General features: G+C 40.9%; 1 protein-coding gene across 1 annotated transcript; it reads left to right on the forward strand.

The window, feature by feature from the left end:
- Positions 1–24,997: 24,997 nt before the first annotated feature.
- Lratd1 (LRAT domain containing 1) lies at positions 24,998–29,465 on the forward strand. Its single transcript, XM_048439732.3, has 2 exons — positions 24,998–25,254; positions 26,299–29,465. Exon 2 carries the CDS (start codon positions 26,335–26,337, stop codon positions 27,211–27,213), a length of 879 nt encoding a protein of 292 aa, XP_048295689.1. The 5' UTR covers positions 24,998–25,254; positions 26,299–26,334; the 3' UTR covers positions 27,214–29,465.
- Positions 29,466–72,089: the final 42,624 nt, after the last annotated feature.

A 72,089-nucleotide genomic window follows, 5' to 3' on the forward strand; every position in this document is an offset into this window, starting at 1 on the left:
TCATAGCAACTTGATTCACTGGTTCAACAAATTTCATGTACTTTGTTCCACGCTTTACTTTTTCTTAAAAAAAAAAAAAAACTATTTTCATTTTATGTGTGTGGGTATTTTGTTTGCATGTCTCTCTGTGTGTCACATGTACACATCCCCCCTCTCCACCACAGAGACCCGAAAGGGGCATCATATCCTCTGGAACTGGAGTTACAGACAGTTGTGAGTCACTATGTGGGTTCTAGAAATAAAATCTGTATCCTCTGGAGGAGCAACCAGGATTCTTAACCGGTGATGCATCTTTCTAGAATCACCCCCGACACACACACTCATGCCCATTTTACTTTTGGAAATAGGTATTCTCTTTGGGAAGTTTCTGGGAAAGGTTTATCAACTTCAGCACAAGCAGGTAAGGTAAGTGGTTAAGATAAGGGAAAATAGACGTGTTTCTGATTGCTCGCTGGTGCCTGGGTCTCCCACCTGTTCCCTCAAGCCTCCTATGGGGCTCAGGTAGGAAGTCAAGGAAAGATTTCACTCATGGAGGAAAAGAATGTTGGCAGAATCACGAAAGGACCTTTTAGCTTGCTGAAACCAGTTCTGCTTCAGGAGACTCCTTCTCCTAACCTTCCCCCTTTGAAAAGAAGAAAGAAGGAAGCTAAACTCATTTCAGAGGAGTCCGGAAGAGAAAACCCCCAGACAAGGAAGTCTCATTACATATTTGGATACCACATAATCACAGGGCAAAAATACTTTAAATTCCTGACACAGTGTCAGTATTATCTGAAGAAGGAAAAGAGGAGAGAGTCATAGACGGCATCCTGAACCTGACTTTCTGCAGAGATCTGTTTAGAATATGAATGAGGAAAATCTTATGAACCTTTTGAAGAATACCAACAACAGGGAAACAACATTAGATGCCATTTGCTAATGTGGAAAGAATTTGTAGGCACATCAGTTAGTACAATCACTCAGCATGTGGAAGCATGTCTAGTCTTTCCTAGGCTTTCCAAATGCTTGTAATAACTGCTCCCAGTTAGGGTAGCAACTAAAAGCACCTTCATCGTTTTCCAAAGCTATCCTAGGAAAGCGGCCCTTCCTGTTCCCTCTTAAAAGTCACATAGACTATGAAACTCCCAGCAATATCCACCCGCCCCCCTTTTACAGAAAAGATGAAGGCAGACGGAGAGGAAAGGCTGATTCTCAACAGTCTTTAAACTGCTCCATGGGAGAGCTAGGCTAGCATCCTTCCCAGCCCTGCAACTCTTAATCCATTACACAGTACTGTGAGTTTGTTGAAAGAAGAACTGCAAAGGCTCATGATCCATCCTGGAGTCATCAGACTGATTATCTAGACTTCACTGCATCTGGTTCACTTCAAGGAAGGATCCCGCGGTGTCTAACAGAAGACTATCCATGGCTCTGAATTTTCGTGGTCACAAGTGATAGAGATCAAACGTTTTTGTCTGATATTCAAACCCATTTCAAATTTTAAAGAGAGAGAGAGAGAGAGAGAGAGAGAGACAGAATGCCAGATGAAGTTTCAAGTGAATTATAGTTTTTAACATAAAAAAATGTTCAATATCTGTTTCATCCAACTAATCACCACATGAGCTCAGCCTGGACATCTGAAGCAACTTAGGCTTTGCTTTGAATGGACAAAGCTCTGCTCAATTGTGACCATTAAGTATAATAGCCTCAGAAAGTTCCTGAACTGAATCCTGCCATTTCACAGTAAAGGGTAATGATTTTCTGCATTACAGTTTAACTCACTATAGTAAGATGTATTAAAGATAACGCATGGTTGAGGTGAGCATACCATTGAGTTTGTAGGGGAAATCCTCATGGTCACTAAATACCGAATTTTTAAAGGGTAACTCTGGTTATGTAAATTAATACATTCAGACATTCATGAAGAAAAAAAAATGCTTCTCCCTCATCTGATACAGGAATTAGAAAAAAAAGAGACAGTTTTGCTATCATTTCCTTCAACTCCTTCATTTTACACACTGGGATATTGAGATTCCACCTAGGAAAGAGGAAAGCCTCCTCCTTCAAAAAATAATGCTAGCCATTTATCACAGAGTGGTGCGGTATTGTAATTAGGGAACGAGTCTTAAGGGAATCAGAAAATAAGAATGGCTGTTTACCTCTGTGAAATGTTGTGTAGTTTAATCTGTTTTCTTTGTTTCTGTTGGGATGCTTTAAAGTCATGGGTGGAACAGGTGCTGTCTGTTGTTTGAGTTGTTCAGTCTTTTCCTCCTAAAAAAATGGAGTCAGAAAGAAAGCTCCATCTTTTCCAAATACATATTTTAATTAAAAGAAAACCACAGCTGTGCCTCTTGATCCAACAGAATGTCCTGTGCATTCCAAACAATATTGCATATCAATTTGTTTACCTTGGAAAGGTCAGTTTCAGAGCAACCTGTGGAATGTTGACTGACCACCCACCCACAGTTGTTTAAGGACTGGCTAGTTGCTTGGTTACAGGTTAATTGGTTGGTTGATTGACAGTTTGGTCAGTGCGTAAGTCTGGGCTTGCCAGAGGAACAGGGCTGATATATAGGAGTTCTTAGAGTGGCTTACAGGCGGTAGTCCCAGGAATCCAACAATTGATGCCTCCTTACAGGAAGAGCAAGGACTCAGTAGTTGTTGCATCCACTAGCCCAGATGTCTCAGCAGTCTCAATCTGGTTCTGGGTCGTAGAGAGCTTCTGTTCCTTCATCTACATTGGAATTCCACAGACAGAGGTTCTAATACCAGTAAAGGAATAGCCCAGCAACGAGGAGAGATGAGCCTGCCAGCATGAGTATGGCCAAGCAGGCAAAAAGCAAAAGCTTCCTTCTTCCATGTCTCTTCTACCAAGAGAAGGGATGGCTTGGATTGAGAGTGAGTCTTCAATCGCAAATTATCCACTCAACAAATGTTCTTCACAGGTGTGCCCAGTTGCTTGCGTCTCAGTTTATTCTAGATGTAGTCAAAATATCAATCAAAATGAACCATCACATTTGGTTCCTTGGTTCAGTTACTAGTTATTCTCTACTTGTCCTGCCTACTATTTTGAGGTAAGGACATCAACTCTCCAACTGCATTAAATTTGAAAATATCCTTTGAGTATCTCAGCTGTGAGGACATCTTCGAGGCATAGTAATTATTCCACATAAATAGTCAGAAATGACAAATTAAAATAAACAAGCAAGTAAGCACATCTCAAGGAATCAAAGAATTGATCAGAAAGAAAAAAAGATTGTAGAACTCCAGGGGAAGGAAGTCCTTGGCAGAAGTGCACAAAAGTCATTGAGTACTGATGGATTTACTGATCCTGGGTCTAAGTTGAAGGCTAGAAACATAGATAAGGTACTCAACTAAAATCAACAGGCATGAAGCCCCACAGGACTGTGTGACTGAAACCTAAAAGAAGAAAGACTGAATAAAACAGAGTTAAGAAGAATTAGAGAGAGCTCATACAGACTTTAAAGCAGCCACCGTGAATGTGCTGAAAAAATACGGGGAAATGTAGTCACACTAGACTAAGTTTTCATCACAGTTATAATTGGTTCACAAAAATATTCAAACATTTAGAGAGGAAATAATATTCAAATGAAATCTGATCAGAACAGTAAATAATAGACTCATGGGACAGTCTATTTGTTGATAGTGCTGGATGGTACTGTAGAAAATACAAAAGACAATATGCTCTATTAGAACTAATCAGTTTAGCAAGCTACTGGCGATGGCTTTCTCATAAAAGTCAATTGTATTTCTCTACATTGGAAACAAATGATAAAAACTTGCAATTCAAAACCTTTAAAAGATGTTCTTCATACTGTCTCGTGGAATTGCAGGTGCGCTCGAAGCAAAAGCTGTTAAGTCATTAAAGAAGAAGTTAAGACTGTGTCTCAGTGACATTAGGCTAAGGCTTGACTGGAAGTGACCGAGACAGAAAAGTCGAGAGCTCTGGACACAAACACCATTCTTATAAACTAGCATTAGGTTTCTTATCCTACCCCCCCTTCTATGCCTGCCTCCTTCCTGGTCCTCATTAAAACTTGTCTTTTTGGAGCCTCATTTTATATAGTTGCCCCCGTAAAACCAACCACAACATGGTCTTTCAAAGAAACCACGAGTCTTCCAAGTAACAATTTGTGAGCCTCCTGAAAGTCACCATCTTATATCCTCCACATCTTTGTCACCAAGGCTCAGTGTAGTGCTAACCAAGGCTTGTCGCCTGAGCACATGAGTGCAGAGAGGAGGAAAATAAAAATTTCCACTCAAAATAATATTACTAAGTGAGAACTATAGAAGTCGAACTGGTGAGAAGTAAAAACCAGATAGGGAAACAAAAGGCAAGCAACTAAATAATGAAATAATGGAGATTGATGTGGAGGAAAGGCAACAAGAACTCTTAGGTGAATGTGGCAGAGTGGAGCAGGTTGGCTTATGTGAAGGGCAAGGACACATAAAAAATGGGCATAAGGCCCTAAAGAGATGGTTCAGCTGTTAAGAGCACTGGCGCTCTTCAAGAGGACCTGGATTTAGTTCCAAGGACCAACATGGTAGCTTACAGCTATGTATAACGTTAGACTCAAGGGATCTGATGCACTCGTCTGGCCTGCTTGGGCACTGGGCATATATGTGGTACACAGACATACATGCAGACAAAATACCCATGCGTACACAATTTTGGAAAAAAGTGTGAGCCAACTTAATTATCAGAATCATTTTCGTTGGATCCCCTTTTACAAATCATACTTGTATCTTACAAAGTAGACCATAAACTCGTGGAACGTTGGCTCATTGTTAGTGTATAACAGTATCGATGCAGCTATAATGTCAGTTCTCTATAGCTCAGTGTTGCTGAGCCATATAAGGGGAAGAAGCCAGCATCCCAACCAACTGGCAGGGAACATCCTGGAGGTTTCTTTGAATCAGGAGGAGACATACTATAAAGTCTCTTCTGAGACACTTAATTCCAAATTGGTAAGAAATTGTGTTTACAGTTTGGATACAAATTGGATACATACACTAATTCTGTTCACTTTCTAAGCACCATGTGGCACATCCAAATCCACTCATAGGACTAATAAAGCGAGAATAAGAGTGATCTCCTGAGGATGGGGTTAGGTCAGTAGTTAATACAGAGCATCACATTAGGCAGTTTGCTTAAAATATGTGTTTTCTTTTGTTTTATAAAAAGTGATTGGATACAATGACATCAACAATTCAATGCAGGACTCAACGCTAACATTTGACTTAATGATGGACGGACTTATCATTTCTGGACTTTACAATGTTACAAGCACAGTACACATTCAATACCAACTATTCTTAAACTATGATATGTTCCAAGACCAGTGATATGTAGGATGAAACCCTCTTGATGGACATGGATTGATGACATGGATTGATGGACATCTTTTTGGCACTGGGTAGCAGTAATGAGTCAGTCCTATGATCACCGAGGGAACTACAGATTCCCTATACCACACTGTGTTGGTGAATGGTGGGAAGCTAGTGAGTGGGATAAAGGAATTTAATGCGGTTTGATATATTAAGGGTATATTGAGACAGAATCCCCTTGTATACTGAAGAGTGTCTGTTTTAAAATTATTGCACTTTCTTTAGAAATTCCCTCTAAGAGGCAAAATGGATATTTTACGCATGCCCTTTCATCATTAATGCGATCCATAACATCACTTTTTGAATCTTCTTTCTCATTTCACTAACTCTCACTGTCTATTAGTAAGCAAATAATTGAGCACCTCAGGCTAACTATCAGGTATAATTTCTTTGCTTTCCTAATTCTTCTAATTTCTTTATGTTATAAACTCTGCATTTCCTTTCCTTCTCCAAAATGAGATGTTCTTTCTCTTGAAACTCAAATAACAAAGAACAATCCACAGCTTTTCCCAGGCTATTGAACCTAATTGAAAATTGTCTTTCCCATAAAGACAAGTAGCACCTGCTTTTTTTGTGTGTGTGACATGTCACAATGACAATGTATTTAAAAAAACAACCTTCAGCTTCATTGTGCTGCCAACCCCAAGGTACAGTGTGGCAGACATAGGTCAGCTGCAGACCTGGAGAAGAAAAATGAAAATATCTTTTTGAGGAGGTTAGAAAAGCACAAAGGAGAAAGGACATTGAAGCCAGTGTCCCCAAGGCTGACAGAGATGTCCCTCATACATGGCCCGTTGATTTGGTGAAAATGTCCCCACTGCCTTATGATTCACTGATTCGCATGTCTTACTTATCAAACTAAGAACAAATTGCGAACTTCTCAAAGGCAAAATCTTCAACTTCCTCTTGCACCTAGCCTCTCTCTAAAACATAAAAAGGTCACAGCACTAGAATGTCATTGAGAGGGAAATAATTAAGGACTAAAGAGGGACTGGATGAGAACCAGACATCATGGAGTTTAAGGGTACACCGAGGCATTTTATATATACCAGACTAGGCTCATTTCAAACCGGGTGGCTCTCAGAAGTCCTTCAGAGCATAGCCTTATGTTCTCCTCTGATGCCTGCTTAGAAATTAATCACGGGCACCTACTGTTGGATCAAGAGGTCAAAGTTCTATAGTAACTGCCGTGGTCTGTGCAGAGAGCAATGCAGTCCTCCTTGATCTCTAGAAGGCCAGGGTCAATCCTGGGACTAGGACAACGCTGAGCCCGCCAAGAATGAAGTAGCCCCGCTTTGCTATGAAATAAACAGCTCGTATTTATTCATATGCAGTTGTTGTTTTCCTCTCTCCTTCTACATGTGCTACAATTCTCCCCAAACTAATTACCTAATTACAGATGGTGAAAGCATTTAAAGGATTAAGCTGAGATCCCTCGCATGTAATGTGGAGGTAGGGATGTCTATTAACTGCTCCACTGAAAAATAACCTACCCCCTTTCACTGCTGCTGACTCATTCATTAATCTACCCCTCCACCCATATGTTTAACCAGCTTTAATCCCTCTAAGGTACGACTAAATACTACCAGCCATTTATACTAAACACTTTAATTAATCACATTAGCGGCCATGTGTTGACCCTCTCCTCCTCTGCATGCCACTCACAGTTTCCTGGGGGAAAGAACCGGAACACATGTCTATCCAGGACCACAAGGCAGAGTCACCAATATTTCAGACAAGCGAAGTCAAAACACAGCCATGTTTTATTGTTTTTTTGTTTTTTTGACATGTGGATGTGCTGTTGTTTTTAATTCTGCTCCATGGTTTGCAAAGGAGAAGAGTAAAGGACGTGCATAAGGATGAACATCCTGCTTAGAAGAATGGATGCTCCCAATGAAAGCCCATGTACATTAGCCAGTACCCTGGGGGGAGTCATGGCTCAGAGAAAGCTAGGTAATACCATAGGAACAAACAACTTGGAACCTTTGGAGGTATGGCACTTATATCCAGATTTCACATGTGCAAATTACAATGTGGGGCAGAGTGACACTGATGTGGCTTCTCAACCACAAATTCCAGCTCATTCACGTGTCTGCATACCCTACCATGAAAGGGAAGAGAGTCAAAGGCTAGAGAAGTACAAGGTGGCTTTACAATGCTTCTGCTTGGGAGGCCTGTTGTCACTTTGAGACAAATCTTATAGTTCTGCTCAACGACAAAGAGACTGAGATGCACTTATGTGTGCAGAAGAGAAGGGAAAAGAGATGATATTAGCTAATACTAATGTTTATCTAAAGACATGGCGTCCATTTGTCTTTATCAACTATTCAGTGATTATTGAAATTAATAGCTTACTTTGTTGCAACACAAGCTACGTTATAAAGAATTCCGTGTGTGTGGGCATGCCTGCTCACATATGTTATATAAAAATGCTCATGTGGGTGCACATGCACATGTATGAACTCATACATGGATGCCAGAAGTCAAAGAGAAGTGTCTTCCTAAATCGCCCTCCACCTTCTTTTTCTCTCTGAATTTGGAGCTCATTACTTCAGCTAAGCCAACTGGCCAATGCGTTCCAGGAACCCACCAATGAAATTCAATTCTGCTGCCCAGTGCTGGGGTTCCAGGTGTCTGTCGTCATGCTCAGCCTTGGCCTGAGTGCTGGGGTTTCAGGTGTCTGTCGTCATGAGCAGCCTTGGCCTGAGGGCTGGGGTTCCTTTCCAGGTCCTCCTGCTCTCACAGCAGGCATTCTAACCACCATGTTATCTTCCCCAGCCCTGACAAAGACTTTTCTACTGACGAATGTTTCGTTTATCTTTATTTTGTTATATTTCTCAGAATAACCATGGGTAAATTTTGAGTGGAAGGGTAGGAATTTGGGGCGGAATGGCCCCTCTACCACAGTTATGTTTCCAGTGTACAGTTTCCTACCAACCTTCTCAGTTTGGGCGCAGTGTAGAAAACTACAGAAACATCCTGAAGTGTTCTCTGTGGCTTTCCATGGGGTGGGGCATTCTTTTCACTGAGTTTTCACTTTCCTGATCCATTGGTTTCTGAGATGCTAAGACTTCTCGGTAAGTCTGAGTTTCTGCTACATGCCTGGCATGGCAGGTGCACATGGGAGGCTGCTAAGGAAGGAATTTGCAAGAAGCAGGTATGAGTCAGAAGTTCGGCTACAGACCAGGTATACATGTTCAGCATTTGGAATGATAGGGGCTGAAGCAGTTCTTCCAGCAGCAGGGCTTGCATGATTTGAAGAGTCAGTAGAAAATCCAGGAAGCAGAATCTGGGTTTAAAGGAAAGGGTTTAAAGCCAAGACATAACCACTATCCATTTTACAAACTGCTGGAAAAATCCCTTCCTCTGCTCTAGAAAGAGAAAGAAGGGAGGGAGAGAGTAGGAGTGGAGAGATGGAGGGAGGAAGTGAAAGGGAAGGAGAGAGGGAGGGGAAAGGGAGTAGGGAATGAGGGAGGGAATGGGGATGGAGGAAGGAGAGGGGAGAAAGAGGAGGGAAGGTGAGAGGAAGGGGAGGAAGAAGGAGGAAGGGCTTTTTAAAGATAAAAAGATTGGGAGAAGAGAGGGAGGGAGGGGGAAGGCAGACTAGGAAGAAAAGAGGAAGCACAGGAGGGAAAGGCTGCCTCAAACACACTATTTGAAGACCACAAGGCTTGAGGGTGGGGCTAGAACGTACAAAACCGAGTTTCCTCTGATTGTGTCGTTTTCTGGCTTAGGACACTGTAGCACATGAGGTCTGGTGGAGAAAAGAGAACCATCACTCTGCACTCTGCCACTCAAGAGCACTTACAGAGCGGTTAGCTGTTCCCAGGCCTATCATAGGCTTCCTCAGAGTCATCAGACACTTTAACATTTGAAAAATCAATGTGACAGACATGGGAAGATATCCAAGACAGCAAATTATCATTAGATGGCTAATTATAAAGTAAGTAACCCCACCCCGCGTGCCATGAGAACCAGATTTTCATACGTGCCCTTCTGCAGTCCTAGCCACTGGACTCCGCTGTTCTGCCATCATGCGGATAATGTCCATGGCTCTCTTCGTTTTGCCTCCTACGAACACACATTGCCTTGCGTAATATTCAAGCTCCCTCAACTGTAATTCTTCAGTGACCACCCTGTCCTAGAAGTAACAAATCTAGAGCACAGAGTTCAAAATGCTGGCCCAGAATGTAGGGAAATGAGGAGTGCGGAAGGCAAGCAGGTTTTATTTTTAGCTTCTGTCTGTGTCCAGAGGCCTCAGACACAACTGCCAAGTAACATACACTGAAGGACTGATTTGGGGTCTCATCTATATATGAGAGACAGGGGAGAGGAGAGGAGAGGAGAGGAGAAGAGAAGAGAGGAGAGGAGGTGGGGAGAGGAGAGGAGAGAAGGGGGAAGGGAGAGAGAGAGAGAGAGAGAGAGAGAGAGAGAGAGAGAGAGAGAGAGTAAAATGTCCAGACAGCAGTTCTCCGGACAGAAGGAGACATTGACTTTGAGAACAGTCTATGACCCTGGTTTATGTCAAATCCTTCATTTGAAAATCTTATTATTTCAAGAGGTTGTAAACAGCTTCATCCTGTCAACACAACTAAGCTGAGCAGCTCAAGAAGCGCAGGCTTAGGAAGGAGAAGTGTGTGACTCTTTCAAGGTCAAACATGCAAGTTACCACTCAAGCAAAAAATGGACCAGGTATGTAAAACCCCTTGAACATGCCAAGCGCCCAGCAAAAGAGAAGCCATAATGGATTTTCTTCACATTTCGGGCCCGCCAGCCCCGTGGGTTTACTCTCTCCTTTGATGAAGTTCTGGGAAAGCAGCCAGGTCACTTCAGGGATTTAGATAAAGCTAACAGAAATAGATCTGCTCTTTTCCCTAAGCCCAACTTTGAGGCTGGAATTGAGTAAGCCAGCCAAGGATGACTTGCTGTCCCCCCACCAATGTACCAGAAGTCGCTGGGTAACCAATGATAAAAGTGCCTCACCTATACAGGGCACACACCACTCTATACCTCGCAAGGCTTTCTACAGTTTACAAGCTACTGGCGCATCCAGTATCACGCATGATCAACATGCCATTACTCTGGAAGAGGCCAGGCTAGTATTTCAGTCTTACTTGCAAAGGAAGTAACTGGACTGAAGCATGGCGATCCCCGTGCTCCATTGTCGTACTTTGCAACATATGATGGAGCTGGGGAGACAGTGCCTCATGCTTTATTCTTTACTTCATCATTAGTTGACATCGAAGAATGTTTTGAACAGCCACAATTGTTTATGCCTCCATCTTCGTTCCTTTCCATATCTGGAACATTGAATGTTTTTTTTTTTTGTTTTTTTTTTTTGTTTTTTTTTTTTAGAGAAAATTAGATTTAAACATGATTTTAGCTTAAAGCGTTTTTGGAATCATTGGTAAATAGGCTACTATTCTAAAATAATTTCTGTAATGTGATATGTCTGTATATCCTACTCAGCATGTTTCAGCTATGAGGGACCTTATAAATTACCTCGGCTCAACTCTCTTCCGTAGGGTGAGGGCTGAAAAAAATAAAATCAAGCAAAGGGAAGTAACTTTTCCTAGCTGCCAGAAATCCATGGGGGAGTCAGGATGAGGACGCATATGCAAGTATTGGAGAGTGATGTTTCCGGGTCTCTTCTGCCCCAGTGACCCAAGTCAATCACCTTGTCTTCCATTAGAGAGGCTCTCTGACCTGTGTATACTTAAGTAACTCCCACAGAGCAGGCTGCCAGGGGTCCATCAGCATCCCTGAAAGTATTCTATTTTTTGTAGTGTTATGCAAACAGAGCTCTCCATCTCCCTCAGTAACTCCCAGCTGAAATTTCCTCTCCTTGAGCCTTGTGTCCTCACCTGAAAAAAAAAAAAAATGCACCTGATCCCTGTGCCTCCCAGGCCATATGCAGATGGGAACAGGGAAAAGCCCTTCCCTGTGTGTATCACCAACTACACACTCTGTGTGATTTCATTTTGCCCCAGGGCCTCTATGGATCTCAGTTTCCCTGTCTGTAAAAGGAAATCTTGTGCCTTCGTAAAGAACTTGATGCTCCTATGGGATCTATAGATAGGAATACTGCCTGGTGTCTTCTAAATAAAGCACGTTCTGCTTACCAATACCCCCATCAGTTGGTTATTCATTTTTATCTTAGAGATCTACGTGAAATGGAGCTTTATTTGTTTAACTAGCATCGCCTTTGCCCTTCTTGTGTACACAGTACAATGGGAAGAGGAAACACACAGAAGGGGAAGACTGCTTCCCATCTTCAGAAAGCAGAAAATTGCAAGACAGAAGGTCATGAAACGGAGGAGGGACAGGAGAGTCCCTATAAAGCAGTTCAAGAATGACAAGCAATGTACCACGTTCATTACTCCTTTAACAGACCAGATTCTCCTGCTGTTGAGGAAAGAACAAATAAAAGCAATAATAATAACTAGACATCCCTTTATGTGCCTGCTGTAAATAAAAATTCCTAAAATGAAGCCATCTTCATTAGGCTTAGTGACTAATTAAAACTTCAAAGATGTGAGAGGTTGGGATTTTGCAAGTTCTATGCCCAGTTACTACTCAATAGGGACAATTTTTAGTGCTATCTATCTATCTGTCTGTCTGTCTATCTATCTATCTATCTATCTATCTATCTATCTATCTATCTATCTATCTATCTATCTATTCATCCCTTGCCTCCTTCACTCCCATATCTAAAGTTCTGTTATAAGTCAAACCTAAAATCCTGACAGCAAATTTTAAAAAGAAGAAGAAGAAGAAAACCTTGTAATATATGTATTAACTGTACAGAAGTCTATCCACCCCCACTGCAAGAATGCAGAATTATTTCAGTTTACATCTATGGCCATGGCTAAGATATTCTCCACTGTGCTGTGCACTTAATATTTCCACCAGTGTATTTTTAAATGGCTTTATTTATAACTTTCTATGTTCTGTTACCATAAAAGTTCCATGTTCTTGCTTCCACATTGGAACACAGAATCTGAGGTTACCTCTTTGTTCCTGGGCCATGGTCACTCACGCTTTGGCTCCAAAATAAAATTTCTCTGATTCCCTTTGAGAGCTGTGTTTCTGTGTTGACACTCACAAGGAGCAAAGGGAATTCTACTCTGACTGGTTTCCCTAGAAAGCCTCCTAGAGGCTTAAGCAAATTAAGCCTCCCCACTTAGCCCAGTTACAATTGGCAGCTTCTATGAATCTCATTGTTCCCTTGGGCTGGGCTTTACTTAGTATCTATACCTCCTGGACTTATCTTAGTTGTTTTAAATCTGTCTTTGCTCTTGCTATCCCAGAAAGATAGTAACTGTTACATTAATTTTTCACCCCTTCCTTTACCTTACAATTCACATGTATACTTTAATTGTATATAATAACCCTCAGGTATTTATGGATATAGGCAAATTTAATAGAACTGACTACCTGACAAAGGTCAGACTTGTTAATTTTCAGTCTGATTGCCCTTTCTTCATATCTTTATACCTCTATTAGGAAACAATTTAAACTAAGGAATGTGGCTTGGAAGTCCAACCACAGATTATCTGGGGGGTTGCAGAGGGAACCCCAGAATGCATTCTAACAGCAAACAACTATATATATATATATATATACATACCATAAAACAATCAGGCAAAAGCCAGTAAGTAGGGAGCCTGGCAGAATGAGAGCAGAGGTGTCTTAGTTTCTCTTCTGGTGTGAGCAAATTTTCTGATAGAATCAATGTCTCACAGTTGCAGGTTACAATTCACTACAGTAGGGCAGTCACAGTGGCAAGCAAGAGCTTCAGGGAGCTGATCTCATTGCATCATAAACAAGGACCAAAGAATAATGCATGCTCGCACGTGTGCTTAGATTATTTTCTCCACTTTATACAGACCAGAATCTTTTGACCGAGGAATGATCTCACCGTAATTAACATGGGCCTTCCCACATCAGCTTAAGTCATTTATACAATCTCCTCCAAGCATTCCAGGACACTTGACTCCCAGTAATTCTGGATTTTGTCTAGTTTATCCTAATCACCACAGAAGATATGGTTTAGCACTGACTCCTCCAGGTACTATGACAATCCTTTTCCAAGGGCATCCAGCCACACATGGATGTCTTGACTGCAAAACTTCCCCATGGTCTGATTTCCTGTTCCATACCATGCTTCAGACAGCTTCCACTTTATGGAGGCCTGTCTCCATAGAATGCACAGAAACTTTCCAAACTTAAAAATGCCTAGGGCCTTTCCCCTAAATACCATAATTTAAGTTTGGACAGAACAGAGGAGTGTTACCTTTAAGGTGCTCTCTGTTCTAATGTGTATTCCTGATGAGACCTAAAATGTAGTCAGACATTTGTTTAATTCAATAGTAGGCAGAATTCCAATGAAATACACTGGCAACTCAGAGCCAGTCAGTCAGAATCTTTGTGACTAAGACTGGCTCCAATCTCCTAATTCCGTTTCTTATTCCAGGTCCTCTTCATTAGGGGGATAAAAACAGCAATATTTTCAAAGTCTTAAGAGCATATGTTCGCCATAATCAGGAGGGAGGATTTCCCCTCAACGTTTAACTTCCTTTGGGAAGCAAGAAAATAAAAAGACACAGAAGATGCAGCAGTTGCAATTTTCTATTAAACCGTCCTGTGAATTAGCTAAGAGTTTCTGCCCATAGCTCAGCCTGCAAGGAGACTGCTTGAGGGTCTTGGTGCATGGCTGCTGTCATCCAGATGGAATTCCCCTTTGCTTTCCAATCATTGCTATGATTATTTGTAATGTTCCTAAAATCACTCAGTGATAATACTTTAAAAATCAAAGTCCCATGGATGCATGGAGATTTCATTGTAAAATAAACAGCGGGGCAGGAGGAAATGCTCACAGTTTCATTTTAGTTAAGACATCACCTTTTGATGAGGAGCCATAAGAGCGTTGGTTCTCAACCTCCCTACCATGCAACCATTTAATGCAGTTCCTCACGTTGTGGTGACCCCCAACCCTATCATTATTTTTGTTGCGACTTCATAACTGCAATTTTACCACTGTTATGAATTGTAATGTAAGTCTCTATGTTTCCAAGTGGTCATAGGTGACTCCTTTCTGAGAGTTGTCTGATCCCCAAAAGGGTTTGCAACCCACAGGATGAGAACCAATGCACAAGAGCAAGAGGCAATCCGTATGAATTTTAAACTGGTGGTTTCTCACCAACACAGAAATAGTAAGGGAAAATGCACTAAAAGACATTGTTACAAGCAAGTGGGTAAACAGAGGCCTGGTTTTCTGGAACCACAGAAACACCTATCAACGTGTCATCTGGGATCAGCATTTCTGCATAACTAGGGGATTCTGATACATGCCTGCATTTCCCAAAGGAGCTTAATGGTCAGAAGCAGATAAGCGTCATTTCTTTTGTTTTTCTTATAGTCATGAACACAAAGTATAAGTCAAATAAGTAAAATATGGTTAAGAGCTTCTCAAAGTGCCATAATTAACACTGCCCATTTTCTGACCTGAAATAAGGAAGAAAAGTCAAGTACACCAGAGGATTAACTATTATTTTTAAAGTACGGGAAAATAGAAATAGGACAAGACTAATGCTTGGGCATCAACTTACCATGTATCAGAGGAAATCTATTTTCATTAGATAATAAAAATACATGATATGATTCCATTCAAAATGAATCCATATGGCGCTTCAGCGACACAATCTGTCAGTGTGTGGTACTTACATAAAATATACGCAAGATGTATTTATGAATCAAGAAAGACAATGTGATTTTTTTTAAAAAACGAATCCATACTTTAATTTAGTTTATATCCCGTAAGATACCAAGAAGTAGACTTTGGTTGTGCGTGACCGACTACACCTTTTTGTGATAATAAGTTGGCTCCTGACTCATGGGAGATAACCAGGATAAGGTTCATATGCTGCTTTGTTCTTGGTCACTCCTACAAAGTTTAAATTAGAGACTTCATCCTCGGTCATTTCCCTCTTTCAGCCTCATCATAGTGGAGTTCTTCCTTCAGGACGCATGGACAGAAGAAGGGGATGCTCCCAAGTGCCCAAGCCCAAAGTGACACACATGCTCTGTTCTGCAAATGCTCCCAGTGATGAGGGTCACGGGGTTAAGACTCTAATGACAGGAGACGAGATACACAGTCTCCTTGTCTAACCAGGAAGGGACAAGTCTGTCTCACAGCGGAGAGTAAATGTGAGAATCAGACAGAAAAGAGCAGCGTCATTCTTTGTAACGGAATAAAGTTTCCAAGGAGTAAGTGGAGAACTGCTTTCAGGAACAGATTTAGTGGAAATGCCAGAGCCTACATCCTGTGGAAGGAGGACCAGAGCCAGTGTGCAGGATATAGGAAGTAGGGATTTCTTTTTGGTGGAGGCGAAAGGCACTGACGAACAGTGAGTGAGACATGGAAGAGAAGTATTCATATCGAGTTGGCGCTGGATCATATTTTGAAGTGAAAAAAAAAAGAAGAGCAAAACCACATTTTGGGGGAGCAACATTGGGGCTGGGAAAGTCACCCACTCTCTTCAACTTATCCCACAAACCCAGTCACCCATAAAGTCATTAGGCCACAGTGGTTATATCTTCTACCTAGATCTCAAACGCACATACTCCTCTGATAGGGGAGTTTAGCCAATCACATTCTGTTCGTGGGGTGTGTTGCCCTAAGGCAAAAGTTTACCTATAAACCTGGCAAGTGCACTTCCCCTAGCTCTCTCTCACCTGGCTCCTGTGTCCGGATGGATCGTTGGGACTTTGGTGTAAGTCTTCCTTCTGTTTATTAAAGCTGTATATTTTGTATTAAGCTAGTCTGGCGGATCTCTTATTACCGATCATACCGCGCCCCTTCACTCCTCTATGGGCTCACCACCTATGCTTTCTCCCAGGCCCTTAAGGTTGACTTGCTGGTTACTGCCAGCTAAACATTTAAGTTCATGCAGAATTCATATATTGAAACAATAATCCTCATTGTGGTGGCATTTTGAATTTAGATGATGTACATTGGAAGGATAATTATTATGAAAGTAGGGCAAGTGATAGCATTAGTGTTATTCTAACATAGAGAACTCTCCGATTCCTCAGCGGTTAACAGACAGCAAACAAATGACGATTTATGAGCTAGGAAATGGCTTCATACCAGACCCGAGCATGATGCTCTCTTGAAGTTCAGATTCTTACACAGAAGTAAGTCTTTGTTGGTAACAAACTCTTGTGTGATCTTTGGTGCTGCATTCTGAAGTGACTAAGACTCTGGTCATCTTGCCAATGTCCTGTTAGTAATATCAGGCCTCTGGTGCCTCTGTTTCAGTATACCTCGGGACAGTGGGAGAAAGCCAGAGAGCACAGGGACAAACAGGGAGAACTCACAGTGACAACTGGCGCCACCAGAGGCACTCATCCGCCATGTAGGTGGAGTTCTCTTACAATCCTAACTTGGAATTTACTGCAAATAAACTTCAACATTGAGCTTTGGAGTGGACATTATACTATAGGACTTTTCCATTATTTCCTGCTCAGGAATGCCCTGTTTACGTAATGTCCTCTGTCAAAGCAGCCTTGTCCTGAACGCTCACACAGTTGGCAATTCCCTCCCTCCTCTGGGCGTTACAGAATGGTTCCCATTAGCTTCCTTTAGTTCGCATTTGTTCATGCCCTAGTGTTCTCTGCCCGTGTAATGCCAGCTCCACAGAGATGTGTCTTCTCCACTGTGGAATGATTACTAATTATTATTATTAGAGATAATACTGAGTATTGTTAAAGATGAATGAGACAGAAGTGTTTAATTAGGCTGAATACTTACTGAGACCTTCTTCTGATGCAGACACTGTGCTAAATAAATGAACATATTCTCATATTTAATGCTGATTAAAGATCCCTATAGAGGGCTATCATTTTCTGTATTTTATAGGCAAGGTGAATTAGGGATCAAGTATCTCATACAAGCCTATACAGATGTCAAGTAGCGAGACCACAGCTTCAAACTATGTATGGGAAAATAGGACCTTTGTGCTAAAGCCATTCTGTGATAAGTGAACAAGCTCTGATGTTAGGATCAGAGGCAAAGACACAAGACAATTAAAACAGTATCAGTGCCAGAGGAATGATGGAATGGGCACAAGAGGACATACATAAATTCAGTTCCTTGCCCTTGGCAATGTAGACACAGACTGAGTATGTGTTTGTAGTAGTTACTAAGTACACATTTTCAAATAAAAACTGTATTAACTACGGGCTGTCTGTGATTAGAGTCAAACTTTTGACATCTTGAAAACGTTTAAATACCTCATTATGAGAAAGATAAATGTTAAGCAAGAAACCAACAAATCACCATAGAGTGTTAGAAAAATATCCCATGGCACAGGAAGAAAGCACTCTGATGAACAATTACAGCACACTTCCATGCAGCCCCCGTTCTTTTGGCTGTTTTAGTTATAATAATAATAATCAGTCACCCACTTATATTTAGCATTAAAGTGTCTTTGTCAATAAATAATAGTTATTAAAGTCTGCCTCTGATTCTTTACTCTATGGTTCAACTCGTAAAAGGAAGTAATTTGAAGGCAGGGAGTAGAGAAGGATAAGCAATATTGAAGGAAGGGGAGAGGGGAAGGAAGCAGAAGAAAAGGGGAAAGAAGTGGAGAAGTGGGGAAAGGAAAAGGAGGTGAGAAGGGGAGGGGAGTAAAGGGAAGATGTTGGGAGTAAAAGGAAGATGATGGGAGGAAGGGAGTAGAGAAAGAAGGCAGAGAGCAGGAAAGGGAAAGGGAAAGGAATGGCTGGGAATGGAAAAAGGAGAAAGGGGGCCACCATGACTGTTAAGAATTGCCAATTTTTTTTTCTTTCTTTCTTTTTTTTTTTTTTTTTTTGCACCACTGTGTATTAACCTTCTGTCTAACTCCCGGATAGCACTCAGTGATGGGAATAAAAGTGTGATCATTACAAATGTGGGCTCTCTAATGAGTCTGCACTCTCATTGCATTCTCAGATGCAGCCCAATCAGCAGTGACAAACAACATAGAGACAGAGTGGAAAGGGAAAGGGACAAAGCCCAGACTTGCCACGCTGCTTTGGCATGCAAATTGTTATCTTTTCAAATCAACTTAGTGTGAACAAGTCTAAAATGACTTTCACTTCTGTTGGAATGGACCAGAAATGCTGCAGAGCAAAATCCCAATTGTTTACTAAGGAAGGGTTGTCGCTGTACTGGAGAGTTAAAAACTGACTCCGACATATGATTTGTGCTTTGCTAGTAACTGTAAAACACTAGACAACATGCCTTGTATGCCATTTTAAATGCATATTCTTTCCTTTTCTTTTAAACTTAATTATTTTTATTTCATGCGAATTGATGTTTTGCCTACATGTGTATCAGTGTGAGGGTGTCAGATCTTGCAGTAGTTGAGAGCTGCCATTGGTTGCTGAGATTTGAACCTGGGTCCTTTAGAAGAACAGCCAGTGCTCTTAACTGCTGAGCTATCTCTCCAGCCTCTTTGTAGAGTCAATCCTGAAATTGTTAACATAGGTTAAGTATGGGCCTGGTAATCTGCATTTGTTGTTGTAGACAGTGGCAGCGGTAACGGTGGTGGTGGTAGCAGTGGTGGTGGCGGTGGCAGCAGTGGCGTTGGTAGTGGAGGTGTGTGTGATCGCTATTCTTATTTGTCAACCTGAGGACAACTGGAACTATCCAAAACCCAAGCAGATAGATACACTTGTTTTTCTTAATTAAATTATTTTCAGTGGGAATATCCAACTTTAATACAGATCTTTTGAGGTAGGGAGATCCACCTTTAACCTGGGTCACACCTTCTGTTGACAGTCTATATAAAAGACATGAAAAAGGAAGCCCTTGCCATTTGCCTGCTTACTCTTGCTGTCATTGGCAAGTCCATTCGTTCACTGACATTAAACCTACTTCTTCAGGATCCCAGGTTATACTGAAGTTCAGCTGAGACATCCAGCCTCATGGACTGAACAATTACTGAATTCTTGTTCTATTAGTAGATGGCTGTTGTTGGACTACTAGTTCTGTTCCCTTAGAGAATCTTGACTAATAGGGTGTGTGTGTGTGTGTGTGTGTGTGTGTGTGTGTGTGTGTGCAAATGTGCACATTATGCCCCTATGGAAGTCAGAGGAAAGAATCAATCAGTCTCTATTGTTCTCAAATTTATTCCCTTATAACAGAGTCTCTCATTGAACTTGGAGCTTGATATTGCTTCAGTTGGTTAGCCAGTACAAGTGATACTCTTGTCTCTCTTCAAAGTCTACACATCCCCACTACCTTACCAGTGTTACAATTGTACTGGACTATGCCTGAATTTTTGTAGGTAATTTGGGGATTTGAATACGGGTCGTCACACTTACTCAATGGTACTCTTGCCCGCTGAACCATGTTCAGCATGGAGATTCTGCATTTTTCTTACCCATACTAATGATGTCAGAGGACCATTTGAAAGCCCAATGGCTACATATTACATAGCTGTCATTCTTGTACAGGATCTATCTTAAAAGATATGTTGGATGTTAGTGTGTTCAAGGTAGTAAGAAAAAAGAAAGAAAATGAAATAACAACAAACACTGAAATCTTGGTGCTTAAGATAGAGACCATCATGCATGCATGAATTGACATAGAAGCAGGGTTCTATGTTCATACATGAGAACGGGTGAAGGAAGCAGGGCTCTATGTTCATGCATGAGAACGGGTGAAGGAAGCAGGGTTCTATGTTCATACATGAGAACGGGTGAAGGAAGCAGGGTTCCTATTACTCTTAGCCATAAGGTTACCCCACAGTTTATGTAGTCAAGAAGAATACGACAGCTGGAAGAATATTTAGTGAACATGAATAAGTTCATTACAGGGGAGCTATGGAAATTTTGGGAGAACGCTAGGGAGATCTGAGATGGGACACATGAAAGCAAGGCCGCCATCACAGATTCCTTAAATTCTGAGCTTGTATCATAGATCAGTATGTGTGAAGGACCACCATCTCAAAGTTATCTGGGTGATGTGAACTTGCTGAAAGACCTCAGGGACCCCAGGCAACTCCATCTTGAAAACAGGAAGATATTAAGAGAAAACGAAACATAGAAATAGTTGTTATTTTGAGATGAACAAACTCTATCAAGTAGCTGTTATTACAGAGAAGCACTAATATTCCAGAGTCTTCCCCCAATATGGTTTGTTTATTTTTACCACAGGCCAACACATTTGGGAAAGGGCATTGTCTGCTATACACAGTCACGCAGGAACTATGGTCTCCTTCTGTCTAACGATGCTTCCATCTTGGAGATCTTAGGAATTCTAGCATGGGTCCTTCAAGGACGGTCACATTAACCATTCAGAAGATCAATCTGAGAGTGAATGATTTAGTCTACATCCATTCACACTGCATTCTGGGTCTTGGCATTTAGCAAGATGCCCTAAAGGAAGTAATGGGCTTGGTGAAGCAGCAGCCTCTGCTCCCAAGTGGCTACAGAGTATTCTTCAATACAGATCCTGGTAAGCATGCCAACTGCCTAAGAAGGCCAAGGACAGGAAATGGGACAGTTTATTTCACTAAGTGATACATGCTAAAAGTAGGACAGATAATTAAAAACAAGAGCATTGCTTAGCAGACAATGATAGAAATCAGTGTTGAGGGAAAACACACTGCTGAGTCGTTTCCTCCAGAGTCAGCTGAAGGGATGACACAGCCTAATCCAAGAACCCAAAAACCAAGGACCCAAGGATTCGGTCGTAAAATCTGAAAGAAAGACTGTTCTGGTGATGAAGCAGGAGCAAAGAGGGAAAGAAGAAAAATGGCACCAATAGAAAAAGTAACATACAGATAGAGAACCATTAAGTCATTCCAAGATTTTCCCATCCCTGTTACTCACACTTGAAATGTTTATCTAAATGATTCAAAGTCTTCTGGATACCCAGGTGTGATTAGTCCAAGAGTTCACATATATAAATGCTCAACGAGTTTTAGATATAGACCTTCTCCCAGGGTGCTCTAAAGGCTCTTCAAACCCTTAGAAGCAATTCCATACCTTGGGTAAGGACAGTCTTGGACACCTAAGCTGTAGCTGTTACCATAACTGAAGCATAAGATTCTCTCACTGATTCTATCAATAATAATTAATAATAATAATAATCACAAGATAGGACTGACGAAGGATCAGTGTACCAGGCACTATACTCAGATCGAAAAATGTGCAGCAGCCTCATGAGACAGATGCTATTATTATCTATCCTTTTATACAGATAAGAAACTGACAGCCAAGGTAAGCTTCCAAGTGTTGAAGCAGAGTTCAAACTTAGTTGACATCCAGTTGAACTTTTAACTACTATCTTCTAGTTCTGATGCCTCTGTTATTCTTCTATGTAGACTCATGGGATGTGGGCTTAAAAAAATTAACACAAAACAATTCACAAACATTATCTTCTGGTGAACGTGAGCATTTCCAAATGCTGGGTTCTTTCTATTTTTTTCTCTTTAAAATTGTCAAAGTTTATATAGAGCAGACACATAGACCTCACTGATGGGATTCCCCTCTGTATGTTATGAATATGTTTTATACCATTGGTTAATAAAGAAGCTGCTTTGACCTATAGCAGGGCAGAATGCAGCCAGGCAAGAGATAGAGAGAGAGAGTAGGCAGAGTCAGAGAGATGCCAAGTAGCTGCCAAAGGAGACAGATGCCAGATCCTTACCAGTAGCCACAGCCTTTTGCCAATACACAGATTAATAGAAATGTGTTAGTATAAGATGTAAGAGCTAGTTAATAAGAAGCCTGAGCTAATAGGTCAAGAGTGTTGTAATTAATAAAGTTTCTGTTTGATTATTCTGGTCTGGGTGACTGGGAAGAAACAAGTAGTCTCTGCCTACACCTCACCTTACTCTTAGCTTCCTTCTTCCCCCAGTTTCATTATGTTTCAGAGGGCCTCCTGGGTATGTATTCTCCCTTGTGAATAAAGCAATCAGCTTTTCATCCTGGCAGGGGAGAGGGAATGGAAGAGAGAGACAAAATATGCATAGTGGCATTTAAACTTTAAGGAAAGTAACATACTATTTTACATGAAATATCCTTGGGAATGGTAGGATACTAAGAAACAAAGAGCAGCCCTCTCATTCTGCACTCTGGGTGGTAGGAAACACAACAGGTAGGACTGAATGGCTACCCAGATGTGTGATGCTGACCTTGGGAATGGAGGGCTAAAACTTAAGGTTATTTAAAATCAAAAGCTGCACTGCTTTTAATGACTTCATCTCCTATATTTGATCAGACCCCCACCTCCCCAACATTTCAAAGTCCAGTTGAAAACAAGAACAACAGCACTTCATGATTTCAGAAATTACTTGTTAAACTCTCTTGACTTCCTAGCCAAGACACGAGTTGCTTGTTACGTATGAAAATATTACAAGGGCTATTGAAACCTGAAGTTAGTACTTCCATGGACAACTTGCTTTCTAACAACTTCTTTGTGAATTGCCTTAGTTACTATTCTATTGCTGTGGAGAGACATGATGACCAAAAGGCAATTTTATAAAACAAAAACATTTATTTGGGGGTTAGCATTTCAGAGGGTTAGAGTCCATGATCATCATGGTGGAAATATGGCAGTAGGAAGGTGTGCAGGGTGCTAGAGCATTAGCTTAGACTTTTACAACCATATTCACAAGTGCAAGTGAAAGAGAGATGGGGGAGGGACTCAGAGACAGAGAGAGACAGAGAGAACTGGGAATGGCCTGGGCTTCTGAAACATCAAAATCCACCCACAATGACTCATCTCTTCAACAGGGCTACACCTCCTGATCCTTCTCAAACAGTTCCACCAACAGCAACCAAGAACACAAAAATACGAGCCTAGATAGACCCTTCCTATTCAAGCCAACACTTGAACAATGGCCAATTTTCAGAAAGGATTTAAGCAGAAACAAGTATACAGATGGCTGATTTAAAATCATCTCTTTCATCAATACTTATTAAGTTTCTGCTTTGATAAATCACTACACTCCAGGGCAATGAAGGTAGACAGCACAGTCATGAAAACAAAGCCAAAAAGAGCATCACGTGGAGGCCATGCACCTTGGAAAGATCCGGGCAGACAGTTTAGCAGAGCAAGTCAGACAACTCGCACCATTCTCCTATGGACCTGGGCCAACCAGCCAGCTTCTTTGAAACACTTGGCTTTTGTTGCTTTTTCTTTTCTTTTTTTTTTTTTTAAATAATGTGACACAAGATTTAGTCCATCTACAAACACTACAGTTTGTTTAAAAGCTAACTGGACTTCCCATAAACTTTGACTAGATTGTTGGTGCTGGCTGACCTTGGGATCTGTCAGATAATTAGGGAAGACTCTATAGAAGTCTGGGGATGAAATGGTCCATTTAACCTGTCAGTGCAGAGAAGGTGGCCGCTGCGGTCAGTTCCCCTTTGGTTACTACTGACGAAGCCCAACCTGTGTCAGCCAATGGGAGGAGAGTCCAGAACTCAACTGTGTAGTCTAAAGCACACGTTCAGTTAGGCAGGTAAATGGAAACAGGTTTGTAATGAAAGGAAATGGGCTCTTAGTGTGTACCAGCTTCCCAAAGGGCAGAAGGGGGTAGGGTCTATAGAAACATGTAGGATACCTTGGGTTGAGTGTAAGGTAGCGTTAAGACAGGAACCAGAAATTCAAAGAACTCTTCCATAACAAAGGACAATGAAGTTTGGAAAATGGAAATTTACGAAGGTCATCTTGTAGCACCTAGTATCTTTAGCACGTTCATTCTCTGAGTTTCTATCCTCAAGGATTAACAGACACCTCCTTCCCCAACCCGGCAACCCCACTCCCACCCCAAACCAAACCAAACAAAATTCCTTAGTTCTAGAATTGTGAAGCAGTTTCGTGCACTAGTATCAACTAGCAGCGTTTGAGATTCAATCCTTTCATGAGAAATGGGAGGTTGAAGTCACAGGCCCATTCAGGGAATGAGGCAGCTAAGCTTCAGACGTTCTGGTAGCCTTTGACTCCTACCGGGGCTCTCCTTTTAAATTCAGGCGCCGGTGCTGGGTCAGCACTTTCACTTGGCTCAAAGGACAGGCGCTGAGCGCCATCCTGCAATTCCTAAGGTGTCTGTGACTGACAAGAACAGAAGCGACTCCGCGACGGTCAGGAGCCAAACAAGACTCCGAAGTCCCATCAAAGCCCCAAGTGCTAGCCTCAAAGACGCGGTTCCAGGTTCCCAGCCACTCGCAGTGCCTGAACCACGCAGTGTGGATTTTTTTTTTCTCCTCCACCCCCAAACTCAGCTTTCCTTCTGGAATCTGTCCCCTTGGAATACAGAACACGAACGCGGGCGGACTGTGTTCTCAGTTGCCAGGGACTCGGTTGCAAAGGAGCAGCTGGGTGCACAAACCACGCCCCTGGTGCGCTCCCCCACGGTGCTCACACCTACGCTCCCAAGGCAGTGAAATTGGGGAACGCGGGGGGTGGAGGGGGGCTGGGAAGGGAGGAGAATAAAAGAAACCCGCCCCTGATCCCACCCTCAGCAGAGATTGGCAGGGCTCGGGCACTCGCTCCGGCCAATGGGCGCGTTCTGGGGCGGGTCTGGAAAACGGCTGTTCAGGCGATTTAAGAGTCGTCGGCGCGGCTGTGGAAAGCCGAGTGGAGCCAGGACTTGCCAGGTGGAGCAGACGCCCAAGCCAGCGTAGACTCGGAGCGCACCCTCACCACTCTGGGCACCTCACCGCACTGCTTGCCTCCGGGTAGATCTGAACCGCAGTCCCACGCGCCGCCAGGACCCACTCGCCACTGCCGCCTCCACAGCACCCATGGGGACCTGGAGACTTTAAAAGGAGTTTGGGGTTTCGGGAGCAGGGAAATCACGGGTACGGATAAGCCGCTTTCTTTGCCTTAAAAAAAATGGTTTTTCTTCGATTGTGTGGATCGTGTGCTGGGGTAGGAAAGAGAGGGGCTCTTTGGGTTGAAAGCAGACCTCTTTTAAACACACACGCACACACACACACACACACACACACACACACACACACACACACCGCACTAATACTCACCACCGGTTTCGCCTTGCTTCCCCTGTCTCTTTGTTAGGTTATTTTAGACAGATCTGCCTCGCCCTGGCGCAGTCCGATTGACTCTGCTAGCCAGAAGGCAAGCAAGGAGAGGGCAGAGTGTACCTGCCTGCGTGGGCAGGTGTGCCCTGGTGCTTGAGTGTCCGTGCATTGGCAAGTGTGCAGGCGTACGTCCGGAATTGTGTATGAATTTGGAGGGGGGGGGGAGCTGACAGTGTGTGGTCGCCAAGATGTGCCATTGTGGGTGTATGACATTAACACTGTGGGTGTATGTACCAGGCTGTCAGTGTCTGGACTCCAAGTGTGCAAAATGTTGCTGATGTCAAGTGAATGCATTTAGCGAGTCTGTCATTGTGCAAGCCGCTGTCAGGGATGGGGTGTGACCCAGCGCAAAACGGGCAGGTGGGCTGCACAGGATGGCAACCACGATGTGAGCTCAGCTTGCTCTAGCTTTGGATCTTAGGGCTTCACTTGACACCCACCTTTCCGTCTGGGTGTCCATCTCCCACCCTGCCAGAATCTGCGCTCTCTTCGCCCACTTGAACCCCGCATGCTCTCTAGCCCGCCTGTGCTTTCTTCTGTGGAAGTTACAAGGCAGGGTTCCCGGGCAGAGTCGGAGGCTGGTTGAGAGGTATGGTGTCTGCTCTGGCCCTCCAGTCTGGCGGCTTCTTCTGTGTCCCCTTTCCTACCCCAGGATGGACCTGCAAAGTTGACAGGCACAGGCGACTTTGGTGCCGGTGCTTAGCCAAGCTGCAGGCCCCTGGGAAACTGAACATCCTGGGAAGGGGACACCAGGAGAGTCATCCCGGACTCTGATGGTATCTGTCCTCTCTCCCTTGCTAGATCTCAGTTCCTGGCCCTGGCCTCGCCGCGTCATTGATGGGCAACCAACTGGACCGCATCACCCACCTCAACTACAGCGAGTTGCCCACTGGGGACCCATCTGGGATTGAGAAGGACGAGCTGCGGGTCGGGGTTGCCTACTTCTTCTCGGATGAGGAGGAGGACCTGGACGAACGCGGGCAGCCGGACAAGTTTGGTGTGAAGGGCCCCCCAGGTTGCAGCCCCTGCCCAGAGAGCCCCAGCCGCCACCACCACCACCTGCTGCACCAACTCGTCCTCAACGAGACTCAGTTCTCCGCCTTCCGGGGCCAGGAATGCATCTTTTCCAAAGTAACCGGCGGCCCTCAGGGCGCCGACTTGAGTGTCTACGCGGTCACCGCACTGCCCGCGATCTGCGAGCCCGGCGACCTGCTGGAGCTGCTGTGGTTACAGCCCGCGACCGAGCAGCCCGCTCCAGCCCCGCACTGGGCCGTCTACGTGGGTGGCGGGCAGATCATCCACCTGCACCAAGGCGAGATCCGCCAGGACAGCCTGTACCAGGCGGGCGCGGCCAACGTGGGCCGGGTGGTGAATAGCTGGTACCGCTACCGCCCGCTGGTGGCCGAGCTGGTGGTGCAGAACGCCTGCGGCCACCTGGGCCTCAAGAGCGAGGAGATCTGCTGGACAAACTCCGAAAGCTTCGCCGCCTGGTGCCGCTTTGGAAAGCGCGAGTTCAAGGCTGGCGGGGAGGTCCCGGCAGGCACGCCACCTCCACAGCAGCAGTATTATCTCAAGGTGCATCTGGAGGAGAACAAAGTCCACACGGCCCGCTTCCACAGCCTGGAGGACCTCATCCGCGAGAAGCGCCGCATAGACGCCAGTGGCCGCCTGCGAGTGCTGCAGGAGCTTGAGGACTTCGTGGACGACAAGGAGTAGCCCAGAGCAGCAGCCTTCCGCGCTTTTTCTCACGCCCGGAGCTCCTTTCCTGCCCCCGCAGTTCTGTACCCCACGCCCCCTAGCTCGCCGGTCCAGGACCAGCGGCTGGAAGCTTCAGGAACTCACACTGGCACTGGGCGGGCGCAGTTACGCTCCCCTAAGACGTCCCTGGTGTTGGTGACTGTGCCGGGGCGACCCAGCCTGCGCCTTTCCCCTGGGTGGTGACAGGGAAACGGGGAATGGGCAAAGGGGAGCAAGGACACGACTATTCCCGCGAGCCAATGGTCAGTGAGTGATCTTTCACCAGACAGGGCAAATACCCTTTTGTCACAGGGGACCGTCACCCCCCAGATGCGCACATACAGACCAGTTGGAGGTGAGAATTGTTCTTTTGGGGGCACAGTTGAACTCCCGAGAGGATGTGTCCCCGGATCTCAGAAACCGAGCCTGTCCTGTGTACTTGGGAGCACTTCGGGGACTCCAGGTTACCCTGAGGCTGCCAGGAACTGTTTTTGCAGCTCTCCAGCCCAAGGTCTCCTGACGTTGCATTCCAGACTCCGGGCTGAGCTAGATAGGTTTGGCTTCCGAGTTTGCACAGCTGGAAGCAGACGCCAGCCCGGGACTGATGGACCCTTGACAGAAGGGAAGCCTTCTGGGTCCCTGGAGGAAAATGGCACAGCACCTCTTAGAGGGAGGAGGGCCTGCCCTCTCCGGAAAAGGAGCTAATTCACCTGGTGTGTGGTCTCTTGAATGTAGGAAGGAGGAGGCTTTTTGCTCGGAAACCCTTGATTGCTTCCCTCCTTACTCCGAGTTTCAGAGAATCCGGTTTTCCAAGGGACTGGAGAAGAAGAAGGCAGGGAGAATCTACAACATTCCAGAAACCAGCATTAGGACAGCCTAACCAGTGTCTTTAGTTTGGCTTTTTCTAACTAGAAGATCTTAGAAGGCAGGGGGGAGGTGGAGGTTGTTTTTAAAACCGAAACAGCAGTTTTCCAGCGATGTCATCAAAGCCTACAGTGTCGATGCTTCTCTTGATCATATTTAGCAACCTGCTAATGAAATTTCAAATTGAAATTTTTATTTTCATGGCTTTAATCCATGATAGCTTAAATACTGGGGGCCATTAGGAGTGGAATTAAGCTAAGAGTTTAGCTGACATTGCCTTTCACTCTAGTTTTTCTCAACTCTTATGAGAATTCTGTTTGGGGATATTATATTTACTTTCCCCCTCCCCCCTGGCTTTATGAAATTGCCCTGTGATGGTGGAGCTGTTCATTAGTGTGTATATTGTACTGAGTTTTTGTCAGTTCAAGGGTCTGCTGCTTTGGTGATTGCTAGCAAGTTCCATGAGGATTCTTTTCTTCATGTTGTATATCATCATCATCATCATCATGAACATCATCATTTCATCTTTGCACCTCACCTCTTGGTCCCCTTCAAAAGGAACCGAGAGTTGGTGGGCTTTGGGGCCCGCCTCTGTAGCCTGTCCTGCTGTTTTTTCCTGAGACGAGGGAGACGCTCTTAGAACCAGGACAGAAAGTGTGTCTTTCCAAACACGGTTTATGAAGCTCCTTCCTTTGGGCAAGAGTTGTGGATTTTCTCCAAGGGATACAGCCACAGCCTAACTGGTTGTTACTTGATTCCGTGTGCTAGACACACCTGAGAACATATACAGTCTCCTGAGAGATTATCAAATCATGGTGTTTAGCTAATGGTTGTGAGCAATTGCATAGTGACAGATCTGTCTCAGTTGAACAGCAAATACTACGTCCAAAGTCAGTCCCTTGGCGTTTGAAAACAATGCAATAAAAACTAGTGGAAGTTAGCTGACAGGGAAATGCCTTTCTCATGGTAAAGGGTTTGTTTCTGTTTTGTGGGGATTTTTTATTGTTGTTTTCTTTTGTTTCGTTTTGTTTTCATGTTGGATTCATCCTCTGATCTTGAGTCAAAAGGTCAAATCAATGAAATATGAACTAAAGTATTTTTCTGAAGCCAATGGAGTGATTTATTTTTTAAAACTGTGTATGCTTTTTCTTTCAGCACATCCAGCAGCAAAACTTCGTAACAACTAAACTTAACCTTTGCATGTATGGAGAACTGAAAGTCATTTCTTTCTCTAACTTAGTCTTTTGGCAAATGACAGATCGGTGCCCATAAACCGAAATTCTTTACCGTGTCTCCACACGCCATATCCTTTCCTGTGTCCTCCTACTGTATCTTGGCTCCTGCTGAATTAAACACCATCCTAAGCACTTGTTCCCATGGGACTCCTTCTTGACATTGTGTCTTCCACCTGTCAGTGAGTGAGCAAAAGAAGCGCATTGGTCTCTATCAGATCCCAAACTGAATTACTCCTTTTTTGAAATGTATATGCCATGCCAAGAGGGGACTGGTTCATCAGCTTGATACGTGCTAAAATTTGATGACAATGAAAATGAAAGCAAGACAGAGAAATACCATTTATGGTTAGATTGATCTAGCAAGGACTTAGTGGATGGTAATAATTTTTCAAATTCACAATAAGAAAACAAATCAAAAATTTTAAAGGGAGTTCTACGGTTTCTCATGTTCCTTTGAAAATGATTGCTATCTCTTAGTTAGCACAGACCTTGCCAGAGCACATTTTAGAGAGAATCTTATCTAATTGCTTCATCAGGAAAAGGGGTTTCTTATTTGTTTGTTTGTTTATTTATTTATTTATTTATTGTTTTTGGTTTTCCAAGACAGGGTTTCTCTGTAGCTTTGGAGCCTGTCCTGGAACTCACTCTATAGACCAGGCAGCCTTGAACTCACAGAGATCTGCCTGCCTCTGCCTCTCAATAGCTAGGATTAAAGGTGTGCGCCAACACTGCCCGGCTAAGGGGTTTCTATTTTAAAGCATTATTGAGGCTGATGTGGCTAGATCCGCGAAAGTTGAAGATCCTTTTGTAGCTGTCACTTGAGTTTTATTATGGGCGAATACTGTTTTTCTAGAATATACTGGTTGCAGGAATCAAGCCATGAGTCTACTACCATTTGCAAAAGGACAATAATGTAGATTTAGTTTTTGTTGTCCCATGATGTGGACGGGGTGAAGCTGTGTTCTGTCCAATCTTCACCAAAGCAGAGGCCACCTCTGTCTTTTCTCCCCTGCTAAGTAGTATATCCTAAAGCAAACTACTATCAGAAAACAGAAACTTAAAATGCTGATGTTTGTCAGAGAGCTTTACTGCATTAAAAAGCAAACAAACAACAACAGATGGGAAAGGTAAGTTTGGCATACTTTTGAAAAATAAAGCTCTCGAATGCCATTACTCTCAAAGTATACTCTTTTATTTGAAAAAGAAATCCTGTAGAAGTTGTATGTGCTAAATTAAAAAGAAGAAAAAATCAGCTGTACCAATGAGCTAAATTGGTAGGCATAAAATCTCCTTCAGTATTAACATTTAAGTGACCTTTATGACCGCATGTTAGTAAAAGAATTATATATGCTAACCTGCATTTAGAAAATATAATAGTTTGCCAGACACAGAAGCAGGTTTTAAGTTCATTGATGTTACATGATATTTGAAGTTCATGTTTCCTCTTCAATATCATGTTTCTTTGATGAACGCCTTTGAATGAATAAGGGCATTTTTCAGAAATGTGTTTATTGATATTTACAAAATAACGAATTTCCTGAGACCTCAGTTTATTTATCCTCATGCTCTCCCAGCATCCTCTAATGACTGTTTCTCTTCTGCTTTCAGCATCTCTAAGAATTAAAAGGGTCAAGTCACCTAACACAGAGAGTAAAGTAAAAATGAAGGAAAATCAATAGTATATAACACAGCAATAGAAAACCCCTAATTTTCTCCTCTCCACATGCCTGTTTTTAAAGCTCCTTGCTGTGTTTTTGCTTTATTTTATGTTTGCCATTGGTGCTGAACTGGAATTGGGGACCTACGCATGATGGAGTTATGGCCCATTATGCCTTTTCGTACAACAAATGAAGATACTGGCTTGTGTTTGCTTGCTGTGAGATGATTTGCCGCATGCAGGAAGGACTACAGATGAACAAAGCAGCCTTCCCTGCCCCTTGAAATGTTAAGGGCTTCTGTTGGAGAATATTTCACCTAAGGCCCTGCCAGTTCATTTTCTTTAATAGTTAAGGTTTTAATTATTAGAGGAATACACATATGTGCCTGTTCATAATGATATCCATGTACATTTCCATTTATAAATTTCTGCCAATAGCCAAACATTTTGCCACACACACATACAGGGTGGATGGAGGGACACACACACAAACACATAAATTTTTTCTTTAAAGACAAGAATGGAGAGTAACATAAAATTTATAAAAACAGAAGGCAGAATGTCCAGGGGTTAAGTGTTAACATATTTCATGCTTTCTTGAGCAGCAAAGAGCTTTGGCTAAACCAAGTACAAACAAACAACAAACTTAAGCAGTTAGCTTTTAGTTGCCCCTCCTCCACACACACACACACACACACACACACACACACACACACACACACACTGCTAATTATCATTTTAATTTTGGCTTGCTTGTTGAGACAGAGTCTCACTATGTAACCCTGGCTGGCCTGGAACTTTTAGTATAGATCAGGCTATTGGCTTCAACCTCAGAATGGTCCCCTTGCCTCCACCTCTTGATGAAGGCTGGAATTATGGACAAGCACTGCTATATCCAGCTTAGTTTCACCTTTTGGAGTAGAAAAACATGATCAAAAGCAAGATTCAAAGGAAAGATGAAAAGATTAGGAGGTAATTGATAAAAGAATAAGGATGGGGGCAACAGTGGAGGTTATAAAACATAATGAGTTAATAAGCTTTACAATGGGGAACAACTATTCTCCACTCTAACTGAAGACAATAGAGGAAACCTACAACCCTGTTTTCCGACCTTTCAATAATGTATGAGGGTCTCTCGCTGCATGACTCAAAGTTCACCTTGGAGGCTGTATGTTACCTCATTGGATGCCACTGTGTAAGTATTTCAAGTGTTTGAATATGTTGGGGGTGGAAAATGGTCTATTCTGCCCTTGTTAGGAGGGCGAGTTAAGATCCATGCTTTGGGTGCCGCACATCGTTGGGAGCAGGCCGCCAGCTGCAGGCTTTCACCAGTTTCTCTGCTGTGGTGGATGACGGCAGCTGGCACATAGTAGGCACAACAGGTGTCTTGGTTTGGTGGTTTTCAGTGACTCTTGATCACTCGGAAATTCAAAGAGCATATCATTTGCCTTAGGTATGGAGGTGACGTAAGCTTCCATTGCTAAAATTGACAAGGACGCCTCTGAGAGCTCACAGAACTCCTCCTCAGGAGGCTGGGGCCCCAGGGCTTCATATTCAAGGATGTCTGGAATATTCAGTTCTGCCTCTAGAAAAATCTAGGGATTCAAAAAATGTAAAAGCTCTGCTCTTGTCTTTTGGTCAGAAAGATGAAAGCAAACTATTAATTCTGACTGGCTTCTCCCAGATTTGTCTCCCTCTCACCTCAAAGGGAGATTTTTCTTGCACACAATCACAAGATTATTCATTCAGAGGAAGTTATTATTGCAGCTCTTGCCACAGTCATAAGAAATAAAAACGTTCTTCATTCGTAGACAAAGACAGAATGCAGACTTACCTCGCTAGGATAATTAGATTTGATGCCATTTGGTCAGGGTTTTTTGTTTTATTTTTTTAATTAAACATTACTCATTAGTAGATACTAAAATAATTGATATGCTTGTTGGTTTTTATAATCCATTTATTTTTGTATGTTAATGTAAGTTTCAAACTTAGTTCTATCTGAACAGTAGGTATTTATGAAATACTAGGTATGAATAGAGTCACTATCTTAATTTTCAGTTCAAAATAAATGTTCCAAAAGTCAGTGTAAACCAGGCACACCTGGTATCGTCCAAACCTCTGGATGCTGAGTTAAGAAAAGTGTAAACTTGAGCCAGCCTGAGCCACACTTTGAAAGTTCATCAAAACAACAATCCAAGGTTCAAACAGCAACAGTAGCATCATATTTGGCTTCTGTATTTTCTTTTCTCTCTCTCTTTCTTACTTTGTTCTTTCTTTTTCTCTCTTTCTGTATTTATTATTTTTATTGCTTTCCAGCAGCAATATGTCTGTGACATCATTTCAGATATTAATATTCTGTACATGTCCCAGAGGGAAACATGAGAGTATTTCATTGTAAGTATACCAATGTTTGTATCAACAAATAAGTTATTATCAGTTCAGCTATTTCTCTGTCTCCAACAGTTCTACAGCATGCCAACTTTTCACCAAGTATGAAGCCCACTGTCTCCAGGTTTCAGATGCTCCTAAACAGTGCACAAATCTATGAGATAATCACAGATATCAATCACTGAGGATAATTTTAACAGGCTGCAGTTCCCAATAGCACACTCTGTCTTTTGTTTCCGACTGGTAGCATGTCTCTGGGGTTGTGGGATCTGAGCCCAGGATAGTACTGCAGGATACAGCTCCCAGAACTATAGAGTGCTTCCATTAGATCTACATCCCAGATAAATGGCAAATAGTTGTTAGAATATATGCATTACATCTATGATATAGCTCACAGTAGAAGCTATGCTTAGTGAAACTAGATGGTAAATGACCACGTGGTCATATTCAGAAAGAGGTACCATCTATAAGGAGTCGCCTTAGTGTAGACCCTGAAGTTCAGAGTTGTCAAACTAAGGGCAGACGTTCTACCCATAGCTCTAGGGCTTTGACACCCCTTATTTTTTGTTTTTTGGGCCCAAACCGTGTTCATATGCAGGAATAAGCAGAGATTTCAGAGCCCTAGAAAGACTAGTTTACAGACCCATAATTACTGAGGAGTTGGATGTGTCGCTGTGAAAGAGGATTGGTAAAACGGCTTTCAAGCATCCCCACCTACCCTCCTATTTGATTTTGCTTTACAGGATATGCCATTGATTTTTTTTTTTTTTTACTGTGTAAACATTTCCTGGATACAGCAAGAAATACTCTACACCAGTTGTTTAATTACATGTGTTATTTGCTCAAGTTGGGTCCCCACCTGATACCCTGCTGTGCCCATGGCTTCCTCACTTGTCTCTCCCCCATGGTTCTTCTGTCTGAACACCTGTGGCCATGGTGATTTTTTCCAAACACACTTTCATTGCTAACAAGATTCATCACCACAGAGGCTAGCAGGACAATCATGATCCTATACAGTGTGAACCTGCCCCATTCCAGCTGCATGTCCTATAGCTGTAAGGTTCAAGCCACCTACATTTTGTAGAACATGCAGTTTTAATGTAGGCTTCCATGACATCCTCTATCTTGTCCATTTTACCAGCTCTCCCATCTCAGTTCTAGAACAACAAACCCATATTTATTTACCTTTCCTGACCAAGATCCACCCAAATCCATAGAGCAATTTTCGTCATTTTCTTCTGGAAATTTCCATTGTATTTTGCCTAGAACACATACATATACTCTTTCCTCTGTGATAAATGTCAGTTGGGTCTCTCCTCTCATGCCTGTTTGGTCTGTAGGGGACAAGGAGACCCTGTACTTGCTCATGTTGTGTAGCTGCAAAGCCTATCACTGAATGGATGAGAAAACCTGAGAAGGGCAGAGATAGTTTTCCATGGTAAAAAAAAAAAAATACCAAAATTTGAACACGAATTTCTGTGGGACTCTACACATCACTCAGTGAAAAGCTAGTTTCTATTAAGGAAACTAGCTCAAATTATGAAAGCTTTCTATTGTACTATATTGCAAATTTTGCTCCGTGTTACAATATATTGCACTATATTCCAAATGGTTAAGAGTTTAGCTATATATAGTATAAAAGTGTTCTCTGTCTTCAGCATAGTGATATATACATTTCTTCATGAATGACCGTCATGATTTTCATGCCTATGGGAATACACTCTTGGTAACTTAACTTCTGCTTAGTTTACACAACTTAGCTGCAAATTTTATAGGTAACCAAGAATTGGATTTCAAAATTTAGATTTGAAACAAGAGATTTTAAATGTGATTTAATGGGCTCAAGACTTTGCCCCAAGATGTTCAGTCAGTATAGAAAAGTCTACTGAAAACCGAAGACCTCTTTGCTTCTTGCAAAGGTAAATCTTTCCCAATCTTACTCCTAAGCAATTATATCTACATCATGCATGAAAAAGGATACGTCTACTTGCTTGACATCCCTATGTTGGTGGCAGGGTGTGAAGAAAATCAGCCTCCTTTGATTGATGTCCTTTGGACCTCCAGGCTGGTTGAGCAGCTAGAATAATTTAAAATGAAGTTGAGCACTAAAAATGTAGCTAAATTAATGTCTTATGAAATATATATGCTTCTATATTTAATATTTTTATCCAGAATTCTTAGGAAGAGAGCCCTGGAGTTTCTAGGAAGTTATTATTCTCTTAGAACCCCTAGGCGTTTAATAGAATTTAATACGGTTTGGGTCAGGCTGAAGTTGTCAGTACCTAAGGAAAAAATCATTTCAACTTGGTATTTTAAACTATATATCCTGTTGTGTGCAAGGTGGGGGCTACCTAAACTCAAGATGGCATATTTTAGAATGAAATACAAATACTAATTTTAAGTTTGAAATCTAAAGCATCAGGGATACTGGTGAGGTATAACTTTCTCCGAAAGACCAATTTTCAACAAATTCCAAAGTAGACAGAGGAGATTTTTCATTAACTTCTTCACGGTTCTCATTTCAGAATTCAGAATTTGGCTATATCTGGGCATGATCTTATGAGACAGGGTTGACAAAGAGAACAAAAAAGAACATGCTATGGGCAAGTTGCTCCATTCTCTACAGACTAAAATAAATAATTTTTTTTTTAAAAGCTATCCAAGTAGAGCCTTAAAGGGCTTTCCATAACTTAATGCAGAAAAATGGCTCCTCCACAGCATTAAAAGCTATATTCTGTTTGGTCCCACTCAACCTCCCTATCAACTTCTCTGACCTCCAAAGTGTCATACTGACCTATAACTACTGAAAGCCACATGCAGTAGACCTTATCTGACTCCCAAAACTTATCACTGTGTCTGGTTCATTTCTGTAGAAATTCCTTCTCCCCTTCCTGGCCCTATTTTAAAGCCAGCTCTGTTCCATGTCGTGGTAAGCTCCTGGTTTCCCCTCAGGGCTGTTCTGTGGTGCTCTCTTCCCGGCACTCCACTTCAACAGCAACAGGCAACATGGAATCAATAATCCCAGTGAATCCTCCCACACTGAGTTCCCAGGACAGTTTATCCAAACCTTGAATATGTATTTCAGCCAAATACTTTTCCAATTTCCAGGACCCAAATTCCATCAAAGACAGTTAAGTTAATAGGAATCCACTTTGCCTTTTGAAATAGCCTTTACTCTAGAGCCAGGATCTGGTACTGCCACGTTTGGTTTAGTAGTAGCTAACTCATCCATGTTTGATGCTCAATTGGTGTTGATATGAGTTTGGCCTGGGCCGCATCAGACCTGTCTCAAAATCAATAATTAGATGAAGAAATTTATAAATAAATACATTTACTATTGTTGTAATAGGTTTATTACTTTTGCAAAATGTTAATGGAGTTGTCATGTCATCTTAGATGTGCTGGGTCCTAAATGAGGCTGCTATTGGTGTAGTTGATGGTTGCTAATGGAGTAAAGGTATTTTTCTTCAGGAATGTGGACATTGGTAGATTCTTCGTTTCCCTGTGGATGACCCCATACCTATGTGCAGTAACTGAACTCTGATATTAATTGATTAATTGGAAGGAGATATGGTGATGGAGACAGAAACATCATTATCTCTAATCTATACAGCCTAGAGCATAACTAATTATCAAGGTACAATTATTTTTAATTCTATAGCTTCTAAGAAAAGGGCATAAGAATGTATGCATTAAAGACATTGAAGGTTTGAATGGTGTTTCCAAAATAATTTCACATTTCTGATGGATTTTGAATAGTTTTGGAAAATAGAAATAAATATTTCACTCTTGTTACTTAGTCTATCATCTGATATTACCTCATAAAAGTCTATCTGTAGCCTATTTGATCCTAAAATAGCTTAGAAGGAAGATTTAAGTAGACAGTGGCAAAGACCTTTCGCTGTTGAGCTATCACAATTACTATGCTATTAAGTACAATTTACCAATCAGTTTACCATGCACTGTAGACAGGATCTTTGATTGATAGGTAGATTGGTTTCTTTATTAAGACTTCGTTCACAAGGTTGGCATGAATTGTGTAATGGAAAGGTTGCAAATATTGAGGCTTCCTGGAGTTGGCTGAGTCCAAAGCATTTATGAACTCTGCAGGGATAATCTCATCCACGGAGAGACAGGACAGCCACAGGATGTGTCAGCCACAGTGAACTGGTCAGATGCATTCTACAGAAAGTCTTGTAGGGTCAAGACTCACTAATCAAAGAAAAATCACTACTTGAAGTGGATGGTTGCTAAGCCAGAACTAGTTACTCTAAGAAGTGATATCAGCTCACAATTTATACAACCACTCAATTATAAAGACCGTTATGCATAATTCAAAATGGTCTCTGCTAAAGAAATCTGTGAGTTGTGATATTTTTTATTTGTCCATAAATAAAAGCATAACTTTTAGATAAATCAAACCTAAGTCTATTATCCAAAAAAACTAAGCTGTCTCATATTCTGAAAGCAGCCTTTGTCAGGAAGCCTGGGTTTCCTAAATGCCTCTACTAATTGCAGCAAATATCTCCATAAAAATCCAGGCCATTGTATAAGCAAAAAGCATGCCTTCTTATATGTAATTCCCTTTTGTTTAAAAAAGAAAAAGAAAAATTCCATAATCCATACAAAGGCAGAAAACATTGCCACAAATTTAGGTTCAAGTGTGCCAAGGACTGGACTGCACTTCCTTCTATAGCAAGTCTTATGTTAATGAATTCCAAGGAAAACAGCTGACTTTATGTATTTATTTTAATAAGCCTGTGAAAACAGTCCATTTGCGGTCTAAAAACCCCTTGTCTTTTAAAAATGCTAGACAGAATATTTTAATAAATTAAATTTGTCTGCCTGTCAAATCTGTCAAGATGACAAGAGCCCTCAAGGTGGGTGGCTAATATTGGAGCCCTATTTTTACAGTAGGATTACATTTGGAATTTAATATGGGCTACTTAGGGGAAGAATCCACCTATCAGAGTAACTTTAAGCAGAAAATTCTAACATAATATTTTAACTCTTCAAACTTACAGGGCTAGCTAGAATGACTTTGCTTCCTTGGAAAACTCTATTATCTACAAAGGTGTCTCAAATGTATTTGTTCATAATAATGAACTAATTTAAGAAAAGACGTCCCCAGCATCAGGAAGGACACTGTGGACATAGACTCGCAGATTTGGAGCTGCGGTCATCAGTTATCACCTCAGTGAACCTTAGGTCAGCTGGGATCTTGCTGTCACCAGTGAACAAATGGGAGCATTGAGACTTGGTGTGAGGCAAACGCCACTTCAGGATCATATCATGAACCTAAATAGATGGCTTGGGATGTAAGATGCTTGCTATTCAAGTACGAGGAGCTGAGTTTGGCCCCAAGAACATAGAAAGACAGGTGCTGTGGCATATGTTTATATAAAAACACTAGGGCTGGAGAGAGAGCTCAGAGGCTAAGATCACTGGCTGCTCTTCCAGAGGTCCTGAGTTCAATTCCCAGCAACCTCATGGTAGCTCACAGTCATCCTTAATTTGATCTGGTGCCCTCTTCTGGCCTGCAGGTCGAACACTGTATACATAATAAGTAAATCTTAAAAGCAAATAAACCCTGGGGAGACGGTGACAAAGGTGTCCCTGGAGCTCACTGGTCAGTGGAAGACCTTATCTCAGCCAACAAGCTAGACAAGTTAGACGGTTCTTGAGGAGCATGAGAGGTCAGCCTCTGGCTTCCACACAGAGACACCTGTGAATGCATATCTGCCTACACCCCCCACACACACACACAAGTGATGACACGTCTTGCAGTTAGCCCACCACCATTTTCATCCAGGTATTCTAATCTGAAGCCATTATCCTGATTTATATGATTTCCCAGGATGATTAATGCCTCCCTTCTCCTTACAGAGGAAAATATAGTTAATATGTTCTGCTAATGTGTTAGAGTATTTATAGCAAACCTCTGGTAGACAGTGGTTAACAGCAGTGAGCTCTTTTAATGTTAAAATTATATGCATTAGAGAAATGAGCAGTATGTACATTGAACATAAAATAAATAGCCGTTAGGTTTTTAAATCCAGGCAAACACTGGATGGACTATGTGATAGATATACAAAATCACCTGGACTGTGTTGTCAGTCTCCTCCAGTAAAATTTCTAAGTACAAGAGCATATCAGAGTTAAAATAAAATCTGGCTTCTATTTTGAGGTTTGTTTTCTTTTTTATCCTGAACTTCAGAATCAGAGATGCATCTATTGGGTAATATTCAAGGTGTCTGTGTCTATCACAGTGGGACCAAGGTCTCAGTCAGCAGGTTTCCCCTGTACTGTTAAAAATATTAAGTAGTTTATCATGTGCTGGCCAAAAGCCCTTCAAAAAGAAGTGGAGCAGGGCCAGTGAGATGGCTCAGTGGAAATAAAAGCATACTGTGTAGCCTGACCACTGGAGGTCTAGCCTCAGAACCTTCAATGGAAGGAGGAAAACCATCCTGAAAAGTTGTCCTCTGACCTCTCCTAGTGTTCAATGGCATGCGAGTCCCCATCCACCTACAAAGGAGTTAATTTACTAAGCTTTATAAAAATAGAAAAACGTAACTACATATTATGCTTATAATTTCTTATATAAAGTTTTTTTAAAAAGATTATTAAAAAGTATTATATGGTTTATATGGTTTCAATTAGTGTGTTGGAGATCCTAAAAGAGCTGTATCCAAAGTGATAAGATAATTAGCACACAAAATTATCTTATCAGCAGCCTTCTCATATACCAATAAAAATGGCACTGAAAAAGAGATCGGGAAAACAACTTGTTTGTTGAGATAGAATTACTCCATGTAACCCTGGCTGTCCTGGAAGTCAATCTGTAGACTATGTTGGCCACAAACTCAAAGATCCACCTGCCTCTGCCTCCTGAGTGCTGGGATTAAAGGCATGCACCAGCAAACAACTTCCTTTCTTAATATCTACAAACAACTACAAAATCCCTCAGAATAAACCTAACCAATGAAATGAGACTTCTACTGCAATGGAAATTTAAAACACAGACAAAAGAAATGAAAGTCATCAGACCATCCAAAGCTTCCCCATGCTCACAGAATGGGGAAATAAACATTGTAGGAACGTTCACCCTACCAAAACCCACCTAGAGTGTCAATGAAAATCCAGCAAAAATTCTAATGTCATTCTTCACAGTTATGGGGAAAAAAAGAATCCAAAAAGTGCATTTAGTGGCACAAAATATCAAAAAAAAGGCAAAGCAATCATGTGCAAAAAGTACAGTACCATCCCTGATTTCAAACTGTACTACACAGCCACAGTAATAAAAACAGCCTGGTCCCTACACAAAACAGTCACATAAATCGCTAGAACAGAATGGTGAATCCATATATAACTTCATGCAACCACAGCTACCTGGTCTTTGACAACGATGTTAAAATACACTTTAGAGAAAAGATAGCATCTTCAACAAACAGTGCTGGGAAACCTGAATTCCACTACACAGGAAAGTGAGGCTGGTTCCACACATCTCATCCTGCACTAAACTCCACTGCAGTGGATTAAAGATCCCAGCATAAGGCACGGCACCATAAGCAGCTGATAAAGAAAACTGTGGGGAAGCACTCTTCAACTCAAAGGACTAGGTAAGGAGTTTTTGAATAGGACATCAATGGCACAGGAAGTAACATTCAATGACTAACAGGATCTCATGAAAGGGAGCAACGGAAACTGTCAATCATATGAACCAAAAAAATGGGAGAAAATTTTTGCCAGCTAAAAAGCCCTCGAGGAAGCATGCTGGTGAATGCTGTTAAGCCCAGCCTATAAGGCACAGGCAGGCAGATCCCAGAGGTCACAGCCAGCCAGGGATACATAGTGAGACAATGTCTCAAAATTAAAAAAAAGTGTTCAACACCCTCAGGTTTCAGGCAAAATTATCTTAAACTACTGGAAGATCCCATCCCACTCCAGTCCGAATGAGCATCCTCGGGAATATGGATGACAGCTGATGCTGGATGTAGGGGAAGAGAAACTTGTCCACACCGTTGCTGTGAATGTAAACTAGTGCAATAACTTTGGACATAGGCCTGGAGGTTTTCAAAGAAACTTGAAATAGAATCACCATGGGACCCTTCTACACCACTCTTAGGCATATTCCCAAAGACTGTATATCCTGCATCCGGGCATATCCATGTTCTTTGTTACTCTGTTCAGAAAAGCTAGGCAAAGGTATCAACCTTTATCTATCAACTGATGATACATAAAATATGATAAATATGCACAATGGGATATTTTTCAGATGTAAATAAGTGAAATGATATTTACAAGTAAATGGATGGAAATGGAGAAAAAATATACTTAGGTCATCCAGGCTCAGAAAGACAAGTGTTACATATTCTCTCATATGTGGCTGCTAACTTTAAATAATATGCCTTGTGTGTTTAGCCAGGAAGTTAATAATGGGCCAGTGGGTAGAGAGATGTGTTTAGGGAAGTGGTACAGTAGCTTAAAGAGGTGATAACAGTAAAAAGAAGGGGTGCTGGGGGCAGGTAGTACAGGAAGGGGGATGGGAAAATGAGGAATCAAGTAAAGAGTTAATCAATGAAGTGTGCATGAAGAAGTGGCACGGGGACCTATGCTCTCAAAACCCTTGTGAAACTATGGTAAGAAGGAATAGTAGAACACGTGTAATAGAAATAACAGGTTGGATACTGGGAGCTAAGGGTTTAAGTGGGGATGAGGAGCAAAGGAATGGGAAATAAGGGGTAGCAGTAAGCTGACCAAAACTAAAGATCTTTAAATAAGCTATGTGAAATTCCAATAGTTTTGTTTGTTTGTTTGTTTTGGTTTTTCGAGACAGGGTTTCTTTGTAGCTTTGGAGCCTGTCTTGCAACTAGCTCTTGTAAACCAGACTGGCCTTGAACTCACAGAGATCCAACTGCCTTTGCCTTCCGAGTGCTGAGATCAAAGGCATGCACCACCACCACCCGGCAATTCCAGTAGTTTAAGTAGTTTAAGGACCTAAGCTATATTTTAAAAATTAAAAGGAATTTAAACATAGTACCCAACATGGGTGAACACTGCTACTCCCAGAAGACATGAGTTATTAAATTAAAATCTTAATGTCAATTATAGGTTACCTCCCTATAAATCAATGGTCAAGGAGGTCTTAGAAGTATCCAACACAATGTAGGCTATGGCCATCACTCCTGTTTGCCTGTGGGGAGCCAAGGATGCCGTGAGTGGCTGAATATTGAGCAGATGATGTTGTTGGGTAAATAAATGGTCATGGCATCAAACTTGATTTTAAATATTTATCCTTATAACCTTTGGTTTGTGCTGCTCTCAACTTTAGTCAGAGAAGCAAAGACTGTGAGGTAGCTAAGAACTGTTCAAATGCTGAGAATAGGGAGCAATGAAAGTCCGTCTGTTTCAATGCCTCCTCGCAGGACCCAGACAATATAGAGAAAAAGAGGACAGAATGAATGCAAGAGCCAGAGAACAGGAATAAATGCTATGAAATTCTGGTTGTCCTATGACACATGAACTCACATCAGCTACGGTTACCCATGCAAAACCTCTACAGGGTAAATTCCAGTGTGGATGAGGGAAGGAATACTTCCCTACCCCTACCTAAGGAGGTAATGGAAGTTGATAGATGCTGAGCTGGGTGTGTGTTGTGGGGTGGGGAGCAGGAAGTCAATTTTCTTTGTCAGTATGCAGCAACAGCTTTTGGTAGGTTGCCCATGACTTCAAGGGTGGCCCCACACATATGTGCAATATAGGTATTACTAACTGAGCATAGTAAGTTACCTTTACAAAGACAAGAAATTGGGAGTGAGATGAGAGACAATCGGCTAGAGGTAGCCATAAGCAGTTGGGTATGAAAATGACCAAGAAACATTGCACATATTATTAAATTTTCAAAATTAAAAATGTTCCTGTTCCTGGCCCTGACAGCCAGCTCTGGCGTGAAGCTACCAGGAGGACCCCTAGAGTGCACACAGGCTTCTTTAACTCAGCCAAGAGAGCATTCCTGTGGAAGGCTGCAGTGAATCAATGTTTGTCTATGACAACTCTCTTGAAAGAACATCTGATGACTCAACGTGTGGTATTTCCATTTTCGAATGAGATTCGCTATTGCTTTTGAACCGTGGATTGATGAGAGAACAAAATAGAGTCCAACAAATAGAACCAAGTCATCAAGTCTTTGGAGGAGGAAAAAGTGGCGTAAGAGAATGAATAAAGGAGTTTGGACACGATGGCTATAAAACTCACTCATTGCTTTTGTGGTCAGGCATCAGATATCAGATGATCTACTGGCGCGAGCAACCATTCCCTCGCTTTTTCATGGGGCAGCAGGTACCTGCAGTGAGTGTCTGTAACAGTGGTACCTGTGAGTCAGGTCCCTTTGGGGATTGAATGACTCATTCACAGGGATTGCCCAAGACCACCAGAAAAAGATAGATATTTACATTACAGTTTGTAACAGTAGCAAAATTACAGTTATAAAGTACCAGTGAAAATACATTTATGGTTGGGGGTCACTACGAGAGCAGGAACTGTAGGAAAGGGTCACAGCACTAGGAAGGATGAGAACCAGTGGTCTATAAAACAGTTTATCTTCAGTGTTTTGTATATAAAATCCCTTCCATGTGTTGTTTCACGTTGATAGCAGAGATTCCCAAGTCCTTCAGGGTGGGACCACATGAGTGGAGGGTTTATAGAGGTGTTATGCAGAGGGGATTCTGGGAGAAAGAGTAAAGCACTGAAAAGTGAATAACATGATTAGCACCTCAATACAGAAAATCTCCTGACTGTAATAGTGGGCGCTACTGCTCATGGGTGCTCTTAAGGCATGCCTTTTCTACCCTGAGATGACAGAATAAAAAAAAAAAGCTACTGATGAACCAAGAGACAGACATTTGCCAGACGTGGTATCTGCTGGCACCTTGATTGTGACTTTACCAGCTTCCTAGAAATGGGAGACATAAATGTGAGCTGTTTATAAACCATTCAGTTTGTGGTACTTTTTACAACAGTCCAAACAAACCACAGCATTGATTTGAGGGTTGTCTAAACGAGTCCTCCATCACGCCACAGTGAATTCCCTACTTTGCACCATAGTGATCCATCTCTTTTCTATCAAATTGATTTAGTCAAACCATCCATTTAATGCTCTGCTCCTTACAGAAACTAGCATGCAATGGGGGTCCACGAGCCCAGGAGCTCAGTGGCTTTGTAATTTGTCCTGTTTCCTTATGCTTAGAAAAACTAATGACAGACCATAATTCCCCACATTTCTTAACGTATCTGTATTTATACTGGAAACAATTTCTCTTTTTTCTTGGTGTAATCTGCCTTACATATTTGAAGTAATATTTACTCATTAAATTAAATTTGAAAGTTGAAGAGAAAGAAGAAATTGTATATAGTCCTGTCTACTATTTAAAATCATATTAATGTATGTGGATCATTCTTTACTAATACTTCAAAATATGCCTTGTTTTCCATTGTGCTCATAAAAACAATTTTATATCATACATTTCATTTCTTGCTATACTATCAGTATCACTAATGTCAATACAAACTTCATGTAAACATGATTTAGTGGCTGCAAATGATTCTACTAATGGATATCCCATGGTTTATTTAATCATTGCATTCACTATTAAATATTTGCATAGTTTATACAACTTTATATTGAAAAATACTGCTGTGAATATCTGAGTGAATATCTTCTCTTTATTTTTAATTACCCCATCAGAATATACTTCAGGATATGAATTTATTGCATAAGGAGATAATATGAACGACTTAAGGACTAAAATAGATAGATAGATAGATAGATAGATAGATAGATAGATAGATAGATAGATAGATTTTTTCAGGAGATTAATATAGGTTTCTATTTATTAAACATGTTCTTTCCTCATTGATTTTCATTTATAATTACCATTTCTACCAGCCTTCATTCTCACCAGAGGACTCTACTCTAGTTCTTGCTATGCGTTCCCTGTGTTATACATAAATGTTTTTGCATAAACTGTACATGTACACATATAATGTCGTGCTATATACTACATACTTTTTCCTCCTTTTCCCCATAACACTAGGTTTTTAAGAGCTATCTAGTTTGTTCTAAGGACATCCAAGATTTCCGAAGGCTTCGTGCTCAATTCTATGCACATAGCATGAGGCATTTTCCTATTCTCTATCGAGTGGAACTTCACAGACTGTGCCCAACTGGTTTGCCCAACAATCAGGGGTAAATTTCCCTGGATCCATTCCTGCTTCATCCCCAGAATGTAGGGAGCTGTATAGCTATAGTTACATTTGTTTGTGTCTCTCCAAATTTATGTTTCGGAAACTCAATGGGAAGTGTTGGGAGGTGGGAACTAGAGGGGGGTGCCTGCATAAGGGAGTCTTACCTTAGGAGCGGTTAAAGTCTATCTTATTGATTTGAAGGATTGGGGGGTTACACAGACTTTGAGAGGCAGACAGATGGGGAGAAGGGCCATGAATGTGTTGTAAAGGTGATGAAATACCAAGATACCTGGTTTCTTCCTTTCTATCCTGACCTAAGACAAAAGTATGGCAGCTGAAAGCAAAGACCTGATGGGATTTTTTCTCCTGCCAGTAGGGCCACTGCTGACAGACTGGATCAACAAGTTCTGGCCAGTCTGAGACAAGCTTGCACAATAGCTTTGGGCCAATCAAGCTTTCTGTCTTTCTTCAAATAGACCAAACCTAATTAGGTTGGGGAAGACTCTTCAGAGACTTAAAAAGCAAACAAAGAAAATAGAGCCCCCAAGGAGAGTTGCACTTCAGTCTCTGGAGTGTCCCTTCTGCTATGAGTCTTTTCTATCTATATGCTTGCCTTGTCTGTGTCTCCACACCCCTCCAAAACCCTTTCTTGGCCAACTGACTCTGTCTGCTCTTGTTTACTGGACTCAAGAACTTTACCGTGGATTGGAGATTTCTTCCTGCCTTTTAAATTACTTAATAGGCAGAGAAAATGAACACCATCAGGAACTCTAGACAGTAACAGGTCAACCCTCCTTTTGAGAAACTGACCTCTGTGCATAAGTTTTATATACTTACACCAATGATGTAGTGATGTAGTGAATTTGACCATGTTATTACTATGGGATAGAAGGTATCAATATCTTATTTCACCAACCATCATGCCTAGAAAGGCCCTCTTTTGATCAAATTATCTCCTGCTTTCATCTAGTAGGTATATATTTTTATTTATTTAGATTTGAAAATATAATTTATTCTAGTATAAGGTGTCTGTCTATATTATTATAAACATCCATTTCAGTAGCCATCTTTCTCTGAAAATTTAAGAAGTTTCCTACATTCTAGTATATATATATATGTATATATATATATATATATATATATATATATATGAATATAATTTTTATTTTTGAGTGGATCCCAACACCATGATTGGTAAACACTTAGCATGTTCTTCCTACTATAGACACCACCCCATGAACTGGTACATATTTAGGGTGTTCTTCCCACTACTGGACCCCATCCCTTTGGTTGGCACACACTGAGTGTATTCTTCCCACTACTGGACTCCATCCCATTGGCTGGCATACATTGAGTGTGTTCTTCCGACTACTGGACCCCATCCCAAGGACTAGTACATATCTTCCCACCTCATTTAACCTAATCTAGATGAACCCACACAGATATGCTCAGAGGTTCGGTTTCCATGGTGATTGTAAATCCCACAAGGTTGATGATCAAAATTAAGTACCACGTTTGCTTACTCATTTTGTTTAACCATGCTGGCTAAAATATTAAACCCAAGATTAAGTAGAAGTAATAGCAACAAGTATCTCTGTATTTTTCATGACATCAAAGGTGTAATTTCTAAGACTTTAACATAAACCTGAGGTTCTCCATAGGTTTTGAGTGGAAACTCTTTGTTAAGGGAGTTCTCTCATTTTCTTTCCAATAAGCACCAACCACAAAGTAAAATGTAAGAAATGCTGGGAGTAAATACTGTTATAACACAAAGCACCCAGAATTCCTGTATACTGCTGATGGTCCAGCAGCCTCTGGGCCATGTCTGCAAAGCTTAGAAATGGCCAGCTGCAGTGAAGAAGTTCTCAGGTGTGCATCCCAAGCATCTATACATCAGTGCACCCAAAGATATGCAGAGGACCCTCAAAAGTTGTGTTGTTCGACTCACCAGCAAGCTGTGGACAATAATTTATATACTACAGAGGATAAATAATGTATTCTATGTTCAACAGAGACACACATTATTGCTATGAAATGAATAATTTTATATTCAGTGATAAAGACAAATGCTACTAACATAATATTGAACAAAATAATGCATACATATTACTGTTTACTTTAAGAAAGTGACTAAATTAATCTAAGGTGCTGTGTGTATAAAGATAATAGCTACCTTTGCATAGTCTTAAAATTGAATGGTTTTATCTAAGTTAACTTAGCTGTTGAATGTGAGGGATATTAGAAGGGCCTCGAAGCCATTGATAACATTCTGCTTCTTGATCTGAGTGATCATTATAGAATTGTGGTTTTATCTGCTCAAATAAATATGCATATTTTAAAAAGTTTAAGCTTATTGAATGAACAAATGAAGTGATGGTTGAAGTGTGCTGTAAATTAAACAGAAAAGAGCTCATCCTACTGTGAAATAAGGAACTGTGTTTATTTTGTCATATTTTGTTTATTCCTTATTCCACTTCTAATGAGCTATGATATTTTTTCTCGCTTCTTTTGTTATTTTTTTTGGCAAGTCACTTCCTTAATTTGGATTTTTGTTCCTAATGTTTCAGAAACAAAGGTTGAACTAAATAATCCTTAAGTACTCCCAAGTCCTAAAATTCTGTAAAATAAGAATTCCCACTGAAGTTGCCTAAGTTTCTTGTATTGATTATTAGGGAAATCTGGATGTTTTTATTCTTTAGACTCAAACATCACCATCCTGGGTTTTTTTCATCCTTTTTTTGTGACTTCCTCTGATCCTTCAACATAAGAAGCCCGTGGAAAATCAATAGCCACTTTTCTCCTTCTAAATTAAGTTCTTTTTCTGGCTTATATGATCTCTTGAGAATACTGTAGTCTGTCCACAGCACTAAAACAAAAATACCATAAACTAGATACATTATGAAGAACAGAAATTTATTTCTCATTGCCTAGAAGTTAAAAAAATCCATGATCAAGGTGCCAGCAGGCTGGATGCTTAGTATGAGTTTGTACTTCCACAGGGGCCACCCACAAACTAATCTTTCATGAGTGACAGGAGTGGGTTCTCTGAAATCTTTCTAGAAAGAGTTCATGTCCCCAAATGGATGATCTCACCAAGGACTCCATTACTCAACACATCATCTTGAGATGAGGCTTTTATGAACATACCAGGGAGACAGGAACATAAACCTTTAGATTGTATCCAAAGGTTTCTTTGACATAAAACTGTATCCACTTATTTTGAAAAGCAGGCCATAGTGACTATCTAAATGGTCAATTAATTGTGTTAGAATTCACATACCAGACCTTGACATTGCTCAGTGAGAACATCAAAGTCTCTGCTGTTGGGTGTCAAGTTCAAGGATGGCACTGAAGATTTGGGGAAAACAAATCAAACAAATCTACTGTCTTTTTCTTTGAGAACTTGGCTCTGTATTGTTCTAACCATTGTCCCTTCCTACAGTAAAGTCAGTTATGAAGTTGAGCTGTCTGCACATCCTCCCAGGAGCAGTGTCTAAGACTTCCTTTGGGCTGAGTTTAGTCATGTGACCAAGTTCTGACTAATAAAATACGAACCAAAGCATTGTTTGACTCCTTGTGTGCCTGAAGAGATGGGGTATACCCGTCCATTTCATCCCACTTTTCAGACTTTCTGAAATGGGGATGAGAAAGTGTTCAGTTTAAGAGTAAGGAAACAAAGACAGAAGCACTAGGAAGGTTGGAGTTGGACTTCTTGCAAAACCTACGGCCTATAGTTAACAGAGATGATTACATCTAGAAAGCAAAGTAAAGTAACATCTATCACCTTGTGACTCATTGTTATTTAGATTTTAGACACAAAGTCCCAAAACCATACCCAACCTGACCCAACCTGATATACTCCTTGATGTGTTTTTGGACCCAAACTCGGGGACTAGGAAGCATCTATGATACAGATACTGGACAAGACACTGCCCTCTTAACTAAGGCTTTTAAATGCGTGATTAACATTCAAAGCCTCTCTTGCATGTAGCTCACTCTACACTGCGGAATTTACAGCTTTCTGGGGGCCCCAACACTGTGAGACAAAGAAGATCAGACTTGGACCACAGTTTTCAGCGAAGTCACAGGAAGTATTTGGGAAAGAGGGTAATTAAAAATGTCCAGGTTAGTCATCTGAACTCATGAAAGTCATTCATTAGTGAACCACATAGCAGGATTCTTTGCTCTGGAAAGTTTCAAGTGTTTTGAATTTCTCCCTTGGAGAAGCAGTAGATGAAACAAATGATAAGACAAAGAGAAAGCAGAGAGACGACTATCTAGAAAGAACAAGAGGACTGTAAACAGTTTAGCGATGCAGAATTAATTAGTCTTCGGTGCTGTGGAATTTACAAAATTGATCTGCATTAAGTATAATAAATTCTCGAAGGACATAAGCATCTTTACTCACATTTACCCTCTGCTATTATGACCACAGAGGGAAAAGGACGCAGAGGATAATGTAATCATTAAATCTGTTATTGATTCACCATTTATTTTATGCTGCATATTCTTTGGATAGCTGGGTGAACAGAAAAAAATGTTGACCATCATTATGATTCCCTAAGAGAAACAAAGAGTAAATAAACCAAACGTGTCATGGAGAGTTGAGACGGCTGAAGTGCTGCTAAGTGCAATAATTAACACTGGAGAACCAGAAAGGGAAAATGGATATGGATGAGAAATGTGTTATTCTCGAATGGAAGGTGGAGTCTGCCTTTATGATAGTTAAACGGATTTGAGCTAAGTGAGGGAGTGGCAGATAGCCATAGCACAGAGATGACCTCCTCAAGCAAAGCAATCAGTGGCTGCACAGACTCCGGGGAAGAGCTCTTTCAAGTGCAGATGGCATCTATGCCAGGATTGCTGCCGTCCTTCCCTCTTGTGCCAAGAAAGACAATGCTGCTATTAATCTATGCAGTATCCACAGAGCTATGGCTGCATCAACCCCCCTGCTGAATCCCAAGAGTAAGTCCAGGAAAAAGGCCAACTACTGTGTTGCCCTACAGTATAGCCTTCTGACTTCTAGCCCATAGTCCATATCCTTAGAGACATGTCATGGTGGACTAGAGACAGGCCAGACTAATGATAGTGGTGGACACACAGCATCCTTCAGATGCAGAGAGTGGATCCCCAGGTGATATTGAGATCACCTGTGAAGACGTCGAATGAGTTTTCCATTTCAGTAAACTGTTGAACTTAGTACACATCTATATTTACTGCCAAAATATGTTTGTAGACTCTGCAGTAACGGACTCTTTTCACTCATGATAAACTCCATTTACTGTACTTTTTACTTGATGCAACTAGTTTGTAATTCATTGGTCACATTGATATTTTCTTATTGATCCAAGCAATATTTTAAAATATGAGCCAAATTTTCAGATATCCTATAGATAACTTATTATTTTTTTCATTTTTTTGTTTCAGCAAAGATTTCATGTAGAAGAATTAAGCAACAGTCTACGCTAAGACTATAAATATTAGAACCATGGAACTGCACTTATTAGACTGTCTATATAACAAAAATTTTATGCAGCATAGCCATGATTGTATCTTTATTTGTAATTGTCTGTGATACAGACGTGTAATGGAATAGCTACAAAGAATCACATCTGTGTTAAAAGAATAGTGAGACAGTGGGAAATTTACTTTGAATGGGAAGCTAATATATTGATATCTGCCTTTGCACTATGTACATATTTAAATCTTCAACCACAGGGGTTTATAAATCTATTTCATAGCTTTAATTTTATCTGGGGGGGGTTTAAAACGTTTTATTAAGCATAACTTTCTTTGTTTCTTTGTGAATCTAGCATGTGAACTTCAAAAGAGTGTTTGCTCTGCAATTGTTTTCACAAGGGTTTTTTTCCTTAGTGATTTTCTTAATGTCAATTAGTAGCAAGCCATTTAATGGTGTTATTCAAATTTTTCACATCCTTACTGCTTATGTGTCCTATGATTGAGAAAGGCCTTTTGTCATGATGAAACCTTCTCTGATTCCTGTGTCTCCTTCTTGAGTGCTTCTTTTGTATGTCAGCAGCACTCTTTCTCATGGACAGTATTGCCACTCTGGCACTTTCAACAAGACATTTTAATCTGAAGGTTGCATATTGTAAGCAGTATTATGTAGCTATATTTTGATATTTAATAAATATTTTCTTAATACTTTGAGTCTTTTATACAATGTCTTTCTGCTGTGGGACAATGGTCTGTACCCTGTCAATTGTACTTTAATAAAATGCTGATTGGCCAGTAGCCAGGCAAGGAGTATAGGTGGGGAAAGCAGGCAGGAAGTAGAGGTGAGGCCATGAGAACAGGAGAATTCTGGGAAGAGAAAAGATTCGGTCTGCAGTTGTTACCCAGACACAGAGAAAGCCAGACACAGAGCAAGCAAGATGTGACTGCCTGACCGAAAAAAGTACCAAGCCACATGGCTAACAAAGACAAGAATTATGGACCAATATAAGTTATAAGAGCTAATAAGAAACCTGAGCTAGCTACTAGGCCAATCAGCTCATGATTAATGTAGGTCTCTCTGTAGTTTATTTGGGACTAAACAGATGTGGGATCTGGTGGGACAGAAATATCATTCAACACCTTTCAGAGATACATATCCCCCACTCCTCCCCCCAAATCTCCCAAAGTCCATTCCCATCTCCACAGTACCCAGTTTGCATCTTCTTTTTAAATTTTAATACCAGCTTGAATCCATTTTGTGCTGTCCGTGCACCTCTCAGCATGGGGTCATCCACTGGAGTATGGTAGGTCTGCCAGGGCCCACACCCGTGAAGAAAACTGACTCTTTCCCCCAGAAGCCAAGGGCCCACAGCACCTCAGTGCTACAGCTACCTCCTAAAACTCATTCTGAAGATGCTGCTTCCTAACTGGAGCTGTTTATCACTTATATTCAAATGTCACTGTTGATCTGGTAATGTTTTAAATTCACTTTCATAATTTAAACAAACACATGCAGTTCTTTGTTCCTTATCCCCCTCCCTTCCTCTCTCTCTCTCTCTTTCTCTCTCTCTCTCTCTCTCTCTCTCTCTCTCTCTCTCTCTCTCTTTCTCTCTATCTCTCTCTCTGTCTGTCTTGCTCTCTCTCCTTTTTTGTGACAATTTTTTTTACAGTATTTCCATTCTTCTGTCGAATTTTTTAACCTCTGTATTTTTACATCACACCCACATGGGATGAACATAATCTTTTCTTGTGTCACTAATGAACTCAAAACCTCACACTTGTCCTGTTCTAGGCACTACTGTTGTCCCAGATTTTACCATTAACCCCACTGCAGAGCTACTCGGCCATTGTTTTGCACTGAAATAATTGAATCTTTTAAAATGACATTTTTCTTTCTTTCTTTTCTTTTTTTTCTTTTTCTTTTTTTCTCTTTCCTTTTCTTTTTCTTTTTCATTTTTTCTGAGACAGGGTTTCACTGTAGCTTTGGAGCCTGTCCTGGAAACTAGCTCTTATAGACCAGGCTGGACTTGAACTCACAGAGATCCGCCTGCCTCTGCCTCCCGAGTGCTCTCGGGAGCACCCGAGAGTAGTACCTCTACCACCCGGGTAAATGACTTTTAAAAGCTTTTATATTCATAATCTATTTACCAGTCTAAGTCCCCATTCCTTCTCACAGACAACTAGTTCCATTTGGTGGTCTGGTTTGTACACAGAGCCTTCATAAAAGCTGCTGGGGTATGAAGCTACTAGTGACATATTTTACAAAATCCATTTCTCCTTCACGTGCGACATATATCTTTGCTGGATAAAACTTTAAAAGCTTCAGCAATTTGTAATATGCTTTCCTTTTTTTCCCGACTCCATTCTGTTTTTCACCCAGTTGTCATTCTTATTCTAAACACAGTGTATTTTTTAATCTGCCCCCAAGTCTCTTTCAAGATTTTTTAAATTAATGATTTCTGAGATTTGGTAACAATATACTTACATATGGATATGACTTCCTTTGTGTTTATCTTTTACGAACTTCACAGATATTTCTGTGGTTTCTGATTTTTGATGATTGAAAAATTTTCATTCTTCAGATATTATTGACTTTCTATTTTCTTGTTCCTTCTACTTCAATTATGTGTGCATTAGCCTGATAAATTCTTACAGGTCATATAGTTAATTTCAAAGCTTCTAATTTTACTTTCTCTTCTTTAGCTTAGATTATTTTTAACATTATATCAGTTCTGTATCTAAAACTCTGGCATTGACCTGCCCATTTAAATTTAAGTTTACCATGTACATACAAACGTGTGTGTGTGTGTGTGTGTGTGTGTGTGTGTGTGTGTGTGTGTTAGAATTTAATTTAGAATTTTCAGTGTTTTCCATTTGTACCTTTATTGTCTCTGTAAATTCTCCCATCTTCCACCTAAATCCTTGATCTTCCCTGAATATTATTTACCATATTTATGGTAGCTATTACAGATCTTGCTTCTCTAGAACTAATGTTAGATGCTGTGATTGGCAATAAATGCTCACACACTCTCTGCCCAGCTTCTCACTTTCTAGGGTCATTTCGACTTTAGAACTTTAGAATCATGCCTTCACAGCCTAGGGACCAGACAAGATTTCCAAGGATGTGTGCATCTGAGTTTTAGGGTTCCTCGTGGTTCCTGATTTCTTTCTTTAACATTTTCCTCTCAGTTCTCAGAAGTCATGATGGTTTCAATCTCAGATCCTGACTCCTGGAACGCAGCTACATTGTCCTGGAATTGTACACCCATATCTACAGAGTCTGAGACTAACACCAGGGAAAATATAGAAATACAGAGTTTGTGAGGTTTTCTCCATTCAGAGGCTGAATCATCTCCTAGAACCTGCCCATTTGAGATCACTATCAGCACTGACCTGCAGTTACCGCCCCTCTTGCATGTTTTATAATTATCACCAGCATTGATTCAGTCCAACTATCCTGCGTCACAGGATTCAAGAAATCAACACTGATGACAATTCTTAGAAGTAAAGTCTCCAAACTCTTCTCAAGGCTTCTTAGTATCTGAGGATGAGCCTCTACTATGCATCCCAAGAGATGTTGGTACAGTCTGTTTGGTGGTTCTAGATTTCCAGTTAAGATACTGAGAGCCTCATGAAGGATTGGGGGGAGTGTCTCCGAAAACTTCTGAATATAACCTATCAGCTAGGGGGATAGGATAGGTAAAATGAAGACCATTCTTTCTCATCACAGCCTTAATGAGAAACTTGTTACTACTGAGGCAATAGCTGCAACAAAATTACAGCATGTATCTTTCTGTCCTCTTGGCCAATAAGGTGAAGCCCTGAAGGCTTATAGCAAACCAACTAACTCATCTTAATGAACCCTTATTGAAATTAGTAGGACATCAACCTCCTTGTCAGCAAAAGCTATCAGAACTTTATACTGATTAAAGCTCACTTAATTTAAATTCTGATTTATCATATCTATCTTTTTTTTTTTTTGCAAGGCCAGGTTGAGTTCCTAGACTTCATATCAAATGAGAAGTTTAAATTCAAACACAAGTTCAAGTCTAAGCAGAGACACTTAGAGCTCTATACACCTGGATTTCCTTTTTTTTTTTTTAGGGGTGGGGGGTGATGGTCTTTTAGAACAAGGTATTATTGAATTTAAAACCTTAAAAAAAACTGAAGATTTTGCACTGTGGCACTTTTACAATCATGTCTTATTTCAATCCTTTTTTCCCTATACTTCACAAAATTATAACTGTCCAGGCACATTGCTTCAGATTTATGTTGGGTAATTGTTTTAATATCTAATCAAAATACAGTTTGAACCCTAAACAATAATTACATCTGTTTGCAGACTTCTAGTCAGACCTTGGCAGTGCTTCTCATATGTTAATATTATGAAGATCTGATATAAACAGTTCACAACATTTTTTTCTTCAGTTTTTCCCCATTCTTTCTTTGAGATATTCTCTAAAAATAATGCTGCTGGACAAAAATTTCAACACATTTTGCCTGTCAATCTACTTACCTATTCAAGGGGCTCCAACTATTACTTTTAACAACCCAGAAAATTTTAATTCTGACTAATCTTGGCATTTTCACCCTGTAGATTGCCATCTTCAGTAAACTTTTCCCTTTGGCCTTCTTGATTTGCTTGTATATCTATATTCAAATTCAAATGTCCTTTTATAGAGCCCCCATTGAGTCTTCACAGATCTTGGTAGCTGCCATACTCCATCCTGCCCTTCCTAGCACCACTGACCATCACAAAAGTAACCCTACTCTATTGTAAGTTTCATCACTTATTTTTATCCCCCTGAACCACCTGTCTGTAGTTTTATTAATGTCTTAATGCCCCCCAGTGAGTGATACATAGATATATTAAACAAATGTTGTCGGTAAACTTAATATCCGTCTAACTGTAATGAGCAAACATATTTCGTACTACCTGGCTGTGCATCATGCCTAACATTTTATTTTCTTTGGCCTGCTTCATTGATTCAAGTTAAACTTAGCCATGGATATTAGATAATCAGGCATCTAGACTTCTTTCTGTAATAGATAAGAATATTGAGTAAAGTAAGGAAACTTTAACCATTGGGAGGTGTGTGTGTGAGAGAGAGAGAGACAGAGACAGAGACAGAAACAGACACACAAACACACACACAGAGAGAGAAAGAGAGAGAGAGAGAGAGAGAGAGAGAGAGAAAGTGTGTGTGTGTGTGTGTGTGTGTGAGAGAGAGAGAGACAGACATTTAAGTAAAGTATGTCACCTCTGAGGGATTGTTATCCTATTTGAACTTCAGAAGTAGGCAATCTTCAGATAAATACCCAACTGCTGCCTCTACCCCAGGACAGTCAATGCAATACTTCAGAAAGGCTATTATAGGTGCTGAAATGAGAAAGTAAAGATCCTTGGCTGGCTGGCTATACTTGCCATTTATTCAAACCCACTCACTATCTCTTCAAAATTCATTTTGATAGCTACAGAGAATTAACTGTTACAAAATGACCCATGTTAAGTGGAGCCACAGCAAAGAATGGGGAAGGAACATAAAAAGCACTTTTTCCAATTTTTCTTTAAAGACAATGCATACTTTAGAGAGGGAGAAGGTAGGAATTTTCCTGAAGCCACAATTCACAAAGATCACTGATTTTTAAATGAGAAGGGAGGAATTATAGGTCTCTGGAAAAGGAAGGATTCAAAACTGTTGAAAGAGAATAGTAACCACATAAAAAGGTTTATATCAAAGCTCCAGAGGATGGAGTCAGAGAAATTACATTTTTTTGAAAGTAGTTATCAAGAGAGAGCATCTTACGGGTTCAGCCATAGCAATAGTATCGAATAAGAAGAACACAATTTAACATTAAGTAACCTTTGATGGTGCTGATTGAAAAGCTTTGTGTGTTGGTTTCTGTGTTAAATGAAACTGCATTAACTTTGAGTGTAGTTGAGGGGTGCTAAACTATTCCTCTTTAGCATAGCGCAATGAGGAGAGATGCAAGGGGGCAGACAGTCTGGCTGGAGCTAAACAGGGCTGGATATGAGCATGCCCAGGGTGGGCTGGGGTGGCATGTCTGATTCGAAGTATTTAAGTGACCTGGGGGAAGCTACAATGTCTGGGTTAAAAAAAAAATGGCAGGCGCAATTTGACAGCCAAAGTTTGAACAGTTTGACATGAGCGAGGTTTCAAACCCTCTCAAATCCAAACTCTAAGCTGGGAGCTGCGGATTGGTGGCTGGAGAGATTTGCAGGGAGCCACAGAGTCAGGAACAGTCCGGGAGTGGCTGAGGGCAATTGCCTGCAATAGAATTGGTTTTCAAGCTGTTTTCCATGTTCCAGCCACAGCTTGAAGCAAGCTTTCAGAGCCAGGAATGGGTTGCATAAAGCTTCAGTAAATATTACCAAATCTTCTGCCAGACTGACTTCGCCAATCTATATTCACACCAACAGGGAATGAGCCCAGTTTGTCACTACCTTCACTCCTAGCTTGAAGATAAACCCTTTAATGTCTTTATTTTATTTTTGGCCAAAGCCTGGCAAAAAAATTGATTCTTTGTTTTGTAATATCTTTGTTGTTGAGTTATTATTATAGCATACCTAGTTCTATATCCTTACTTCACACATCGTATCTGCTGGCGTCCTTCAGACTCATTCTACTGCTGTTTTGCACTTCATAATAATTTCTCTAGATTCTAATTTTTAAGAGTGCAGCTATCACCTTGTTGAAATTCTCTTTTTGAATGGCTGTGTACATTTTGATTCCTGAAATGATAGTTAACATAGAAACAATGAAGTCACGTCTTTTAGGATTTTCTGTCCCTGAATTGACAGTTCTTTTTCCTTTTCCCATGCTGGAGCTATGCAGGAATGCACTACAAATGTGTTCTTAAGTTGTGTTCGTTTCTTCCTTGTTTGATTGTTGGGGGTTAGTTTTTATTTTGTTTTTGACTTAAGTTATTTAGTTTTTGATAATCAGGTACTCCTCTGTCTGGGTGTGCCATTTTATTTTGGCAGGAGACAGGGGTCTACACTAGTCAAACAGTCCATTTGTTTTTAACTGGTTTGTGCTAACAGGACTCTTTTTTCCAGAGTTTAAACTACATTTCAAACTCAGCAAAAGGACCAAGGTGCCCATTTTGGATGCGGCATAACCAAGAACAAGGTATCTTCAATCACACCGTGAGTGTTTTCTGAAAAAATCTCCCACTGACCCAACTGGGGTATGTGGCATGGACCCCCACAACAGTAGCTCCTTCCCCAGTACACCACTCCACTCTCTGATAAAAATTGTATCTGCAAGACAAAACTGAAGTCTAAGGTTCTAACGTCAGTCGAAACTATGTGATTCATTCCTTTAAGTGCTTGTGCTTTAGACACATCTAATTGAATTTTCACAACATCTTATGAGATATATAATAATATCATTACCACATTACGTATAAGAACAGTGGGAACCAGAGAGGCTAAGTCATTTCCTTATATCCCAGGGCTGATGGATGACCACAGAAATGCTACCCAAACTGTCAGGCTGAAAAGGTCTGTGCTTTGAAGGCCTGGGTTGCACAGCCCATGGGCTTAGGCTTCCTTTCTCTGTGACATAAACCAGAAGCCAAGCTATGTGCTGAGTAAGTCCAATTGCCCAGTCCCTGTAAAGGCTCTAATCTAATTTTTCTAAAGTGCTACTCAATTTTCTAATGCCATTTATCCAATAATCTTTCTTTCCTTATTGATTTATACCATACTAATGCCCCTGTGCATCAAATAGGTACTCAATGAGTATTGGTTGGATCAATAGCTGTGAAAGGGTATTTGTAGTCTCTGTTCAGGTCCATTGTCAGCTTTGGCATGTTGTGAGATAATGTCTGTTGCTACACAGAAATTTCTCTCAGAGTCTAGCTACTTTGCTCAACATGATCTATCTCCAGTAGGCATCTCCTAAGATCCTGGAAGGGGCTATTTTGCTTCCTAGTGTCTGGTTAGGCTTAGGGGATAGAGGAGGGAGGAGCACTGGCTGGCAGTATTTATTGTCTCTGCTTCCCAGCCACGTAGTTTTAGATTAATTTGTCCCCTCTAAGAGTTTGGCTGCTGTGGGTGTTCCTTTTCTTCCCCCTCCTCCAACTCTAACTTATGGATGCTTGCTCACTGTTCTTTCTAGTATAAGGATGCCCACTACCCATGGCCTTTCCCCTGAATTTTCTATATAATTTCATGATAGGATATTCAAAATCATTCCATACTTTCTTAAAAGACCCTTTAACAAAATCTCCTCAATTTAGCCACCTTTTGTCTGCCATTGTGAATCAATAAGAGTGCATAGTTTGGGCTATTATGTCTTATGCTGGAGAGGTTGTGGGCAAAAGGGAACACTTCTGCATTGCTGGTGGGAATGCAAGCTTGTACAACCCCTTTGTAAGTCAGTGTGACAATTTCTCAGAAAATTAGGAAACAACCTTCCTCAAGACCCAATAATACCACTTTTAGGTATATACAAAGGATGCTCAATCGTGCCACAAGGACATGTTCTCAACCACGTTCACAGCAGCTTTGTTTATCATAGCCAGAACCTAGAAACAACCTAAATGCCCCTCAACTGAAGAATGGATAAGAAAAATGTGGTACATTTACACAATGGAGTACTAAGCAGCAGAAAAAAAATATCGACAGCTTGAATTTTGCAGGAAAATGGATAGAACTAGAAAACATTATTTTGAGTGAAGTAACCCAGACACAGAAAGACACTTATCATATGTACTCACTCATAGGTGGTTTTTAAACATAAAGCAAAGAAATCCAGCCTACAAACCACAATCCCAGAGAATTTAGACAACAATACGGACGCTAAGAGAGATGTATATAGATATAATCTACATGGGAAGTAGAAAGTAGAAAAAGACAAGATCTCATGAGTAAATTGGGAGCATGGGAACCTTGGGGGAATATTAAAGTGGGGAGGGGAGATACAGGGAGGGAAGCAGAGAAAAATGTCGAACTCAATTAATATCAAAAAATAAATAGTTCTCTTAAACTAAAAAAAAAGATGTCTTCAGACTTGAAACTTTCTTTGCTCTTAGCCTTCTGAGTTAGAACAATTCTGAGGTATAAAACACAATGCATTCAATTTTTAAAATTGGAATGTAATTAAAACAAAAACTAATTTCAATGCTTTATTTTCCCAACCAAGGGAATGAAGTGACTGTCTAGCCATCCCTATGCCTTCTGCATCCCTAAGCAAACATCTAGTCTTCTCATATTTCTACATATTTCCTATTATTTCTGGGTATTTCAGTTTCCCAAAGATTAATTTTTCTAAATAATTTATTTAAATTTATTTTATGTGCATTGGTATGAAGGTGTCAGATGCCCTGGAACTGGAGCTACAGATGGTTGTGAGCTGTGATACAGGTTCTGGGAACTGAACCTGGGGCCTCTGGAATAGCAGCCAGTGCTCGTAACCACTGAATCATCTCTTCAGCTCCATAACATCAGTTTTATTATTGTTTGATATGTGTATTTTAATTTTCTCTCCTGTAACATTTTTTATTCTTCTCTTATACAATACACCCTGACCTGTTTCCCTTCCTTTTACTCCTCCCAATTCTCCTCAACCTCCTCTCTCCCCCAACCTATTCCTCCTCCATTTCCATTCAGAATGAAGCAGGCCTTCCAAGGACATCAACACAACACGGCATAAGAAGATACAATAAGCTACCTTATATCAGGGTTGGGCAAGGCAACCCTGTAACTTTTACCTAGTTGTTAGAAGAAGCCACTTGTTTCATTCCCTGACCACCTGGCAGCTCAGTCCTGAAATAACCACACAGAAACTGTATTAATTAAATCACTGCTTGGCCCATTAGCTCTAGCTTCTTATTGGCTAAATCTTACATCTTAATTTAACCCATTTCTATTAATCTGTGTATTGCCACGTGACTGTGACTTAATGACTAAAGTTCCAGCATCTGTCTCTGGTGGGGCTACATGGCTTCTCTCTGACTCTGCCTCCTTTCTCCCAGCATTCAGTTTAGTTTTCCCCACCTACCTATGTTCTGCCCTAACAACAGGCCAAAGCAGTTTCTTGATTCATTAATGGTATTCACAGCCTACAGAGGGGGATCCCACATCACCTAGTAACATCTAATAGCTATACAAGCAGTTCAACTTTTCAAAATCAAGCCATATTGTTAAAATTATATTTTCATTCTAACGTTGTTGAGTCTCTTGAATATTCCAGGTACTGGGCTCTTCTTTGATCACTGAAATGCTTGTTCATCGTATGTTACTGGGTTATCTAAGATTTGTCAAACTAAGAGGCAAGTTGGGGCAAGCCACCTATGAAAATAAAGGGCTTTTTCAGATAAAATGATAATTGTAGTCACCCAGATTAAGAACACACAGACAGTGGCCCATACTCTCATTTTACAGATTTCGCAAAACAAAAGGCTTAGAGCAGACTGCTTATAACTGCACTGACCTAAAAGAATAGCACAGAACGTTGATCGGCCATCTGCTTCTCATGTCTTGTATTCCAGGTAGGAATAGTAATAAACAGGAACAGGACATTATCAAGTTATTTATTATTCTGATGGCATTTAGTTCTACAAAGAACTAAATTGAAGTGGTTAAAGGTTAAATTAACTGAATAATGAGACATTGGGAATCAGGGACAGCGTGACCACTATCCCACATGCAGACCCTCTAGGCCTGATAGGACTTAGGGGGACTTTTTTTTTTCCTTAGTGGCTTCTTGAAATTCTGTGATAATGAGCTTGTGTAGCATTGACCTACTCTCAATTTTAATGGAAAAGCCTCTAATGTATCAAGTGAATTGCAATTGGTTTTTTATTTTTGTATGTTCTCCATAATACTGCAGAAATGCCCTTAGAGTCTCAGTTTGCTCCACATTGTTGGGAGGGGCTGTTACTTCTACTCATTCATCTGAGATGGGACATCAATGCCATTAAATGACATCTCAGTCCCCTTTGAAATGACTGGCAAATATTTCTCTTTCGATCCATGAATTAGATATACTATAAATAATACAACTAATTTTATGGAAGAATTTTATTATAATCATACAACCCGTGAGGTCACATTATACTAATCTTTAAAGGCAATTTTAGGTGTCAGATTCTTGGCATTACTTAAAGGTTTTTCGTTTCTTTTCTTTTTTGTTTATTTCCAAAAATACAGGTGACTCATGGCTTCATTGTTCTGTACTTGTCAGACTTAGGTGAAATTGATGTGTGGTATTTCAAGCTTTCCTGTGCCCAGGAATAATTTCAATAGTGTGGAAGTTGAGGGAGGAGGACTAGGACTAGACAGATTATGGATGGACGGCCACCTAGGAAGACGGGCTGTGACCAAATAATAAAGATGGCTGGTTTTCAAGATGGCGAGCTTCTTCCTCACCATCATCTTAGACACAAGCTGGGCTACTGAAACAAAGATCTGGCTGATATTTTTTTTTTTATCCCACCGGCAGCATCAACACCATGTTGATGGACCAGGCTGCCAAACTCAAGGCCTGTTTAGGTTGCATTTATAAAACAGCTGTAGGCAAGCCAGCCATACTGGCTTTGCTTGAACTGATCATCTCTGACCATCTCCAAATTAGGGAGGAAGACCCTTGAAAGGCTGTAAAACCTTCAGCCCTCAAGGAGAGAGTAGGTGTTTCAGGATTCTGTGTCTAGGCTCTGCTTTCTGCCTAATAAAGATGGTCTGTTTGTCTGTTTGTCTGTCTGTCTGTCTGTCTGTCTGTCTCTCTCCCTAATTCCCTCCATGTGGGGTGTGTGTGTGTGTGTGTGTGTGTGTGTGTGTGTGTGTACATTTCCTTACCCCTAATAAAAGTCTTTCTTTGCTGGTGGATTCTTCCTCTTACACTTGAGAATTTTCCTTCTCCTACCTGTCACCCTTAAGACTTTCCTGTCAATTAATTCTTTAACTAGCTTAGAAGACAACCCCAGTCAAGACCCATAAGTCACAGAATCATTCCATAAAAATATGAAATGCATAAAATTGTCAGAACCTGGTGTCAATCAGCAGCACAATTTCTTAGTCTTTTTTTATTCTGTTTTTATTCATTTTTTTCATTCTTGGAGTACATTTGATCTCTTCTGTTTACACACACACGCACACACACACACACACACAGAATTTTTGTATATATTTGATTCCCACATGCATTAACAAAGTATCATTTTGGTTTTCTCAATAAAAAATTATTTTTAATTTATCCATTCTTCTCTTTGGCTTATAAATTTTTTGACTTTTATGTATGTTGCCTTTTCTCTTGCACTTCTTTATTCTTTTATTGTTGCAACCCATAATAAAACTTTCTAAATTTTGTGCTTAATTAACTCAATTTGTTTTCATTATGCTTGATCTTTTCAGTAAGGAAAATATTCTGTATTATTCCTCTCATTTTAAGTATAGTCTTTTTCATATTCTCTACTTTGCCTAGGAGTTTTTAATATGTTTTAAATAAGCTTGTTGCATTTTTGTTTCCATTTAACTAGGAACTATTCCGGTTTTACTTTTAAGTAGTGTTATCTTTTCATTCGCTATTGCTAATTTTCATTTATGGCTAGAGTTAGACCATCAGGCGAAGAGATGATCAGCAACTTAGTTTCTTCTGGGGAGAGCTTATTAAGAATTTATTAGGTTTCTCTCTAATCCCAAAATGGGCCCCCTATCAAGACCCCTTTTTTATTACTTCCCCCATCTTACCCCAAACTGCCTCCCACACACCTAGCCCACCTAACCCACCCTGTCAAGTTCCCATCCCCCCACCCCAAGGCCCAGGTTACCCCAGAAGATGTTCTATTTCCCCTTCTCAGGGAAATCCACACATCTCTCTTAGGGCTATCCTTGTTATCTAGCCTTTCTGGGGCTGTAGATTGTAGGTTGGTTATTCTAAACTCTACTCCTAACATCCACTTATGAGTGAATACATACCATGTTTGTCTTTCTGGGTCAAGGTTAACTCATTCAGAATATTTTTTTTTCTACTTTCATCCATTTGCTTGCAAATTTCATGAGGTCATTGTTTTTATAGCTGAGTAACACTTTATTGTGTGAATGTGCCATATTTTCCTTATCCTTTCTTTGGTTGAGGGACATCTAGGTTGTTTTCAGGTTTTGGCTATTACAAACAATGCTGCTGTGAACACAGTTGAGCAAGTGTCCTTGTGACATGACTGAGCATCCTTTGGGTATATGCCCAAGATTGGTATATCTGGGTCTTGAAGCAGATTGGTTTCCAGTTTTCTGAGAAACCACCATATCAATTTCCAAAGTGGCTGTACAAGTTTTCACTCCCACCAGCAATGGAGGAGTGTGCTCCTTGGTCTACTTTCTCTACATAGGCCGTCATCAGTGATTTTGTTCTCAGTCTCTGAGAGGTACAAGATGGGGTGTACAAGAGGAGTACAGGTACAGGAGAAGTGAATGGGGAAGGGTTAGATGGGGGGGACAGCAAAAGAGAAGCGAGGGGAAACTGTAGTCTATATGTAAAATGAATAAAAATGCTAATTATTTTTTAAAAAGAATTTATTAGGCCAAAGAGCTGGCTCTGCAACTAGAAGAGTTTATCCCAGGGCATGTGTTGGTTCCCTAGAATACACATGGTGTCAGGAGCAAGTTTATCCCAAGGCATGTGTTGGTTCCCTAGAAAACACATGGTGTCAGGAGAGAGTTTATCCCAAGGCATGTGTTGGTTCCCTAGAATACAAATGGTGTCAGGAGCGAGTTTATCCCAAGGCATGTGTTGGTTCCCTAGAAAACACATGGTGTCAGGAGAGAGTTTATCCCAAGGCATGTGTTGGTTCCCTAGAATACACATGGTGTCAGGAGAGAGTTTATCCCAAGGCATGTGTTGGTTCCCTAGAATACACATGGTGTCAGGAGAGAGTTTATCCCAGGGCATGTGTGTTTGATTCCTAGATACCTATGGTGACAGGAGAGAACCCGCTTCTGGTAGCTGTCCTCTGATCCTCACATGCATGCTAAGGCATGCACAGATACACACATATACACAGACTTTCACATGCATGTCATGACATACATACACATACACACAGAGAGAAACAGGCACTAAATAAATACATGGAAATACAATTTTTGACAAAATTTATTTGTAACTTCCTAAGTTTTCATAACTGATTACCTATAGGCCTTTTAATGACTTAGAGTGAAAAAACTTAAGAAAGACCTTTAACAAATATATATATTTCTTTAATTTTTTGAAAAGAAGCAAAGACTCAGTAATGGACAATTCACCCTACTAATCATATCTTCCTTTCCCTACCTCTAACACGGTGTGAGCATCCAACACACTCATCATGTGAGCACCCAACACTCACTGTGCAAGCACCTAACACTCATCATGTGAGCACCTAACACTCACTGTGTGAGCACCTAACACTCACCGTGTGAGTACCCAACACTCACCATGTGAGCACCCAACACTCACTGTGTGAGCACCAAACACTCACCGTATGAGTACCCAACACTCACCATGTGAGCACCCAATATTTATCAGGTAGGCACCCACTGCCATGGCTGGCTAGAGGTGGCTAGAGAACTTCACTTCACCAAAGAATGACAAATGGCACTTTATAAGCTGTTTGCCTCATCTGGAGAGGTCTTTGTCAGTCTTCAAGAGAAAGAGTAGAAGCTGTCTCCTGCTGCTACTACAGCCATGTCCATTGGACTCTTTTATAGACTTCAATTAGACAAAAATGAGCATGCAGTTAGAAATATGCTGTCAACAGTATAGTCCTACATTAATGTGAAGTATTATTATTTAAAACTGGACTTTGTAAATTATACCTAAATAGTATCTAAATTTATAAAAATAAATTCATCCTTACAGTTTTATACTTTTGAGAGATTTGGGAAAAGGCACTTGCTCCTCTATTTATTCATGCAACTCTAACAGATCAGTGCAGTTGGATAGGATCTAATTTATTTTGTAAGTTGGAAGCTTTAGATAGCATGGCAAAGTAAGATCAAAGAATAAATTCCATAACTTCATAAAATAACGCAGCAGAAAAAAAATGGTAAGTAAATAAATAGATGTCTATGGGTTTGTCTTGTAAGCCTATAGACACATACCTTTGAAAGATCCCAGACTCTACTTGTAACCTTGCTTTAGTCTGTGCTATTTTGATTATACTTCTTAGGTCCAGACTATCCCTAATTATCCCACACTTTGTGTCTGATGGCATCCAATGTCACTTCCCTATATCCAATACAGTTTTCTATGTCCTTACTATCCTGGCAACTTCACTGATGATATCTAGCCTCCCTGTGAATCTGACTAGACCTTCTTGAGCAAATGACCTGTGTAAATGGACAATACAGCTAAGAGACAAATATGGACAGAAAATTCACGGGCTGGTGGAAACTTGGTTAGCTAGGGTAGTCTATCCAAAGATTTATAGGCTTGTTCTTAGGCAAGATAGGACAAAAATATGGATGTGGTGTTCCAGTCACATCTGTACAATAAAACAACCCCAAACAGAAATGAGCACACAGCCAACCAGAGGGGCTCTAGTTCATGGCAAATTCTAGAAAATAATAACGTAGATAATAATTCTAGATAATAAACTGTTGCTTTCGGTATTACCACCTTCTCCTAGGTCCTCCTTTCTCTAAGTAGTTGAGCACTATCCCAGTTTTAAAGCTTTATTCTTTAACACATCCTAAAATCGCTTATTCAGCTTGTAAGGGAAGAAAATGTAAGATGTAGAAAGTAGGAAAGACTGAAGTTGACAAGAAAACGTAAGGTTGAATTACCATGACTGGATCCCAAATGATAATATAACAAAAAGTCTAACTCTGGTTAAGTAAATGAGAACAATGCCACTTGAGTTCCATACTGTAATCTTTATTGGATCATTGCGCTACAATTTTTCTCATTAAGTAAGAAATTTATGCCTTAGTGGTCCCTTTCATAACATTTGTCCTCTCTACTTATTCTCTACTTATTAATACAATTGCCCCTGCACTTTGTTGCAGTGATTAGATTTATAAGGAAACACATTACAATTGCATAGAAATGCAGGGGAAAGGAAGTTTCAGTGCGAAAGACCCACCTAGTTTTCCATTACACTAAATTGCCTAGAGCTATGGAGGATAGATACAAAAGGCACTGTGGGCCCTTCTGAAGCACGACCTTATGTCACCCAAGACATGAGATAAGGCTGCTCAAAACTGATACCTGAACCAGAACAGATTCTTGAAGATGCAGTGCTAAACCACATAGGCTGCCCGTCCTGTCCACCTACACTTCTGGTAACAGAATGTCATAACTTCCTAACCTGGATGATTTGAATGCATGGGACACCGTTCATGAACCAAGCTCAGTAGACTTGGAAAGCTCTCTTCCTTCTCTCATATTTCAGTGCAAAAGAGAAGGATGAATTTAGGCACACCTACATTCACTGGAACCAACCAAAAACTTGAACAGGAGTTAAAATAAAAATGTAGGTTCAATTGCTGATCAAACTGAACCAGAGAAATTGATCTGGATATATATCATAGCCTATTTTTTGTTTGTTTGTTTGTTTGTTTTCTTGTTTTCTCCTGGGAGCTGCTCTTCATTCCATTCTTACAACTAAATTTACTTTCTTGCTCCCACAGGCACCTGTCAGAGAATCTAGGCTCCTCCACCTAGCGAAGATCTTTTCATGATGACTAATCACGTGGAAGAGAAACTGGAGACCTATGCATTCCACAGGCAAGAGAGAAATGAAAGAATTTTTCTTGTGGTGACCTATTTCTAAGTTGGGTTAATCAGGTCAGCCTCATTTTCTCTGAGGATAAAAAAGCGTATAAAATGATAGCTATCTTCTCCCCAGGCTCCCCAAACTGGAGGATCTATGCACACGAGCCAGTGGGACATGCTAGAGAAGAATCGGTGAATATACTCTTACTGTCTTTCACCCATCTCTTGACACACACCTCTACATTAAATACTCAGTGGGGAATTCTGGAGCGTCCCATAAAAACTCCTGAATTTTTCAGGATATAATGAGTTCAATAGGGGTAAAATGACTAGCAGTGACTCTAGGGAGCATAAAATAATAAAATCATGGTGGTAGTAAAAAAATTCCCCAGTCAGAGAAAACGTCCTCCTTCTCCCACCCAAATCTCCTTGCCAAATATCAAGACAATGTCTGTCCACTCATTGTTTCAAAGTCCCAGAGATCCACTCCAACTGGGAAGGAACACAAATCAGAAGCTATTTTCTCTGTGATAATGTGTATCTTATTTGTCAAGACTAAAATGAGAACCAAGACAAATTCTCCATACAACCTAGGAGGAGTTCTACCATTGCCACATTGCCAGACTCCTTTTGTGCCAACTACTGGATTGAAATAGAAATGGCTATAAGGAGATGATAAGCTTTGTTAAGGTTTATATGTATGATATAATATAACTTGAAGAATAATTTTCTCATTGGTGTGACAAAATAATTGACAAGAAGGCACATAAGCTGAAGGATGCAGGGCACAGGACATTATACCAGGAGCCGCATGATGGGGGAACAACTTATGGCTGTAGAAGTAAGCGTATAAAGTTGCTTGCTCACATCTCAGCAGACACACAAAAAGAGAGACTAAGGCAAGCCCTGGCTCCTAATGATTTCTCCCCGCTACACTACACCTCTTAAAGATTCCAGAGCTGCCCAAAGGACCATGACCATTTAAGTGCCAAGTATTCATACAAATGAGCTTGGGGGAACGAGTTTTATGTCCAATGATGACACTTGTGTTTCACTCTTTTAGAACAAAGTGTGTTCACAGGAAGGTTAGTGATGTGGAAAGACTATCAACAGAGGTAACACCTGGCTTCAAATGTCTCTTTCATTTTTGGCTATAAAACCTTGAATAAGACATTTCATTTTTCTTTACATTTCAGCTTCCTCACCCATAAAAGTGGAGGCTTGAAAATATCTGAGATTTAGTTTTGTGTGTTTCTTAGATCCAGTCTAAACAAGCCACCGGATGTGAAAGGTACATATCTGTTAGGTGTAAAGAGTTCTGATAACATTATTTGTGCAAGCTCACTTATTACCAAGTGTGCCCATTTTATAAATGAGTAAACTTGTACTCTTAGGGATGAAGAGATTTTTGCAGAGTGTGTGGGAGCTAGAGTTAAAACTGTAACTTCAAAGGTAACTTTTCAGGGCACTGACACCCATCTAAAAATAACCTGTGCACTATTTAAAGTTTCACAGCCATGCCATATACTGAGCTGCTGTGAGCCCTACTACCAGCTGGTTCAAAGGCCTCTTTTCAAAGGGGCAAATTGCAGCTTCCGGGTGTGAGGTTGTTGTGAAGGTCATAAAGGTCATGGGAATCCGGGCTGCCATAACTCCAGGTGGCTCTTGGGTGAATGCTCCAAGGCTGCCCATCTTCTTGGAGGCAGCCCACACTTGGCCACTTCCACCACAGCACGTTGTTCCTCAGATAAATGCCAATCACTGGGGCTACTTCTGACTCAAACCAGACAATTCCACTCATTTCCTGGGATGGAGATTTCTAAAATAACGCCTTTGACACAGTCCTATCTTCACGAGGAGGTACTTACTGCCTCTTTGATTACATTCATTAGCTATTCAGACACAGCTGCCCTTCGGAAAGCAACATGCCCAGGAGAACTACACATCGGGCAGCTCTAACCCAACCAATGGTGGTGGGTGAGAGCAATGAATGGCTGAGTACCACGGGTCCTTATCTTGGGGATGGGGAGCTTGAACTAGAGGGGGGGAAGCATAGTTTAAAATCAAGCAATAGTGGATTTAGCGCAAATCATAAAAACCCAGAGACAGATATTGGGATTCAGATGAAAAAATCAGAGAAGCAAAGCAGCAAACCACTAGAGAGACCTTTTACCTCTACCAAATCTTCAGACTGAAAGGGCAAGATCCTGCCTCCATGAATCCTCGACTCCATACTCCAATGAGTTCCTATCTTTTCCCCTTTATATTCCTCTCTCTGCCCAGCCATACAGCTCCCTAGCGCTGGGATTGAAGTTGTCTGACTCCCAAACACTGGGATTAAAGGCATGAACCACCACCACTGAGACCGGTTTCTGGATCTATCTGTGTAACCCAGGGTAGCCTTGAATGCACAGGGATCCATCAACCTCTATCTCCCAAATTCTGGTTTAAAAGTGTATGGCACCACTGTGTGGCCTGTATGGCTGACTTGTGTGACCACTTTGCCTTCTGGTCCTCAGGAAAGCTTCATTTATTAAAACACAGATAATACACCACTATAGGTGGATCCAGGATAGGAAGGATCTTCTGGCTCACAGACTGGTGCTTTTCCTATTCAGTCATCTGGAGATCTCAGCAACAGGATGTCTGATTCCATTGGGATACAGGATTTACAGGAAAAGGAAGCCACCCTGTTCCTCCATTCCAAATAAAGATACGTAAGTCATAAGGTTCTAACAAGCACCTGATCTAGTTCATGTTCATAACCATATCACAAAACCCTTTTGGTTTGTTTATTTGGGGCAATAAACAATACCTCATTCAACAGCAAAAATGTCCAGTTTTGTTCATGTTCATATGCACACTGGGTTGAGTGTGGTCATATTTCACAGAGTTTTTGTTTCTGAGACTGGTTTATCTGTATAATAGCCCTGGCTGTCCTGAAACTCACTTTGTTGACCAGGCTGGCCTCACAGAGATCTGCCTGCCTCTGCCTCCTGAGTGCTGGGATTAAAGGCGTTCACCTCCACCACCTGGCTCTGCCACCACCACCCAGCTGTGTCACCACCACCCAGCTGTGTCACCACCACCCAGTTGTGTCACTACACCCCCGACTTCCACACCATTTTCACTCAAGGATTCAGGATGTGGCTGGTTATAAAGTCCTAACCTCTGAACACCTATTATCTAATTTAGAGATACAATCTGTTCAGAAAATCCAGATAAGGTCATTAGGATAGAAGTTCAATGCAACTTGTCTGATATTAATAGAGAGAAAGTATGAACATACAGGCAGATTCACAAGCAAGGAGAGCACTGAATGAAGATGAAGGAAGAGACGAGTTTTCTGTTGATGCATGCCTGGGAATACCAAAGGCTTCTAGTCAAATGTTGGAATTCAGGAAAGATGCACGAAACAGATACCGACCTCTCAGTCTTGAGCAAAAGCCCTGTAGACAATAATTTTTTCCCCAGTTGAAAAACAGTTCAAATCATTTATTATTTGTTTTTTACATTTTTCCTTTTTATTGAAAAAGGAATTTTTTATTGAAAGTAGAATTCTCACATAATATATCCTGATTCTGCTGTCCCCTCCCGCTACTCCTCCCCTCTCCTCCTCGCTCTCTCCCAACCAGATCCACTCCCACTCGGTAGCATTAGAAAACAAACAGACTTTTGTAGTATAATAATGAAATGAAGTCAGATAAAACCAAAACTAACACATCTGAATTGGACAAAACAAACAGACAAAGGGAAAAGAGCCCAAGAAAAGGCACATGAAACAGACGCAGTCGTTTGTACGCTCAAGATTTCCATGAAAACACTAAACTGGAATCCATAATATAAGGCTAAGGATACTCTTTCCTCTTTCCTCCTCCTCTTCCATTGGATTCAATGAGGCATGAAGGGAGGGATTTGGCGGAGAAATTCCATTAAGGACTCAGTGTTCCAAGGTATATATAATATTTTCATGTTGGTCTTCCAGATTCCTAAGCCATGAGATAATAAATGTCTAGTGTTGTTTTTTTTTTGTGTATGGTACTTTGTTAAGATGCCCACATAGGCTCATTCATATACTGGCCTTACTGCAGAAAAGAAGGAGACATTAAGGCAAAGCCAAAGTACATGGCATCTTCCAAATCTGCCTATACCCGATGGACCAAAGCAAACAACTGCACTTTTCCACGTGTCAATGGGGCAGACGGGCTCTTTCTCATACAACGAGTATCTCCACAGGGAGGTGCAATCCAACAGGAGCAAGATTTTGAGCCGTGGTTCCACATGGCACAG

Source organism: Myodes glareolus, chromosome 6 (genome assembly GCF_982192425.1).
Source record: "Myodes glareolus chromosome 6, mMyoGla1.1, whole genome shotgun sequence".
Classification (NCBI taxonomy): Eukaryota; Metazoa; Chordata; class Mammalia; order Rodentia; family Cricetidae; genus Myodes; species Myodes glareolus.

Excerpts from the sequence above, each read along its gene's own strand:
- Lratd1 (XM_048439732.3), top strand. The coding sequence starts at position 26,335 with ATGGGCAACCAACTGGACCGCATCACCCACCTCAACTACAGCGAGTTG.